We start from the raw sequence: 72089 nt of genomic DNA, 5'->3' as shown, positions 1-72089 counted from the left end.
GTCAAAGAAGGAGTTCTTGCCTGAGTTGTAAGGTATGAAGTTAAGACTTAAAGCTCGACCACGGTAGAATAGAGAGAAAGGACGAAGGTCGTCCCCTATGCTTAAGACATAGGCTCTATAGTATGCTATGCTGTGTACCGCACCTGAAGTGTGCCTTGCCATGAGTCAGTCAAGGGGTACAAGAGTGATCCAAGAATGGATCACAGGACAGCGGTCAAAGTTATCCTTAGTAACTAGTGGACTAAGGGATTTTCTCGATTATGGAGGTGGTAAAAGAGTTCGTCGTAAAGGGTTACGCCGATGCAAACTTTGACACTAATCCAGATTATTCTGAGTAGTAAACTGGATTCGTATAGTAGAACAGTTATTTGAAATGGCTCCAAATATAGCATAGTAGCTGCATCTACAAGATGACATAGAGATTTGCGAGGTACATACGAATCTGAAAGATTCAGACCCGTTGACTAAAACCTCTCTCACAAGCAACATGATCAAACCCAGAACTCATTGAGTGTTAATCACATAGTGATGTGAACTAGATTATTGACTCTAGTAAACTCTTTGGATGTTGGTTACATGGCGATGTGACCTGTGAGTGTTAATCACATGGCGATGTGAACTAGATTATTGACTCTAGTGCAAGTGGGAGACTGTTGGAAATATGCCCTAGAGGCAATAATAAATTAGTTATTATTATATTTCCTTGTTCATGATAAATCGTTTATTATCCATGCTAGAATTGTATTGATAGGAAACTCAGATACATGTGTGGATACATAGACAACACCATGTCCCTAGTAAGCCTCTAGTTGACTAGCTCGTTGATCAATAGATGGTTACGGTTTCCTGACCATGGACATTGGATGTCGTTGATAACGGGATCACATCATTAGGAGAATGATGTGATGGACAAGACCCAATCGTAAGCATAGCACTAGATCGTGTAGTTCGTATGCTAAAGCTTTTCTAATGTCAAGTATCATTTCCTTAGACCATGAGATTGTGCAACTCCCGGATACCATAGGAGTGCTTTGGGTGTGCCAAACGTCACAACGTAACTGGGTGGCTATAAAGGTACACTACAGGTATCTCCGAAAGTGTCTGTTGGGTTGGCACGAATCAAGACTGGGATTTGTCACTCCGTGTGACGGAGAGGTATCTCTGGGCCCACTCGGTAGGACATCATCATAATGTGCACAATGTGATCAAGGAGTTGATCACGGGATGATGTGTTATGGAACGAGTAAAGAGACTTGCCGGTAACGAGATTGAACAAGGTATCGGGATACCGACGATCGAATCTCGGGCAAGTATCGTACCGATAGACAAAGGGAATTGTATACGGGATTGATTAAGTCCTTGACATCGTGGTTCATCCGATGAGATCATCGTGGAACATGTGGGAGCCAACATGGGTATCCAGATCCCGCTGTTGGTTATTGACCGGAGAACGTCTCGGTCATGTCTGCATGTCTCCCGAACCCATAGGGTCTACACACTTAAGGTTCGGTGACGCTAGGGTTATAGAGATATTAGTATGCGGTAACCCGAAAGTTGTTCGGAGTCCCGGATGAGATCCCGGACGTCACGAGGAGTTCCGGAATGGTCCGGAGGTAAAGAATTATATATAGGAAGTGCTATTTCGGCCATCGGGACAAGTTTCGGGGTCACCGGTATTGTACCGGGACCACCGGAAGGGTCCCGGGGGTCCACCGGGTGGGGCCACCTGCCCCGGGGGGCCACATGGGCTGTAGGGGGTGCGCCTTGGCCTATATGGGCCAAGGGCACCAGCCCCAAGAGGCCCATGCGCCAAGAGAAGAGAAAAGGAAGAGTCCTAAAGGGGGAAGGCACCTCCGAGGTGCCTTGGGGAGGAGGGACTCCTCCCTGGCCGCACCCTTCCTTGGAGGAAGGGGCACAGGCTGCGCCCTCCCCCTCTCCCTTGGCCCTATATATAGTGGGGGGAAGGGAGGGCAACCATACCTAAGCCCTGGCGCCTCCCTCTCCCTCCCACGACACATCTTCCTCCTCCCGCAGCGCTTGGCGAAGCCCTGTTGGAATCCCGCTACTTCCACCACCACGCCGTCGTGCTGCTTGGATCTCCATCAACCTCTCCTTCCCCCTTGCTGGATCAAGAAGGAGGAGACGTCGCTGCTCCGTACGTGTGTTGAACGCGGAGGTGCCGTCCGTTCGGCGCTAGGATCATCGGTGATTTGGATCACGACGAGTACGACTCCATCAACCCCGTTCTCTTGAACGCTTCCGCGCGCGATCTACAAGGGTATGTAGATCCACTCCTCCCTCGTTGCTAGATGACTCCATAGATAGATCTTGGTGACACGTAGGAAAATTTTGAATTTATGCTACGTTCCCCAACAGTATAATGGGGTGGTATCCTCCTTTGAATGATTTAAGTGACTTGACTTGGCACATGTTCACACATGTAGTTGAAACAAATCAACATAGCCTTCACGATATTTATGTTCATGGTGGATTATATCCTACTCATGCTTGCATCCAATGTTTATTAATTTTAATTGCATGTACATGGCTGTTGTCGCTATCTAGTTGGTCGCTTCCCAGTCTTTTGCTAGCCTTCACTTGTACTAAGCGGGAATACTGCTTGTGCATCCAATCCCTTAAACCCCAAAGTTATTCCAGATGAGTCCACTATACCTTCCTATATGCGGTATCTACCTGCCGTTCCAAGTAAATTTGTATGTGCCAAACTCTAAACCTTCAAATAAACATTCTGTTTTGTATGCTCGAATAGCTCATGTGTCAACAAAGGCTGTCCTTATCTTCCGTGTTAGGCGGGTTATTCTCAAGAGGAGTGGACTCCGCTCCTCACTCACGAGAAAATGGATGGTCACCGGGATGCCAGTCCCATGATTTATGCAAACTAAATAAAAATTAATTGCAAACAAAACTCCCCCTGGGACTTGATGTATGTTGGAGGCACTCGTTGTTTCGAGCAAGCCATGGATTGATGCCTGTTGGTGGAGGGGGAGTATAAACTTTACCATTCTGTTTGGGAACCGCCTATAATGTGTGTAGCATGGAAGATATCACCATCTCTTAGTTGTTACGTTGACAATGAAAGTATACCGCTCAAAATACAATTTATCTCTATTTCAAAACCGAGCTCTGGCACCTCTACAAATCCCTGCTTCCCTCTGCGAAGGGCCTATCCATTTACTTTTATGTTGAGTCATCACCCTCTTATTAAAAAGCACTAGCTGGAGAGCACAGTCGTCATTTGCATTCATCACTTTTAATTTATATTGGGTATGACTATGATTGGATCTCTTTTACCATGAGTTACAATGTCTAGTCAGTCCTTGATCTTTAAAGGTGCTCTGCATTTATGTTTTGCGGTCTCAGAAAGGTCTAGCGAGATACCATCTTGTTATATCATATTATGATTGTTTTTGAGAAAGTGTTGACATCCGAGATTTATTATTATGACTTACTAGTTGATTATGCTATTGATATGAGTAATGATGAGACCTGAGAATTATTGCAAATGTGGTTAGTTATGATCTATGCTGAAAACTTGAATGCTGGCTTGACATAGTTACAACAACAAGAGCAAACAGAGTTTGTAAACGTTTTTCTTTCTTTCTTTCAGTTTGTCAACTAAATTGCTTGAGAACAAGCAAGGGTTTAAGCTTGGGGGAGTTGATACGTCTCCGTCGTATCTACTTTTCTAAACACTTTTGTCCTTGTTTTGGACTCTATCTTGTATGATTTGAATGTAACTAACCCGGACTGACGCTGTTTTCAGCAGAATTACCATGGTGTTGTTTTATGTGCAGAAAACAAATATTCTCGGAATGACCTGAAACTTCACGGGAGGTCTTAGAAAAAATAATAAAAAATCCTCGCCAAATATGAAGACCAGGGGGCCCACACCCTTTCCATGAGGGTGGGGGGCGCCCCCCCTAGGGCACGCCCCCTACCTCGTGGGCCCCCTGTTGACCCTCCGACGCCAACTCCAACTCTATATATTTTCTTTCGGAGAGAAAAAAAATCAAAGAGAAGAAATCATCACGTTTTACGATATGGAGCCACCGCCAAGCCCTAAAACCTCTCGGGAGGGCTGCTCTGGAGTCCGTTCGGGGCTCCGGAGAGGGGGATTCGTCGCAGTCGTCATCATCAACCATCCTGCATCACCAATTTCATGATGCTCACCGCCGTGCGTGAGTAATTCCATCGTAGGCTTGCTGGACGGTGATGGGTTGGATGAGATTTATCATGTAATCGAGTTAATTTTGTTAGGGTTTGATCCCTACTATCCACTATGTTCTGAGATTGATGTTGCTATGACTTTGCTATGCTTAATGCTTGTCACTAGGGCCCAAGTGACATGATTTCAGATCTGAACCTATTATGTTTTCATGAATATATGTGAGTTCTAGATCCTATCTTGCAAGTCTATAGTCACCTACTATGTGTTATGATTCGGCAACCCCGAAGTGACAATAATCGGGACCACTCCCGGTGATGACCATAGTTTGAGGAGTTCATGTATTCAATATGTGCTAATGCTTTGTTCCGGTTCTCTATTAAAAGGAGGCCTTAATATCCCTTAGTTTCCAATAGGACCCCGCTGCCACGGGAGGGTAGGACAAAAGATGTTATGCAAGTACTTTTCCATAAGCACGTATGACTATATACGGAATACATGCCTACATTACATTGATGAATTGGAGCTAGTTCTGTGTCACCCTATGTTATGACTGTTACATGATGAACCGCATCCGGCATAATTATCCATCACTGATCCGGTGCCTACGAGTTTTCCATATACTGGTTTACGCTTATTTACTTTCCCGCTGCTACTGTTACAATCACTACAAAATACCAAAAACATTACTTTTGCTGTCTTTACTTTTGTTGCTGCTACCACCACTATCATATTACTTTGCTACTAAACAGTTTGCTGCAGATACTAAGTTTCCAGGTGTGGCTGAATTGACAACTCAGCTGCTAATACTTGAGAATATTCTTTAGCTCCCCTTGTGTCGAATCAATAAATTTGGGTTGAATACTCTACCCTCGAAAGCTATTGCGATCCCCTATACTTGTGGGTTATCAAATAACATCAGGGAAGGTTGTGGAAAGTAACTCTCGAATTTGAAACTTAAGAAAATATCGAGAGCAAGGTAAAAAGGTACCATGAGAAGTTTCGAACGGGCAGGCAATCGTCTGATGCCTAATCTGAAAGTGAAAGGGGTTTAGAGCAACGAAAAGAAATATTGCGTCCGATACCAGAATAGATCACTAGGAAGGTGGACCGTGAATTACATATGGAGCCAAGCGCGAGGAATATCTTTGGCGACAGGGCTGTACAAGAGAGTCATGTTTCGATCCTGTGGCACTGTGGGTTATGGGCCCACCATGTGGGTTAAAATAAGGAAGGGCGTTGACATCTTCCACGGTCCTGATAGCACGGCATGTCAGAGAATAAATGGTCAGTTATGTTGGTTGCATCGTTGGTACCAAGGGCGAGGGACGAAGAGAACCATTTTCCTGCTCGTTGAAACGAGGCGGACAAATAGGAAAAGTTCTCGTCCATCGGTGGTTGCCGAAATGTTATCAACAATAGTAACACAATCTTACTGACAAGGTTATACACCAGGGTGTTTGCATAAGCAGCGAATCATTACTGCTTAGCTCATATAAACCACGAGAAAGGTTAAAACAAGACAATGGAAAGGAAAATGTGACGATCAGATTAAACAGAACAATGAAATGGAAAATGTGTTTAAACACATATTCCAGGGGTATATCCTTCCCAAGGACAAGCAGAACATGATATCCATGATAGGATAGAAAGTAGAGAACCATTTAGGTAAGGGGAGAGGAATTTCTTGACATTACCCAAACAACGGTGTTTGGATAATTGATAAGGAAAATTAAGTATTGTGCTTCAAATGTTCTTATTTAAATTCGGAGTACCACATACTTGCTTCGAGATAGCCTTGGCATTGGTCTTCAAGCACATGTCAGACTTCGGATATACGAAGGATCCATCAGGAACAACTTGTAGAATAAGTCTTAAAATTTCCTCATGGAAGAATGGATATCCTTGCTAAAAAGGAAACTATAACAATAGGTCCTCCGACCAGGTGTGCTAGGCATGACATCACCTTACCGGGTCATATATGGACCAATGTTAAAGCTCTTGGAAATATGTTTAAACCATCATGTTTGACCCGAGATTCGAATCTGATTGATGTCAGGATACCTTAGACTTAGGATGCCTGAGAAGAAAAGGTGCAACACAAATTGACGAGATGACAATGTAAGATTCTCGGGAAAGGAATTACGGGAGCGAGTTCCGACACAAGAGTTCATCATTAAACCAAGGAGAAGATGAGGATGTGGCTGATGGACTTAGCGACAATTCATCAAGAATTGAAAAAGATGGACTTTCACAATTAGTGAACAAGGAGATAACATTTGTTAGATCAGATGATATAATGATGTATGCTCGAGGAAAACATACACAATTAATCATTGGTTGAAAGGTGCACCCGAAATATGGGTCAGGTAGTATGATCAATGTTAGGATGGTGATTCATTAGATAGTCTAAGAATGAACTATTGACCATTAACTTCAAAGGAATAGGGTTGCTAGAAGTACAAAATCCAAGCAGCACTGTTCACTTGTTGGTATCCCGGTTAGAATCAACACAGGGACCAAGAAAGAACGGTGATGGTGAGAAGTATCACTATACCAATAACTCTGAAGATGTGGTGAAATTCTCATGACATTCTTGACATAAAAGATGGTAATACTCCAAGGTACAGAAGAACAAATGTTGGGATTAAGGAAGGCAATAAAGTGGTCGATGATAACAAAAATCATCAAGGGCAAGGATGTTATTTCTCATCATGAATGCAATTGATATCTTGGAAGAGCTCAATATGCTGATGATGATCACGACACACGTGTCGAGAGATTTCATGAAGATATAATCGATCAGCGATGACATCAAGTTAAAGGAATGATGAAGCGAAAGGTTATTAGAACCATGGGTGCGAAACAAACTCGAAATCAAGTTTGTTGTTCAAGGAGAAATGATAGGACAAGGAAGATTGACGTAAGATTAGCTCACCATCAAAATTTGTGCTTCGGGATTAAGGATCATGTTGCACAGTTAAAATCAGCACGATAATAATATAGCCGAGCAGGCTAGGAATGACGTGAACGAGTACAAACTCGTATGTAAAGAGGATTACTAAGAGTTGTTTAATCGTGGTGTGGACTCGATTCAGTTACCAGTGTCCTTGAGGGTCTAACCACTCAGAACCCGAGTAAAATTGGAATCGGTGAGAAATAATAGCTGATGAAGAACTCATAAGAAGTTATGTAGTTCTGTGGTATTCTCAAGATACTAGAGGGTAATACTCAAAGCTAGAGAAGAATGAAGGTTGAATTGGTGTAATTATCTGCAGAAGACGAGTGCAGAATCTTGTCTCAAAAATGGAACCGAAGGAGAGAAATATGGCCGGAACCATATTTGTAAATGGTCAAACCAAAGATACAAAATGAACTTATATCAAGGGGGGATATTTTTACGAGAGCTTCAATGATAGGGTCTACATCGTGTCCATGGGCATGAACACAAAGTTCTAGGTCGACTCCCACTTCTCCAATGCAAGACCATTCATTTCCTTCTCGCTTTCAATGATGTTGCAGTGTTGAAATTTTATTTGCCAAAACACTAGAAGAGTATGACTTGTGAAAAACTCTCGGGTTCACACGGATTAAGGAAGGCATAGGTTCAACCCATCGGGGCATCTTAGAAAAATACCACAAGCTTCGAGAGTAAATAACACAAGCTCGAAAGTAGAGCATGGTTGACAAAGCAGAGGATATAATTTACCAAAGGCATCATATACTCGTGGAAAGGCTCACAAGGTTATTGAATATGAAGGACGATGTCGAATGAAATCCAACAATGGATCTGGTGATCCATAACGGAGCTGATGTGAGTATCGGTACTCAATCAGAGGAAGTAAGAATGCAAGGGCATCAGATTATAGAATATCTGAATAATTCGATGCTTAGATAACAAAGGAATTATGATTTACAAAAGGAAGGATCAGAAGCAGACGCTCTCATCAAGGATGGATAAGTTGAATAGACCAGAGGCACAATCGATGACAAATAGTTTGGTTGAGAACCAGCTCATGTTCAAAATGACGTCTGAGCTGGAAGGCTGAATATAAGGATTCGGATGAGGATTCCAAGCATTCACAACATATTGAATCAAGGGACTCAAAATGTTAATGACAAAGGCTGTCAATAAGATTACTATACTTATGGGATTAACCATAATGCAAGCAAGCAAGAATTTCAAGAACAACAAGCTGCTGAGGATTTTCGGGAGATCGAATAGTATTTTCGAAGATCCTTGTGAAACACATGAACAACTAGTGATGAGCGGATACTCGTTATGTGCGAGGAATTATCCGTAGGGGTATTAATGTGGAAAAGAGTTGCAAAGTGGTGGGCACAAAGGATTCTCGGAATATCGAAGAATTTTTCAGGGTATCAAGTAATAACAGGGGCAACTAGGAACGATGGTTGATACGTCTCCAATGTATCTATAATTTTTGATTGTTCCATGCTATTATATTATCTGTTTTGGATGTTAACGGGCTTTATTTTACACTTTTATATTATTTTTGGGACTAACCTATTAACCGGAGGCCCAACCCAAATTACTGTTTTTTTTGCCTATTTTAGTGTTTCACAGAAAAAGAATATCAAACGGAGTCCAAACGGAATGAAACCTTCGGGAGCGTTATTTTTGGAACAAACATGATCCAGGAGACTTGGAGTGGACGTCAAGAAACAATCGAGGAGGCCACGAGGCAGGGGGGCGCCCACCCCCTGGGCACGCCCTCCACCCTCGTGGGCCCCTCGTTGCTCCACCGACCTACTTCTTCCTCCTATATATATATATCCACATACCCTGCAAACATCCAGGAGCACCACGAAACCCTATTTCCATCGCCGCAACCTTCTGTACCCAAGAGATCCCATCTTGGGGCCTTTTCCAGAGCTCCGCCGGAGGGGCATTGATCACGGAGGGCCTCTACATCAACTCCATGGCCCCTCCGATGATGTGTGAGTAGTTTACTTCAGACCTTCGGGTCCATAGCTAGTAGCTAGATGGCTTCTTCTCTCTCTTCGGATCTCAATACAAAGTTCTCCTCGATTCTTGTGGAGATCTATTCGATGTAATCTTCTTTTGCGGTGTGTTTGTCGAGATCCGATGAGTTGTGGGTTTATGATAAAGTTTATCTATGAACAATATTTGAATCTTCTCTGAATTCTTATATTATGATTGGTTTATCTTTGCAAGTCTCTTCGAATTATCAGTTTGGTTTGGCCTACTAGATTGATCTTTCTCACAATGGGAGAAGTGCTTAACTTTGGGTTCAATCTTGCGGTGCTCGATCCCAGTGACAGAAAGGGAAACAACACGTATTGTATTGTTGCCATCGAGGATAACAAGATGGGGTTTACATCATATTGCATGAGTTTATCCCTCTACATCATGTCATCTTCCTTAAAGCGTTACTCTATTCTTATGAACTTAATACTCTAGATGCATGCTGGATAGCGGTCAATGTGTGGAGTAATAGTAGTAGATGCAGGCATGAGTCGGTCTACTTGTCACGGACGTGATGCCTATATACATGATCATACCTAGATATTCTCATAATTATTCGCTTTTCTATCAATTGCTCGACAGTAATTTGTTCACCCACCGTAATACTTATGCTATCTTGAGAGAAGCCACTAGTGAAACCTATGGCCCCCGAGTCTGTTCTCCATCATACAAGTTTCCAATCTACTTTATTTTGCAATCTTTACTTTCAATCTATATCATAAAAATACCAAAAATATTTATCTTATTATCATTATCTCTATCAGATCTCACTCTTGCAAGTGGCCGTGAAGGGATTGACAACCCCTATATCGCGTTGGTTACGAGGTTCTTATTTGTTTGTGTAGGTACGAGGTGACTCGCGCGTGGTCTCCTACTGGATTGATACCTTGGTTCTCAAAAACTTAGGGAAATACTTACGCTGCTTTACTGCATCACCCTTTCCTCTTCAAGGGAAAACTAACGCAGTGCTCAAGAGGTAACAATGGTATGAACGGCAAGTGTAAGCAGTTATCCATAAGGATTTATCGGTGGTCGGGAATAGCAAAAGTGGTGGGCACAAAGTCTTGAGAGAATGCAAGAGCTCGATCATAGACGAGTCAGCGGAAGCAACAATATCTGAGTATAGACATAAGTTAAGAAAGTTGCCATAAGATGTCTAGCACAAACTGGGATACATATCGAAAGAGGCGCATGCCTCCTGCCTAGGATCCTCCTAAACTACTCCTGGTCGTCGGCGGTGGCCTGCACGTAGTAGTAGGAACCTCCAGTGTAGTAGGAGTCATCGTCGACGGTGGCGTGTCGCTCCTGGGCTCCAACATCTGGTTGCGACAACCAGGTATAGAAAGGGGGAAAAGGGGGAGCAAAGCAACCATGAGTACTCATCCAAAGTACTCGCAAGCAAGGAACTACACTACATATGCATTGGTATCAATGAAAGGGATAGTATATGTGGACCGAACTGCAGAATGCCGGAATAAGAGGGGATAGCTAGTCCTATCGAAGACTACGCTTCTGGCAGCCTCCATCTTGAAGCAGTAGAAGAGAGTAGATGGTAAGTTAACCAAGTATCATCGCATAACATAAATCCTACCCGGCGATCCTCTCCTCGTCACCCTGTTAGAGAGCGATCACCCGGTTGTATCTGGCACTTGAAAGGGTGTGTTTTATTTAGTATCCGGTTCTAGTTGTCATAAGGTCAAGGTACAACTCTGGGTCGTCATTTTACCGAGGGACACAGCTATTTGAATAGATAAACTTCCCTGCAGGGGTCACCACATAACCCAACACGCTCGATCCCCTTTGGCTGGACACACTTTCCTGGGTCATGCCCAGGCTCAGAAGATCAACACGTCGCAACCCCACCTAGGCAGAACAGAGAGGTCAGCACGCCGATCTAAATCCTAAGCTTGCAGGGGTCTGGGCCCATTGTCCATTGCACACCTGCATGTTGCGTACGCGGCCGATGAGTAGACCTAGCAACCTCCATTACAAAGAAAGTTGCGTTATGTGGTCCAACCCAGCGTGCGCCGCTCAGTCGCTGACGTCAAGAAGGCTTCGGCTGATACCATGACATTGAGTGCCCATAACTGTTCCCACGTAGTTGGTTAGTGCATATAGGCAAGTGGCCAGACTCAGATCAAATACCAAGATCTCGTTGTTAAGTGTGTTATTTTTAAGTAATCGCGGACGCCGACCAGGGCTAGGCCCACCTCTCTCCTAGGTGGTCTCAACCTGCCCTGTCGCCCAGCCACAAAGTAACAGTCGGGGGGCATCGGGAACCTAGGCCCACCACTACCAGGATGGAACCACCTGTCCTTTCAGCCCCCACACTGGAATCACTCGCGGGTACTCTATGAGACGACCTGACTTTAGTCACCAAGTATCACATATTATGTATATAAGTATATACTCGTGATCACCTCCCGGGTGATCATGACCCGATAGTATAGCATGGCAGACGGGCAAGAATGTAGGGCCACTGATGGTATACTAGCATCCTATACTAAGCATTTAGGATTGCAGGTAAAGGTAACAATAGTAGTAGCAAAGACAGGCTATGCATCAGGATAGGATTAACGGAAAGCAGTAACATGCTACACTACTCTAATGCAAGGTGTAGAGAGAAGAATATGCGATATCTGGTGATCAGGGGGGCTTGCCTGGTTGCTCTGCAGACAGAAACAGACCCTCGAAGGTGAAGTAGTCGATCACTAGTTCAACCACGGTCTCGGGGTCTACTGGAAACAAGTAACGGAGGGGGAACACAATAAATAACAGAGAAATCAATACATCACAAAAATATAACATGGCAATACGCGGTGCTAGGTGTGCCCTAACGTAGTAGGAGGTGATACCGGCGAAGGGGGAAAACATCTGGGAAAGTATTCCCGGTGTTTGACGTTTTTGGACAGACGGACCGGAGGGGGAAAGTTGCATGTTCACTATGCTAGCAACGTGTGGCTGACAAACAAACTGCGTATTCAGATTCAACTCGTCGTTTTGAGAAACTTTCATGTACAAAGTATTTTCATCCGAGTTACGGATTATTTTATATTAATTTTTAAAGATTTAAACAATTTCTGGAATTTCTGGAATTATAGTAATTAAAAATTAAAAATACCTAAACTGCTACGGGTACCTGGAGAAGTGCACCCAACAGTGTGCAAAGAGGCTGACAGGTGGGGTCTAGTTGACTGCCCAGCCAGCAGTCAACTAGGACCGTTGACTGGTCAAAGGGGTCAACGGGACCCAGATGTCAGTGGCTGGTAGCTTAAATTAACCTTATCTATCTAAATAGTGCACATGGTCCACATGTAATTGACTAACCACTTAACTAGAGTTAGTTTTAAATCCAGGGGTTAATTAGGTGCGGGGACCCGCTGTCACGAAGGGTTAGGGGCCAATTAGGTGGGGATAATTATATGGTTAGCGGCCGGGCCCCACATGTCATAGGGCGAGCCGGTTGGGGTTGTGGCAAGGTATGTGTGCACGCAGAGGAGAGCGCTGGCGGGCGCGGCAGCCAGCGACGGGCACGGCGACCACGTTGCAGCGGCTGCAGTAGGCGGAGCACCGGCGGGGCGGCCACTGCGAGAAGTGGTGTGGCGCGGACGTGGCCAGGCGCGCGAGCGATAGCAACAACGCAGCAGCGAGTCGCGGCACCGACGAGCTTCAGTGGCAGGCGGAGCCGACGAGCAACTGCAGCGGTGCAGCAGCGCAGAGCAAGCAGGCGGTGGCGGTGGCTAGTAACAACTACACCACAACAGTGGCGGCGGCGAAGGAGCAGTAGCTACTGCGGGCGCGGGGCCGCTCGGCTGTGGCGACTACAGGCGGGGCGAGGCACGCGGCGAGGGGATGCGTTGGCCGCGGTGGACAGGGGTCAGGGGGGTCATGCGCGGGGGCTGAGCAGGGGTGGCCGAGGCGTGCAGGAGCGCGCCCATGGGCGCGTACGGTCGCGGTGAGCGAGAGCTCCAGTGAGCTTGGGCACGGCGACGTACGACGGCAATCGGCGACAGGAGTAGAGGGAAACCGAGGGGGAAGCAGAGGGGATTGACGGGGAGCTCACAGGGGGCCTATAGAGGTGCACAACGGGCTCCGGGAGGGGTCGGCGACGACGTTTTCCGGCGATGATGATGGCGATGCAGAGGAGGAAGATAGCTCGATGCCGATGCAGTGATGGCTCCCGGGTCGAGTTCGCTGGCATAGAGGACGTAGTCGAGCACTGCAGAGCGACTGGACACGACGGCCAGGCGCGGGGACGACGGTGGCTACATGTATGACAGTTCCATGGTGACGGGGCATTCGGATGTGTGCGGGGAGGAGGATCTGGGGCAAGAGGGGGAGAATGGGGGCGTCTAGGGTTGTCGGGGGCGTCGAGGACTGTCTTAACCAGCGAGAGGAGTCGGCAGATGACCGACGCGTGGCTGATCCATGGCACGGACGTCGCACAGGCGTCCATCGAGTCTCCTGTGAACACGAGGTTGAAGGAGGGAGGTGAGTTGGGCTAGGCCTGGTCATTTTGCTAGATGGGCCAAGTGCCCAGTAGATTAGGTATTATGTTTTTCATTTTTTGTTTATTGTTTTCCTTATTTATCTACTATTTTGTATTTATTTTAGGTACTAAATGATTTTAGTTAAAGTTAAAACTCCTCACATAATCACCTCCTGATATTTTGGGTGTTGTCCAAAAAGTTTGGGGGTCATTTGGAAATGTTTGAAATTAAGTTCATATTTTAATGGGCATAATAAGTGCTGCTTGTCCACTATAATTATTTCTAGGGGGAATTTAAAAATCCACTTAATGTTGGTTCGTACATGTTAATTACTTAGTGAATATTTGCAACCCAACGAACATTTTTATTTGATAGTTTGAAGAAATAAGAATTTGACTTGTTATTTGAAATTTGAATTCGACTCCGATTTTCATCAAGTGGCAAATTGGCTTAATAAAACATGATGACATGGTACATTAGGGTGGGGTTACTGTAGCATAATTATCCGGGCATTACACCAAATTGGGAGGCGCCCAAGTAGGAATCCTCCTACTTGGGGCGCCCCTTGGCTGCCTCTCCTCCCCTCCAACCTATATATATGGGGGGGGCACTGCTAGAACACACAACAACATCTGTTAGCTGTGTGCAGCGCCCTGATGTCTACTACGCAACTTTATTCTTGTAGACACGTGTTGGGCCTCCAAGCGCAGAGTTTTGTAGGACAGTAGCAATTTTCCCTCAAGTGGATGACATAAGATTTATCAATCCGTTAGAAATGTAGGATGAATATAGTCTCTCTCAAACGACCCTGCAACAAAATACAAGAAATCTCTTGTGTCCCCAACACACCCAATACAATGGCAAATTGTATAGGTGCACTAGTTCGGCGAAGAGATGGTGATAAAAGTGTAATATGGATGGTAGAAATATATTTTTATAATCTGAATAAATAAAAGCAGCAAGGTAGCAAATAGTAAATGGTCACAAAAACGGTATTGCAATGCTTAAAAACAAGGCCTAGTGTCCGTACTTTCACTAGTGCAATCTCTCAACAGTGCTAATATAATTGGATCATATAACCATCCCTCAACGTGCAACGAAGAATCACTCAAAAGTTCTTATCTAGCGGAGAACATAAGACGAAATTATTTGTAGGGTACGAAACCACCTCAAAGCTATTCTTTCCGATCAATCTATCCTATAGTTCATACTAAAATAACACGAAGCTATTCTTTCCGATCGATCTAACCAAGATTTCGTACTAAAATAACACCAAAGCAAATTTAGATTCATAATATTCAATCCAACACAAAGAACTTTAAAGAGTGCCCCAAGATTTCTACTAGAGAAACAAAGACAAGAACATGCATCAACCCCTATGCATAGATTATCCCAATGTCACCTCGAGAATCCGCGAGTTGAGTGCCAAAACATATATCAGTGAATCAATATGATACCCCATTGTCACCACGAGTATTCAATTGCAAGACATATCTCAAGTGTTCTCAAATGCATAAAAGTATTCAATCCGATAACAACGAAATCTCAAAGGGAAAAACTAAATTCATCACAACAAGATAGAGAGGGGAAAACACCATATGATCCGACTATATTAACAAAGCCTGCGATACATCAAGATCGTGACATCTCAAGAACCTGAGAGAGAGAGAGAGATTAAACACATAGCTACTGGTACAAACCCTCAACCCCGAGGGTGTACTACTCCCTCCTCATCGTGGTGGCCGCCAGGATGACGAAGATGGCCACCGGAGATGATTCCCCCTCCGACAGGGTGTCAGAAAGGGTCTAGATTGATTTTCGGTGGCTACAGAGGCTTGTGGCAACGAAACTTCTGATCTAGGTTCACCCCGAGGGTTTTTAGAATATTTGTGAATTTATAGGATAAAGAGGGGTGCGGGAGGCCACCGAGGTGGGCACAACCCACCTGGGCATGCCTGGGACCCCAGGTGCGCCCTGGTGGGTTGTGCCCCCCTCGGGGCACCCCAGGTGCTGCTCTGGCCCATTGGATGTCTTCTGGTCCATAAAAAATCCACAAAAAGTTTCGTGGTGTTTGGACTCCGTTTGATATTGATTTTCTGCGATGTAAAAAACAAGCAAAAAACAGCAACTGGCACTGGACACTGGGTCAATAGGTTAGTCCCGAAAATGATATAAAGTTGCTATAAAATGATTGTAAAACATCCAAGAATGACAATATAACAGCATGAATACTTCATAAATTAAAGATACATTGGAGACGTATCAGCATCCCTAAGCTTAATTCCTACTCGTCCTTGAGTAGGTAAATGATAAAAGAAATAATTTATGAAGTGTGAATGCTAGCAAGGTGCACAAGTTTGATCAATGTTAATTTCAACCACTTTTCCTAGCATCATAACAACAATTCTTTCTTATAAAACCTCTCATGTTATAATAGCAACCAATTCACATGTTAAGGTTCGAACAATGAATTCTCTTGAAACTCAACAACCTATGTTCCCGGTCACCAAGCAATTGTAATTCAAGTTATTCAACAGAGTTTAAGTAAGAGCTCCACATACTCTACCATCATATAGTCTTCTATGATTGATAACACTCACCGCATACACATGAGAAAAACGTTTCAACCGGACACATAGAAAGATAGGGGCTTATAATTTCGCCTCCCAATATATTCACCTCAAGGGTGATGTCAACAATAATAACTCATGCCACCCATATCCAACTAAATATATGTGCCTAGATCTTTCCTCACCACATGATACTTGCCAAAAGAGAAAACTAAAAAGGAATAGAGAGAAGAACTTTGACTATTTTCATAAAAGTAAATACATAAAAGTAAAAGATAGGCCCTTCGCAGAGGGAAGAAGAGGTTGCCATGCACTTATTTATTTGTTTGCTCAACCCCTTAGTGCATAAGAACGTCACGTTATATTGCCCCTTATGATAGCAACCTTTATTATGCAGTCTTTCACTTTTATTCTTTGCCATCACAAGTTCGTACAACACTCAATTTTCTCTTACACTAAATGATCTCAAACTTTTAGAAGCAATTTTTATTGCCTTATTTCACCGATGACAACTTACTTGAAGGATCTTGCTTAATCCTTAGGTAGGTATGGTGGACTCTTGAAGATAAGATTTGGGTTTAAGGGTTTTTGGATGCACAAGTATTATCTCTACTTGGTGCGGAATTTTTGGCTAGCAAAGATGGGGGGCAAGCACCACATGTTGAAGGATCTATGACAATATAACTTCTATGTGAATATGGACAAACATAAACCATTACTTTGTCTTCCTTGTCCAACGTCAATAATTTTGGCATATAATATTTTGATGGGGGCTCACAATCACAAAAGATTTCCAAGATAGTGTATTTGTATGTGAAAGTTCTCTTCCTTATACTAATTATTCGTGAATTGCTTCTATGACCAATATTGTGATTGTCAAGCCTCAAAAGATTTAACTTTCTAAACCCAATGTGAAGCTACCACTAGGCATGATATGAACATAAAACTTCAGCTTCATTATATTCAATTCATTCAACAATTTACTCATAGGATATAAGTGAAGCACAAGAGTAAATGACAAGCTACTCCAAAAAGATACAAGTGAAGATCAAACGGGTAGTTAAGTAAATGGGTAGCTAATTGAGGACTCTCTTGAAAGGATCAATATAGTTGACTAGAGGGGGGGTGAATAGGAAACTAACAATTTTTAGCTTTTCTTTAACAATTTAAACTTTGCATCAAAGTAGGTCGTCTAGATATGCAACTAGGTGAGAAACCTATATGATGCAACAACAAGCACTCAAGCAAGAAAGGGATGCAACACAAAGTAAGCTTGCATAAGTAAAGGTATGAGATAACCAAGAGTGGAGCCGGTGGAGACGAGGATGTGTTACCGAAGTTTCTTCCCTTTGAAAGGAAGTACGTCTCCGTTGGAGCAGTGTAGAAGCACAATGCTCCCTAAGAAGCCACTAGGGCCACCGTATTCTCCTCACGCCCTCACACAATGCGAGATGCCGTGATTCCACTATTGGTGCCCTTGGAGGCGGCGACCGAACCCTTACAAACAAGGTTGGGGCAATCTCCACAACTTAATTGGAGGCTCCCAACAACACCATGATGCTTCACCACAATGGACTATGGCTCTACTGTGACCTTAACCGTCTAGGGTGCTCAAACACCCAAGAGTAACAAGATCCGCAAGGGATTAGTGGGGGAATCAAAATTCTCATGGTGGAAGTGTAGATCAGAGCCTTCTCAACCAATCCCTAGAAAATCAAAAAGTTTGATTGGATTGGGAGAGAGATCGGGCAAAAATGGAGCTTCGAGCAACAATGGAGCTTAGGGATGGAAGAGACAGTCAACTCGGAGAAGAAGACTCCCCTTTTATAGTGATAGGACAAATCCAACCATTATCCACTTACTCAGCCCACGACGCGCGGTACTACCGCACCAGGCAAGCGGTACTACCGCAATGGCCTGCGGTACTACCGCGGGGCACTGCGGTCCTACCGCATGCGCGGCAGGAGGTAGACTAGCCCTGATGCGTTGAAGCAGAGAGTGGTAGAACCGCCGGAGCGGTACTACCGCTCCCTCTTGCGGTACTACCGCAAGGTAGGGTTTGTCTAGGCTGGGAAGGCATGGACATATAAAAATATATCTGTGGCTACTTCCGCTGAGTTCCGGTCTATGCAAAAATCCGACACGGTACTACCGCGAACCTGGAGTGCTACTACCGCATAGGGAGCGGATGTAAAAAATTACATCTGCCCCTACTTCCGCTCGTGCTGTTGTGCCTGGCCAGAGGCCATGGCACTACTGCGCCATGGGAGCGATACTACTGCAGGGAACTGTGGTACTACCACTACTGTGGCCGGTACTACCGTGAGCCTCTGCGGTACTACCGCTCCCATGAGCAGTACTACCGCATGCCCCAGCACAACCAACACTAGGAGTCTTTCATTTTGCAGAGATACGGATAAACGGAGGGTGATCCAAAGAGCCAAAGGAATGGTGGTGCAAAAAGAACAGACGTGTACATGATGATTCCACCCAAACCTTTCCAGAGCGGACCCCCTCTTAATAGTACGGCTTTCCTATGACTCAAATCCACCGAAAAGAAACGTAGGGAAAACTCCATCTTCAACTCCGAGGGGCAACGAATCGTCTTGTGCCTAAACATGAGATATCTGAAATACTTGACGCACACGATTAGTCCGCAAAAGCATTGTCATCAATCACCAAAACCACTTAGGGATAAATATGCCCTTACAATCTCCCCCTTTTTGGTGGATTGATGACAATACGGGGTTTGCACATAGGAAAATAAAACGAAACATAGGCAAACCCAACATCTATAAAATATCGATGGGCTCCCCCTAGATGTGTGCTCTCTAGAGAAATGCTTTGGACTGCACGACACACATACTAGGATCAACACTCCCCCTATATTTTATAGACGAGGCATATCTTGCAACAAAATAACTAACACTAAGCATGGGGGCAAGATAATAAATATGAGCATAAAGTAATGATAGCACAAGACAAACTAAGCTCACAAACTACTAAGCAAACTAGATAATATGATAAGACAATAAGATATGCCGAGGACATATGTCTTACACCATATGATAGTCTCCTGGATCCAGACGAAACTAAAAACAAACCAACAAGCAAAAGCAAACGAGGTTCAACAGGATGAAAGCAAAGAGCAAGACACAATGACACACAACTCGCAAATCCTACACTCTCTCCCCCTTTGGCATCGAGACAAAAAATAGGTAGAGAGGACACCTATGACACATGTGGTAGCTCAAGCTGAAGCGATCACTCGTCATGCTCCTTGTTCGTCTCAGTGGGGGGGGGGGTGGTCTCTTCCTCAGATTCAGTCCACTAGTAGCCCTGCTTCGCCATCCATTCAGCCTCTGGGGTGATGTGCTTCTCAGATCCGCTTGATACCTGCTCAACAAACGTCCTCAAGATCCTCTTGTCGAGCCGGTGACTCTCCTTCTGAGAGACATGAGACCGGTACTGGCCCTTGGCCTGCATGCATAAAAGAGCCTTCATCTTGTTCTTCAGCCTCTTAGCCCAAGAGGGCTCAAACGATGGAGGTGAGTATCCATCAGAGCTGTCCTCATCCGCTTCCTCCTCCTCAATCTCATCCTCATCCACGTCCATCTTAGCAGCCTCTGCCTCAGCATGGGTAGTGGTGTTAGCCCACTTGTTCTTGATGTGCAGCTTGATAGGCTCATGGAAAATCCAGTTGGGGGCTTCAAACTGTTTATTGGGAAAGAGTTGCTCCCAAGTCTTGGAGATCAAGAGATGCAGGTAAGGTCCATAGATGGGCACCTTATGGTTGAGCACGGCAAATTGCAGCTCACACCACATGATATGTGAGACATCAAGTGGTTCCGTCTGATGGAGATGCGCCTTCTCATAGATGAGCATCATGTCCACAAGATAAGCATGCACCTTGTCCTTGTCACCAATGCATGGAAAGAGGGAGTTGCGGAAGATCCGGTGCATGATGTCAAGGAATGGATTCAGCACCCAGGTCTTCTTGTCAGTGCCAAGCTTCTTCTCAACAAGATACGGCTAAAGCTTGTCCTTGCTAGCCGACTCGGCGTTGGCATGAGGGCGAACACCAACGGGCGAATTGAGCCCCTCATCACGAACATGGAGCAGTGCCATGAAGTCCTTCCACTTAGCAGTCATCCGTTTCCCATTAGTCATCCATGTCATGGTCTGTTCCTCATCGGGATGAAGTGGACCGATGCAAAGAACTGAGCCAAAATCTCTGGGTCATAGTCCATGTGGAACATGAGCAAGTCCTCAATGCCAAATTGCTCCACCAGGTCCAAAGCCTCACCAAAATATTCCCGGTGATTGTCCTTCCTCATATGAACCATGCCAACACTACAAAAAAAGACACATCCGTGACATTTTGGGTCGAACGAATTTTTTTCCTGTCATACATATGACACTTCTATGACGATAATTGTGACAAAACCCGATATCATCATAGATGTGGTGGGCTCCTACTTCTATGACAAAAAATCATGATAGAAAATGGGTTTTTCGTCCTGGGCGGGCCGGAGACGCAGCTGCATGACATTATTTGGGCCGTCCATGACAGAAAAAACCATGGTAGAAGCGAGGGGGAGGAAAATTTCGGGGAGTTCCCGGTTACGGTGGGAGGTCGGGGGGCGAGCGATGCGTGTTTCTCTCGTACACGTATGCGTGTGTGTGCGAGGCGTTCACTCTAACTGAACCCGAGCGAGGCGTCGGGCTCTAACTGAACCCGAGTGATTGCACTGCAGGCTATGCATTACTGAACCCGAGCAATCGATCGATGGTTGTTAACTGAACCTGATCGAGCGATTCCTTCGCTACTGCTGCTAACTGAAGCCGATCGATGCTGCCTCTGGGATGAACAGTGAGCGTTGTGGGGGGGGGGGGGGGGGGGGGGGGGGGGGTTGGATGAACAATGAGCGATGGCGTTGCCTCTGGATGAACAAGACCCCGTGGTGTGGTGGAGGGATGGATGAACAGTAGACGGTGGAGGGGTGCCCGTGGAGGGGTGGTTGAACAGGACCCTGTGGTGTGGAGGGCTGGATGAACAGTAGATGGTGGTGGGGTGGTTGAACAGTAGCCGGTGGAGTAGCGCGCGGTGGAGGCTGGATGAACAGAAGCCCATGGAGGCTGGAGGAGGTCGACGGTAGCCCGTGGAGGCTGGAGGAGGTCGACGGTGGAGATGAACAGTATCCTGTGGAGTCCCGTTTTGCGGTACGCCACACCCCTCCCGATGAACAGGACCCCCGTTTCGACCGTAGGATGTCCGTTTCGTCCGTTTTGCGGTACGGCACACCCCTCCCGATCAACATGACCCCCCGTTTCGACCGTAGGAGGTCCGTTTCGTCCATTTTGCGGTACGCCACACCCCTCCCGATCAACAGGACCCCCATTTTGACCGTAGGAGGTCCGTTTCCTCCGTTTTGCGGTACGCCAGACCCCTCCCGATCAACAGGACCCCGTGCAGGCCTCGTTTCCATCGCCTGTTACGTCCAAGCCCTCCCGATGAACACGACCACGCATTCCGTTCCGACCCAGCCGGTTGGCTCCCACGCGTTCCGTTGCCTCTCGATGAACACGACGCATTCTGTTGCCTCCCCATGAACACGACGCATTCCGTTGCCTCCCCATGAACACGACGATGACGCTGCCTCCCCATGAACACGACGATGACGCTGTTTCTCCGTTCCGACCCAGCCATGTACACGAGCCCTGGCCGTACGTATGCGCGAGTAGGCGTTCGAGACCTTGCCTGTATGTACGTATGTGGCCGTATTTTCTTTCTTGCACCCTGGCCGATGTACGTACGTGTACATGCTATGTGCGCGCCTCTACTACGACACGTGCGCGCCTCTACATCGACCAGTATATATGTACGTACACGTTCGCGACCAGAATGACAACGCTACGTACGCTTCGACCAGGTGGGTCCTGACTGTCAGGCACTTCCTTGCGTGCGAAGATGTAGCTGGTGGGTCCCAACAGTCAAGGGGGCGAATCGTTTTGTTTTTTTTGCCCGGACGCACTTCCTTGCGTGCGAAGGTGTAGCTGGTGGGTCCGAGCAGTCAGGGGGGAACGTTTTTTTTTCGCGAAATACGGTGGCCCGTCCGTTGGGTCCCCGCTATCAGGTGGAGGAATAATTATTTTGCACGTATAAGGAGGCACTTCCTTGCTGCGGCCGTGGACCAAGCTGTCAGCCTCTCCACGTGCAGTCCATGTCCGATGGAAGCCGTTCCTTGACCACGCCGCGCCGAGAGCACCAGGGCGGTGGACGACGGTGAGGCCTAGGAAGGGGACGACGCGGAGCCGGGGAAGACACGGCAGTGGATGCCCACGCGTAGAGGAGTACGAGGGTTCACTGGTTCGCTGCGGTGTGAGGCTGCCGTTGCCGCAGAATAACAGTGGGTGTGGGTGAGTAGAGGGATGGCCTGGCCAGCGGTGGGAGTAGTAGGGGGCGGTGAGGCCTCCGCCGCATCGCAGCCGGCCACGGGAGGCAGGAGCACGAGGCACGACCGGCGCTGGTTTGGGCGGCTGGAGCAAGAAGACCAGAGGTTGAAGAAGCACTACAGCCATTGGATGGACATCGTACGGTTACTGGAGCTAGAATCGTGCATATATTGACTAAGTTGACAAAGCCCTCCGTCCCCGTCAACTTAGTAGGCCCACAAGTCAGCCTGCCACTATACTGGGTCCCAGCTAACAGGGGGGTATTCATTTTTTGTGCGTAATAAGGAGGCACCTCCTTGCATGCGAAGATATAGCTGGTGGGTCCGAGCTGTCAGCGGCGGTAATGTTTTTTTCGTTAAATACAGAGGCCCTTTCGGTGGGTCCCTGATGTCAGGTGGAGGAATTATTATTTTGCGCGTAATAAGGAGGCATTTCCTTGCGTGCGGCCGTGGACCCAGCTGTCGGCCTCTCCACGTACAGTCCACTTCAGATGCATGTCGGTCATTGACCACGTTGACCAGGCCGCGCCGAGAGCACAAGGGCAGTGGACGACGGCAAGGCCAAGGAAGGGAACGACATAGAGGGAGGGAAGACTCGGCAGTTGTTTCCCACGCGGAGGAGAGTATGACTGTACGAGGGTTTACTGGTTCGTCTGCCGTCGCCGGAGAATAACAACAGGTGTGAGTGAGTAGAGGGATGGCTAGGCCAGCGATGGGAGTACGGTGGGGCGGTGAGGCCTGCGCGGCAGCACAGCTGGCCGCGGGGAGGAGGGAGCAGGCAGTCCTCCCGTCGGCGCTTGTTTGAGCGGCTGGAGCAGGAAGAGCAGAGATTGAAGAAGCACGACGGCCGTTCGATGGACATCCAACAGTCACTGCTTGTGCGTCAACCTTTTTTTAGGAAAGCCTCAAATCTGTGGAAAACAGCATACAGCCCATTTGCTAATTCTTAAGGTTTTTTTTTGAGCCCATATTTTTTTTAGCATTACATCCCATATTGTGGCCACTGTTAAAAAATTATACAAAATTTTAAATATTTCGGTGCGGTCCGAACTGTTTTTAATCCCAAAATTTCGACTCACATTCAAACTGATTTTAAAAATAAATGTATATCAATATAAAATCCAACAAATTCTCCACGCATAAAAATTAATGTAATTTAAAATCTCGAAATGAAAAAAAGATATTTGAAACTAATTGTCGGTTTGATGTGTTTTAAAAATGTATAGCCCATTTCTCATTACTGATGGGCCATTTTCTTGGCCAGCCGAATGAAAGCTCTCCTCGTCTTGAAAGATTTGCAGCCCAACAGGCCTGACAAAGTGACTTACTTGGCAAATCACAAAAAAACTGGGTTGTGGCCGTGGACCCAGCTATCAGTCCATTTGTTTTTTAGTCCATTTGGTGGGCTGGGTGAAACAATGATGTAGCATATATGCAGCCCGTTTAAATCACATATGCATTTTTCTCGAAATCTGCGGACTTGCTGGGCTGGGTGAAAATATCATGTTGGGCTAGACGGAGAAATGTTATGAAAACATAAACACATGATTGCACATCAGTAAAATCTTTGCAAGCTTATGTACGCAATCACTAGGAGTTAACTTGCCAAGTTATATATAAACAATTATTATTATTATTATTTTGTAAGAACTTTCAACTTTCAAAATAAAATATCATTTTAATTTGATGAGTTAATAGTATGTGGGGTATTATTATTTTTTAGGCTAGACGTGGGACAGTTGAGTTGGTTCTAGGGGAAAGTACTGGGAGAAAACTCAGTTTACATCGAAAAAGAAAGTGGGAGAAAATTCAGAGACCTGCTGGGTCCACCTGAGGAGGGGAATATGTTGGGAGGAAGGAGATTCAAAGCACGGCAGCCGAGTGAACTAGTTTTTTTTACGGACAAGTGAACTAGTTTACATACATAAGAAAATAGCCACTAAAAAAAAGCAATCAGGTTAACGGGTTCTTAAAAGAAATATTTCAGACAAAACAGATAATTACGACACATAGGCTAATGCATGAAACACTCAGATGATAAAGGTTCTTATAAACAGATAAAGTACAACATCTAGACCTTCTTGGCATGCTTGATCATGACGTTGCGGCTGTCCGTGTACTCGTCGGTTACGGGAAGCAGACACACCCTCATGTCCAAGATCTGCATGTACATGTCGTAGCATGCGTATGCGTCCTTGGCCGCGTAGGTTATGTAGGCTAGATTCAGAGGTACCTCCCACGTGTCCAGGTCATCTTCTTTCATGTTGGCGTATCAGGGGTTGATGATGGTCTCAGCGAGGTCAACCACGGAGTCCTTCTCCTACCCGTTGCTGATGATCTTGTATTGCTTCTGGATGTCGACAAGCTTGTTGCACTAGATGGCCGAATCGTCGCGTTCTTCCTTCTCTCCACCATAGCGAAGGTGCAGTCGGCGCTGCCGATGAAACGGGCGAATGCTCCAGAACCTGGTTCAGCCATAGGACTGAGGCGAGGCAGAGCTTCACCGAGTCTGTATCGTTGGTGTACATCACATTCAACTTGGTGCAGCCATAGGACTGAACGGCGAACTTAAAGGGGAACTCCTTGCTGAAGTCCATATCCAGCAGGCTCACCCCTCGGATCGCCATTGGAGTCTCTTCGAGTGAACGAGTGTGTAGGCGGCGGCAGTAGTTCGTTTTTCAGCTCTTGGGGAACTGGATTCAACAGTAAGTTGAGTGTGTACAGGCGACAACTGTTACTACCCCTCCCTCATCCGCTGCACGCCCGGAAGAAGATGCACCCTCGGCCACACATCGGTTCACGAGCGGGGCTGTATTGGTACTGTAATAACAGGAGTTAGTGGTCACTTTACTTAAATTTAATTAGCTTTAATAGAAATTTGTACTTAAAACAAGCAATGCATTCGCTCGTTCTATCAGTGCCACAGGATCAACATGCACAACAATTAGAATTATTATTCTCAGGATGCACACGATCAGCACATTTGTCGCACTTTCACAAAGATAATACTACCAAGTTTGAACTGTTTGTTATGGTTGTTGTCCTCTGCATCATCATGCCGTGTTTCCTAGCTTGCAAGATTAAGAACCAACAAATAAGATCCAAATAATAAGTACAACAAAGATGCCTACACATCTCATTGGTTCCCAGCTTGCAAGATTCAGAACCAACAAATAAGATCCAAATAATAAGTACAACAAAGATGCCTACACATCTCACTGATTCCCAGCTTGCAAGATTCAGAACCGACCCATTAGAGCCTTTTGATAAAGTGAATATCGGGATTAAATCCATCTTGGCTAGCCATGTCATACAATCAAAGAACTTGGCAAATGCTCTTGACCATCACAACATCTGTAGTTGAGTATTCCTGTTTGCACAGCACAAATAAGGAGACAGGAGAGCATGATTTCGCTTTAATAGCGGCCTCCTTGAACTCAACCTCCAGCTCTACTTGGATGAGGTATGCCTGGAGTTCCATGATTCAATTCATGCGCCTTTTTCTGCAGTTCACCTGAAATGAAGCAAAGATTGCATCATTCAGCTAGCAAGAAGTACTTGCTCTTGTGAGCTGGCAGGTTCTTCTTTAGTAGTTGCACTAAAATTGAGGAACATTAAGGTTGGCTGTCCGGCTCATGTAAGGTGCAACTATAATTTTCTTATCCTTTTGTGCAGTTCCACTAAAATAAAGTGCCATTATGGTGACAGTGACGGCTCCATCTTGCAAAGGCTAATAAAATGTTGCACGAGATTACCAGCAGAACTTGACGGAGATTTTGGAAACTCCAATCACCATTTTGTGCAGTTCCACCAAAATTGAGAGATGTTGCCCACGTGACATTTTAGTTGAACTGCACAAGACACTCATTCCAAAAAAGTGTTTTTTGCAGTTCACCAAAAGGTCACAATAGCAACAAGGTGAAATGGATATCCCTATCTGCATAAAAAGATAGAAAGTAAACAGTTGCTGGTCAATAAGAATATATGAAACATATACAAAATGAAAAGAAGCGTGTCAATTATGTTCATGGCAATCACGCAAGGACAGTAGAAATTTTAAAACGTCAGCAATGCTTCATGTTACCAGAAGCATTACGATCAACAATGAGATTCCTCAAATATGGGATTACTTTAATGGTGGCATTGCTTGTTTACCAGACATAGTAAATCAACAGCAGCTAAAGAGTTGGTTTAAGGGCATGGGGACACCAGGACACTCAGCAGCGTAAAGGAGCAACTTACTTATCATACTGGGGAAAACAGCAGGAGTGCCATTGTACTATGTGAGGGCAGCAAATCTAATCCTGGAGACCTTTTACTATGTGAGGGCAGCAAATCTAATCCTGGAGACCTTTTACTATGTGAGGGCAGCAAATCTAATCCTGGAGACCTTTTACTATGTGAGGGCAGCAAATCTAATCCTGAGGCCTTTTACTATGTGAGGGCAGCAAATCTAATCCTGGAGACCTTTTACTATGTGATGGCAGCAAATCTAATCCTGGACATACTCTTGACTTGTCCACCAGCCGCCACTTTCTATCCTTTTTTCAACCAATAATAGATCTGTTCCTTATCCAGTTTGTACTGTGTTTTCCCATTATTTCCCTTTTCAACCAAGAGACCGGTTGGGTATCCGGTCTCTACTACTTTCACCATATTATTTCCTCTTTGAATCAAGTCCTAGATTCATGCTACAACTTTCCCCCCTTTCTTCGTTGTTTGAACAAATCCCTAGATTCGAATGCATGAAGTATCTTTACCTCTAATAATACTAAAAATTTAGGTGGCTTTGGAAGAGCTGATGGGAGTAGAAAAAGATGCACATGCAGACACGTGGGGAGCTGGGGCAGTAGAGCAAGGCCACTTTCGAAGAACTTATACCTGAGGGTCGCCAGGATGTCGGCGGCGGTAGGTCGGATCTGCGGACAATACGGCATGGAGGAAGAAGGGTCGGAGGACCTCCCGAGCCGGCCATGTGTCAGAGAGAACGACACAGGTAGAGGATCGGGCCCCTCCGGCAGCTGTGGGTTTCCTCCCTCGGCAGCGATGACCGCGTGAACGATGCACCTTTTAGTCCTCTACACACACCGGCCGAAGGGATCCGGATGGATCTGTGACCAGCGGTGAGCATAGAGAAAATGTCGCTATCACTGTCTTGTTTATATCTGGAGAGGATGAGAGAATGAAGAGAGCAACCCTAGTAAAGCAAGCGCTCAGGCCCCTGCGTCCATATATAGTGGAGTGATTATCTTTTTTCTCTCCACAACAAGCGTTTCAATTTGTGTACGTGGCATTAAAGAAAAGAAACTCTCTATTTAAGGTGACTACTGTACGACTCCTACTTACTACTAGTAGTACTACAGTATTGTTCACTTGTGCTCCCCGCCCCTCCATTCATTGAACAACCCCACGGGTGAATAAACATACAGTAAGTACTGTATTTATATAGAACGAACAAGCTCGAACTATTTTCGCGTAGTTAAAAGTTGAGGGCGGGGCTTTTCCCGGGTAGTACGCGCGGCAGTTTTCGGGTAGGGCCAGAAGACTATTTTAATTTTTTTAAATACTTCGAGACGCCACATAGCATGGAGCCAACCCCAACGATTTTAAGCTTATAGGAACGGTACACGCTATCCTAGACTACTATACACATGAAACTGCCACACGAGCGTCCGGGCTACGCTTGGCTCATCGCCCCTTCGGGAAGTCAAACAATGATGGAATACTACTGCACTGGAGGAGTACTACAATACGCTTTTGGCCATCTGACACCGATTGAACTGCTGCATGTCCATCGCGTGCGGGAGGGAGAGCGTGTAGCGAAAGCTTCTCCTAGTCTTGCCAGCCACCACGCTCATGGGCGAGGGAGGGACGCTCTTGCCTTTGCGTGTATGACAGGTGGGCCCTACAGGTGTGTGGCCAACCTGTCATATAGCCAAAGGCAGGTGCAGTTAAGTCCTCGAGGGAGAGGATAATCAAACTTCTCGTTGATGTACGAGTTGACGCGACACATCAAAGCACTTCACTCGATATATTTCAATAATTTGCGTGTGTGACTCCCAGATGCAGAGGCCGGGGGTCATCATCCTCCTTTTCGAGAAAAAATAGACGCGTGTGTGAGAGGATGAGTGCGTGCGTGCACCTCTTCTCTTCCTGTATAACGTACTACTAAACTCAGAGTACAAGTTTTTGTGGGTGGCACGATGGTGCGTGCGAGAAGTCCCGAGAGATAGGTTTAATGCATTAATTGCAATGCATGCATGCATAAAGTAGATGCATTGGTCAATTTTCTCTTAATACTTGCATGCAATGATTTAATGCACCTTGGAATCTGAACATGTGTTGGGGACAACCAAATTGAGCCTTATAAAATGGAAAAACTAAAATTTTGAGATAAGCCCTATAAAACCGGAAAGGAGGGAGTAGAAAAAGAAGTACTCCATCCGGGAATAGTGCCGCACTTCGAAACTAGAACCGTCAATAAATTTTGAGCTTGCGTCTCGTCACATTCCAAATTACTCCATGCTATATTGAATTGCAAACCTGTTCACACCGATCACAACCTAAACGGTTTCCCACTTAGGAGCGTATTAGTACTCGGTTATAAATACTAGTATGCCAAGATGACTTCACATTCCTCCTCAACTCCTCATCCACAAAAACAAACAAGTCATTCAGCATCCTTCCCTTGCGTCTGCCATGGCCAGCGTGAGTTCTGGGTCAAGAGATTGCCACCAGGGAGAGGCGAGCATGGAAACGGAAGCACGAGAGATGTCCCGCCTCGCTGCGAGAGCACTCGACATGTCCCGCCGCGCGGAAGTAGCAGCACAGAGGTCCCGCCGCGCCGCTAAAGCAGCACGGAGGTCCCGCCGCGCCGTCGATGCAGCAGACTGGTCCGACCGCGCCGCGGAAGCAGCAGAGATGTCCTGTCACGCCACGAATGCAGCATAGATGTCCCACCGCGCCGCGGCGGCCTGGGAAAATTTCTCACGGGCAGGCAACAACTGTTGCAGGCACATGCATGCGATCGTCCATAGCCAGATGGATCAGATCTCCGGCTCGGCGAGGTTGCAGGACAACATGATAGCCTCGTTTGAACAGGCTACCGGCGTCATCCGGCAACTAAGGGAGGGCAATGAGAGGCTCCGGGCCGAGCGCGACCTGCTGAGGGAGAAGATCGTCCGAAGTGCAGACCTGCAGGAGGAGACCAGTGCCTTGTTGAAGAAACTTATGGACGAGAATGACATGCTCCGCAACGAGTGCCAAAGGCTGGTGGAGGAATCTGTGGATGTTCTCAAGCAGCGTCTTGAGGACACGAAATAGCTCATCGCCGCTCGCCACGGAGACTAGTTTCCTGGTTTCTTTTGATGTAATAATCGGTTTAGGATGTGGATTGTGTCGTCGGTTGTGAAATGTTGGGTTCTAGCACGGATGTTTGGCCTTTGTTGGCCTCTTGGGATGTTGCGATTTCAATCTGGTAGCTTTTAGTCCTTCGTGTTAGGCTGGAGTTGTGCTGAACTTCTTGTGAATTGTGGTGGTTTTCAGTAATGAAAATCAGAAGGGGCAAGCCCTTCTTTGATCAAAAAAAATTTAATCGTCCTTATATATTCATCAGTCTTGCTATAAGTCGCAGTAGATGCTATATAGGTCAGTCAGATCTTACATCAAGATCCGTGCTTTCAGATTTTCTTTTTTCTCTCTTAAATCTCAGTCGAGTGAGACATAGCCACGCCATTAAACAGAGGCTCGGGCGCCATTAATGGAGACCTTGGGAGAGAGGTGGACGGCAGATGGAGGTCAAAGGGCTCTCCTCCCGATAAGCACGCGCAGGGGTCTGATCGCACGCCTCTCGTACTCAAATAGCTACCCTGCATGGCGCCTCCTAGATAATAAAAAATGGGGACGCGTGGCGGCACGTAAATGGTACTAGTAAGTAGAACGCCCACGGTTTCAATAATACTTGTGTTTCCGATTGTAACGTGACCGCACTTGTTCCAAAATGACTTTGTTGATTGTTAATGTGTGCGCCTTCGCAAATCGGACTGCAAATTTACCACAGCATGTTGGTGCCATGTCATGGCACCGAGCCAAGTTTCATTATTTTCATGCGTGTTTTGGATTTACAGGAATTAAAAAACTAAGTTTCTCAATGTTTCCAACCCAGCCATGACGCCCGGAATTTTGAATTTCATTCCCATTTCTTGCATGGAACCTAGAAATTTACCCGAGGACACACATGTGATTTTTCAACCAACTTTGGTGCACTGGAACATGTGCTTGTATTTCAAATTTGAATTATGCACACAAAGGTGACATGTTCCCTCCCAGAACCACGAGCCTTCTTGAGAGAAGCTCCGATTTGCAAGAAGCTTATACCAAAATTTGTTCCTATTCAGCCAATTTTTTTACCACGGCATGGTACTACCATGACATGACACCATGCCAAGTTTCATGATTTTAAAACCAAGTTTCTCAATGTTCTCGACCGAGCCACGATGCCCAGATGTTTGAATTTTATTCTCATTTTTTGCATGGGACCTACTCCCTCCTTCCATCTATATAGGGCCTAATGTGTTTTTCAAGACAGCCTTTGACAGATTAATAGCATATGAGATGTATACTATGAAAATTATATTATTGGAAGCTCCTTTGACATACAAAATTGAAGGTATGCTTTGTGTAAGTTGCATGTCATATATTATTGCTCTAACGTTTGGTCAAAGTTAGCCTCGAAAAACCCATTAGGACCTATATAGATGGAAGGAGGGAGTAGAAATTCACCCGAGGACACAAATGTGATTTTTTAACCAACTTTGGTGCACGGGAGCATGTGCTTGTAGTTCAAATTTGAATTATGCACATTAAATGACCAAAAACTCAATTAATGTGTAAATAAGGCCAAACGAAGCCAGAATAATTCCAAAATTTAACAGGGCACTCATGTAGTTCTATGTTGCCTTTGTAAATAAACTCAAGGGGGACAATGTATATCGTTTCGCACTCAAAGGTGGCACGTTCCCTCTCAGAACCACGAGCCTTCTTGAGAGAAGCTTCGGTTTGCAAAAGCTTATACCAAAATATGTTCCTATTCGGCCAATTTTTTACCACAACATGGTAGTACCATGACATGACATCCATGCCAAGTTTCATGATTTTCAGACGTGTTTTGGATTTACAAGAATTTTAAAACCAAGTTTCTCAATGTTCTCGGCTGAGACACGATGCCCAGATGTTTTAATTTTATTCTCATTTCTTGCATGGGACCTAGAAATTCACCCGAGGATACAGATGTGATTTTTCAACCAACTTTGGTGCACGAGAGCATGTGCTTGTAGTTCAAATTTGACTTATGCACATTAAATGACCATAAACCCAATTAATGTATAAAAAATGACAAACGAACCCAGAATAATTCCAAAATTTAATAGGGGACTAATGTAGTTCTATGTTGCCTTTGTTAAGAAACTCAAGGGGGGGCAGCGTATATCGTTTCACACTCAAAGGTGGCACGTTCCCTCTTAGAACCACGAGCTTCCAAATCGGCCCAATTTTTTACCACAACATGTTAGTGCCATGACATGACACCATGCCTGGTTTCATGATTTCCAGGTGAGTTTTGGATTTACATGAATTTAAAATCAAAGTTTCTCAATGTTCTCGGCTCAGTCATGACGCCCGGATGTTTGAATTTCATTCTCATTTCTTCCATGGTACCTATAAATTCAACCAAGGACACAGATGTGATTTTTCAACCCACTTTGGTGCACCGGAGCATGTGCATGCAATTCATATTTAGATTATGCACACTAAAAGTCCAGAAACTCAATTAATGTATAAAAGGCCAAATGAACCCAAAATAATTCCAAAATTTAACAGGGCACTCATATAGTTCTATGTTGCCTCTGTAAATAAAATCAGGGGGGAGGCAGCGTATATCGTTTTGCACACAAAGGTGACACATTCCCTCTCGGAACCACGAGGCTTGTTGAGAGAATCTCCGGTTTTGCAAGAGGATTATACCAAAACTTGTCCCAATTCAGCCAAAAATTATACATATGAAAACAGGGTTTAGATTATCCCAAACATCTCGCTACCTAGACCAATAATGTACTATGATTTGAATTCAACATAAAATGGATACAAATATTTGAATTGGAGAGCGTATGGTACATGTAGTTCATAGTGAAATATGATTACTGCTATATGTATGTTTTTTGTTATCAAGATAATATTTAAATTATTGTATAACTTGACAACAATCGTATTCAAATAAGGAAAATTGATTCAAATTTAGTCCATGGTAGACGACAATATATATGTTCACATGGTGGAGTAAAATGTTCATATATGATGGAAGATCAAAATGTACGACTACATCAATTATAAACTGCAAGGTCACCTAACGATATATTTGAAGTCAACATAACGTGGATTCAAAAATTGAAATTCGAGATCATGGCATCTGTAATCATATAAAAAGGGACATTACTCTTTCTTTGGTGGGAATTGATTTGTTTTTTGTTGTTGTTGAGGGAAGTGCGAATCGATTTGGTACTATCCAGGGTAATCTTGTTCTCCCGATTTTTTTTACATTTTTCTTGTAGTTTTTTCAATGGCATCTATAGCAATATAGTAAAAGGGGACATGACTCTCTTGTGTCTTGTATGAATGTTTTTTTTACACGTTAAGTTTGTTCTGCCGAACAAGGAATCCGCAGCTTGTTATCCCGAAATTTTGAAGCTCGAGTATCTTTTGTCTCACCTGCTTTGAAACTCCCACTTCTTCAACCCGCGCCGCGCCTTGTTATCCCGAAATTTGGATGGGCACGAGAACTCCCTCCTCATCTGAAATCGCTCCCGCAGCCCAGACATGCGAAATCCCCCTTCTACCCCTCAGCCGGAAATGGAGCTCCACATCGCGGTGTCAAAACCGGTGGGGGTACGCCGGTAACTTACCCTACATTTCGGACAAGTGCATCCCTAAGCTTGGCTGCCCCCTCCCCCTTCGCCCCCCCATTCGTACACCGAGGCCGCCAAAACCCGCGAAACCCCACGCTCCTCCGTCAGCCTCCCGACCGCCGCCCAGCCGGAGACTCTTCCCCGACTATGTCATCCACCGCAACAGCTCGCCGTCCCTCATCCACCGCACCAGATGAGGATCCGTTGTCGATCTCGTCGTCCCGCCGGATCAGCCGCCCTGTCCTCCACCTCCAAGGAGCTGCCCCGATGTTCACCTCATCTATCGCGCCACCTCAATCCCCACAGCGTTGTCTTGACCTGCCCCACCAGAACCGCAACACCCTCACCAATTCCTCTGATGAAGCCGAGGCCAACTCGGCGCCACCAAGGAGGTTCTGCACTCACCGCTGCATTTTATGTTTTATTCAATCTCACGGGGCTGCCGGTGCTTGATACCGAGTAGACAAGGCGTGTCTCCATCGATGGTGCCATCGCCGGCCACATCATCCATGGTGTCTCTCTCCCATGTCGTTGCTTCCTCGGCGGCGACTTCCACAACAGCACTAGCTGCAGCTGCTCTGGCTCTCGCTCGCGCCGCGACTCTATTCTTGCTGTCGGCCGCGCTGCTGCACTGCTCCTACTTTCGTTCATGCTGCTGCTCTGCTCTTGCTCTCGCTTGTGCTGCTGCTGCTGCACGACCTCCAGCAGCTACAGGAGTTGCTGCTTTAGCACTCGCTCGTAGTGCTACTGCACGACTTGCTCTCTGCTAGTGCGTTCCCTGCTCGAGCGTCTGCTGATTTAGATCACTGCTTCTCTGCTACTAGTGCTCGAACGCCCTAAACATCTATTGCAATGCTCTGTTACTAGTTCAATCAGTTTCGACTGTGAAGTTCATTTTCTTCAGTTAAGTTCAGAGTGAACAGTACTTACAGCATCTGTCGGAGTGGCCGTGGCGCGGCTGATGCGTTTTACATCTAGCACTTTTTGGTGATGTATTTTACACCATCTATTGTAGATGATATTAGGGTCCCACTTCAGATTAACGTTGTCTGTCTTGTCATGCTTTAGCCTCGTCACCGTACACCTTAGCGGAGCTGCTCCAACGATGGAACCGTCCATCACAGCGGAGCAGTACCCTCGGCGCCGTTTCCAGAGGCCTCGGATCTTCTTCCCCGCCTCCGACAGTCACACCAGCATCATCACCATCCTCCACGTCCAACCCAATGATGCTGAGGTCCACAAGGCTATGCCAAAGAGGTTGTACACTCGTCGCATCACTTTGTTTCTCCATTCCTCTGTTCTTCCAATTCATGTGAGCCAAACACCCAGGTTGACTGAAATCCTATGTTTCCAAATGCTCTGTTTTGCACGTGCATTCCTATCCTATTCATGTGTTTTTCCTATCCCTGCGTTTATAGAATCCTCCAATTCTAAGGAGCCCTTACAGATTTACTTCATTTTTAGATAGGCGTCAAAGAAAACTCTATGTGTTATGTCCTGCTCCTGCCGTGCCGTTATCCACCCACCTGAGGTGCACCATCGACAGAAGCGTTCACTACAGCAGAGATCCCCCCTATAGACTTCCTTTCGCCGCCTCAGATCATCTTCCCCGTTGTCGGCAGCCACGCCAACTGCATTACCATCATCGACTGAGCAGATGAACCTGAGGACTACACTGTTCCGGAAGAGAGGTTGTAGTCTTTCGTGTTTGCTTACGTTATACATCGGTTATTATTACCTGCTACTTTATCGTTCAATCTTGAGTTTTGAATTGCCCATGGGTCTCATATCGAGCCAGCAACGAATAGTATATGTCTACTATCTGGTTCATCTGGGGTCTTCTATGTGGTTCATGTTGGCTGGGCAACAAACAATAGATGATCCATTGTCTATCTTTTCAAACTGAAGCTATAATCTACCTGCTATCATTAGTTTTGGATCCATCCACTCGTTTGCTACCATCAGTCTTGATTTTTGCATGCACCCCTTAGGCCTTACAAAATCTAACTATTTTCTATTATGCATGTCAGATATTATACACAATCGTACTGAACATGTAGAGAAAAAGAGAAGACTATTGCGTGCGAATATAATGTCATGCAGACGCCGCTCCATGGTGGGCGAAGTGCCCCCCCTCCTGCATTTCTAGATTGTATTCCAGAGGAAGATAACTGTTCAGATGGAGATTCAGAAGGAGCCGACCATGCTGTTTTACCACCTGAGGTGTTTGCTCTAACTTGGCATGCTGATGTTGTTCATATCATGCATATGGCACCTTGCATTGCTTACATTATACATCTTATATGTCATCAGCTTAGTTTGGATTTGCTTTGTGTGAATGCCACCTATTTGTTTTCTATATCATACTCCCACCATTCCTAAATATTTGTCTTTTTAGAGATTTCAACAAGTGACTACATACGGAACAAAATGAGTGAATCTACACTCTAAAATGTGTCTATATACATCCGTATGTGGTAGTCCATCTGAAATCTCTAAAAAGACAAATATTTAGGAACAGAGGGAGTATATGGGAATTATGCAATGCCATCTTCTTTAGCCAGGCATCATATACGTGAATCATGCAATGCCATCCTGTTTAGCCAGTCATCGTATATGTGAATTGTATCGTGCCATATTTTTTCCATAATGTATTCCATTTGTTAACAATGTTTATACATTCATCTACTCTTCCTATGCATCAGCCATTTGAGTCGGTCATAGGAAAATCTGGAGTGAAAACAAGGTCTTCTGAGCAGTCAGTGCTACCTGTCGATGCAGATTTCTTGCTGGTTACAGATAGCTCCTCAGAGGAGGATTCAGAGAGAGATGACCAGCCGTATCCCCCCCCCGAGGTGCATGCTCTAACTTGGCTGGGTTATATTGCTCATATCATGCATATGGTGTCTTGCATTGTCATGCCATCTGCTTAGATTAGACATGCTTTGTGTGAATGCCTCCTGTTTGCTTTCTATATCAGATATGTGAATTATGCAATGCCATGTTTTTCAGCCAGTTATCATATATGTGAATTATGCACCGCCATGGAGCCAGGCATCATATATGTGAATTATCTCATGCCATCCTTTTCTCATTACGTATTCCATTTGTCGACAATCTGTGTATATTGAACTACTCTTCATGTGTATCAGCCATTTGAGCCGGTTATGGAAAAATCCGGAGTGAAAACAAGGTCTTCAGAGCAGGCAATGGTACCTGTTGAAGCATATATCTCAATGGTTACAGGGAGCTCCTCAGAGGAGGATTCAGAGACAGATGACCAGTCCTATATCCCACCTGAGGTGTATGCTCTAAGTTGCAATGTTTATATTTCTCATATGATGCATATGGTGTCTTGCATTGCTTAGTTTAGACATCATATGCACAATATTGAATTCTATCTGCTTAGTTTAGAGATCATACATGTGAGTGCCAGCTGCTTAGTATATGAATCAATTATGTCAATTATATCATGCCATCCTGTATACTTAGACAACATGTATGTGAATTATTTCATCCCAACCTATTTTAGAAAGACATCATATAGTTTTGTCATGTCATCCTGTTTAGGTACTCATCATATGTTGAATTATGTCATTATATCTTGTTAAGTTATCCATCATATATCTGAAACTGTGTCATGCTATCCTGTTTAGTTAGGCATCATATATGTGAAACTGTGTCATGTTGTCCTATTTGGTTAGACAACATATATGTGAATTACCACATCTGTCTATCATACAATGTCTGTACGTTCAATTTCTTTTCTTGTTTATCAGCCATTTGAATTGGAGGGGGTGATGGCAGTATCTAAGGGAGCAAAAACCCGTTCTTCACAAAAGACAGTGCTACCCGTCGATGCAGATAGAACCATGGTTGTACTGGCCCACAAACTAGCCCCACCATACATAATTGAGACTCTTCCAGATTGCACACTTACACAGTTGGGCAGAGAACCAGCTACAACCCATCTAACCGCAACCCCAGTGGATAGTAACCCACTTATAGTTGACAAAGCACCATGTCCACCATAGAGTACCCCCACACGAGCAGTTTGTAAAGCTACTGCAGTGCCCAAAGCACGAAGACCACCATAGCTAACCCAAAGTCCACGTTTAAAGCGGAAGAGCAACTGTTCTCAGGTCATATTCCGTAGCTATGGTCCATACTCCTTTGCTGTTGCATCACTGTATTTACTCATACCAACTACTTTCGAATTTGAAGGATCCAATTGAAACTCCAATGGCGCAACAGGTATGTTTTAAACCTATTTCTTTAACTGGATTGTTGTTCTAACTTCTTGCTCTTTGTTGATTTCAGTTTAAGTTGTATAAACAGTTATGTTCTCATGTGATGCACATTACAAGTGCTGCCAATGATGTGTAGTTTCTCAAACTTATATTCTGTCTATGCTACTGTGTCTTAAAAATATGAGTTGAACTGTGTCTCTATCTTGATTAGGGAACATAAACTAGAATGATATGGACAATACAGTTACCATAGTACATAGATATATGTTTGTTTCATGCTGTTATCCTGTCCACCTTACTACTGAACTGGTTTACCAAAATGAGTTTCGTATACTACAAGCTAAACCTATGATGTGTCTGCTTGTTTCTCTTGTAGTATGCAAACAGAATATTGGAGAAGAGCACCCCACTATGCAATGGTAGAGAAAGTAATGCAGATAAGGTTCAAGATAGTGAGACAACCCTGTTGGTCTGCAAGAAAGGTGATAAAAATGATCTTGTAGACGGTGAGAAAACCCCACAGTTCTGCGTTGATGTAGTGTTCGAGTTACTGGCCAGTACCACTGGCACAAACTCTTCGAACTCGCTACCTGAATCACTTCGGCTTCTTCAGTCTCAGCTACAAGCTGAAAGGCATCAGTCAGCTGTGCTGTGGCAAGAAGCCAAAGGACTGAGGAAGTCCCTACAAAATTCAAATGCGTAATTTCTTGTGCAACAACAAGCGCTGGAGGATTTAAGCGCCAAACAAGAGAAAGTTAATAAGCTTGCTAAGCATCTTGCCAGCATTATGGGTACCCAGGATATTGTTTCTTGAACTCTTCTGAAGTGGTTTCAGTTCTGAACTTGTTTTGCTGCGGTGTTTATATGCTGCTTTGTTCCCTATATTTGCACTGGTGGCGAACTTTGATGCCCAGTGGATGTAATATGTGTAATAGCCGTGATAGCCGTGATAGCCTAGCATAAGTTGCTTGCTTATTTATTTCCTTGTTGTCTTGTTTATTTGTTTGCTTGTAGTCAGTGCAGTTCTTTTTCCGCGGTTTGCTAGTGGCTGCAATAACCTATTTTTTAAAACGAGGCCGCAATAACCATGGGCTAATATTTACTGTAGTGATAGTGGGTCTCCTACGGGCCATAGAAACAGTGGGCCTTCTACGGGCCGTAGAAACAGTAGGCCTTCTACGGGCCGTAGAAACAATGGGCTTTCTACGGGCCATAGAAACAATGGGCCTTCTACGGGCCGTATCATCAATGGGCCTTATACGGGCCGTATGATTGTTTGGCCAAACATGGGCCAATAACAGGCCGCATTATGGCCGTAAACGGGCTAGAGTTGGAATCGTCCGTTCATGGGCCGACCATAATGGGCCATCGTTAATAGGCCGTATTTGATGACGCTATGAAAACGACCCAACGTATTAACGGACCACAAACAGGCTGACTGTAACCACGGGCTCAATTTGGCCCACAAGCAGAAAATGACAGTAACGGGCCGTAAGTAAACGAATGCTGGAAATGAGCCCAAGAATAAATGGGCTCTGAGAAGGCCGAAAGATAACATGGGTTGGAAATGGACCAATGGAATAACGGGCCGTTAATGGGTATAAAGTGATACACTGTTCATTACGGGCCAGTTTCACCACGGGCCGTTAATGGGTGTAAAGTGATACACTGTTCATTACGGGCCAGTTTCACCACGGGCCATTAATAGGCCAAGAGTTACATAGGGCCTCATATGGGCCGAAAGACGTCATGGGCCATACATGGGCCAGAAGTGAAAACGGGCTGGAATCATATTGGATGGCCCAGATGACGCTACTGGGCCTAATTTGGATAGGGCGTAACGGGCCTTGGGTTAGCGGGCTGTAAATTGGCTATATTCGAACAGGCCATTAACAGGCTTTCCATGGGCCGACCCGCCAGCTTTTGACCAAGTCAAATGGGCCGGCCAATGAGTGGATGACATCTGTCCCAACGATGAGCTGACACATGTTTCCTCCAGTCAATGATGATTTTACACGTGGAAAATCCCCATTGGTCGGGCCTGTTAACGGGTTATCTGATCCAAAACCCGACCCGATAGCTTAACGGCGTTCCGTTACGGTGGATGCCACGTGTTGGTCACCCTTGACGAAAGCACTTCTGTGATGCGCGATTTATCGTCATGGAAGTGCACACTTCCGTGATGATAATTTTGGTAATGTCATGGAACACTTCTACGACAGCACATGTATGACTATCTTGATTCTGTCATAAAATCATCATGGATGTACATGCATGACAAAAAACGCGACCTACTGTGACAAACACGTATCATCATGGAAGTGTATTTTTTGTAGTGCTATCGAGTGCACATCCACGTAGATGTTCTGCTTGGTCCAAAACAAATCATTCCCTCTAAAATTCTGACGGGGCTTCACATAGGGGTTGATCCTCCTGCGAGTGATAAACTCGCCAAGAGGAATCTCATCCATGCCCATTGTTAGCTCCTTGATCTTGGTGGCGGTTGACTTGGTCCTGCATTGGGGGGCACTGGAACCCTCTGGAACCTCATCTTGGTTGCGCAGGCGCTTCGAACCCGTGTCACGGCTGACATTCGAACGACGGACATTGGAGCCACCACCTATGCCACACAACACAAACACGAGAGAAACCGAGAAGGATTATTGCAAAGACGAGGGCCAAAACCAAATGAAACAAGCAAACATGAGATTTGGAAGGAGAAAACAGCAAAATTTGCAAATCTACGGTAGTAACAGATAGGTTAACGAAAGTAAAATATTACAGCCGCTCCAGCCATGGTAGTACTGTGCCGGAGTGGCACAGTAGTACCGTGCCTGGAGCGGAAGTAATTTTTTACTTCCACGCCCCGGGCGGTAGTACCGCGTCTGGAAGCGGTAGTACCACGCCGAGGTATGTTCATGGGAGAGAGTGCGGCAGTACCGCTCCAGGAGGAGCGGTAGTACCGCTCCAGGAGGAGCGGTAGTACCGCACGGACTCGACAGCGACATGAACAACGGATCAGGACATGGATCCGGATCTAGAAACAACCGCAACACTAGATCGGTACTACCGTTGATCAAACTATATTGTTGTATCATTCCAAATAGCATGTCTACTGCACTAGCAATCTCCTACACTCCTCTCTTGCAAAGATTTAACCAAATATCACATGAATAACACATGCATCTCCCCAAGACCTTGAAGCTCAAGAAAGGAACAAAAAGGGAAGGACTTGAGAAATACCGGGGTCCATGGCAAGAGGGCGAGGTGGGGAACGATCCCACCAGTCGGAATGCGAGGAGAGCGGCAAGAGACGGAGATCCAGCGAGGTCCTCCGGCGCCGTTCTTGGGCAGGAGAGAGAGATGTGGTGGGGGAAAGGATATGAATGGGTTTGGGGGAGTTGGAACTCCCCCTGCTGACGGTGTCCTGGACTAGGGGGTACTCACCACATCGTCTCCTGATCAGTTGGATTGGGCCGAGGACCCCCATGGCCGTTTAATCATGGGCCAGTTCGGATAGCCGATGCATACACGAGGAAGATTGCACAAGACTTGGTGATCAAGACAAGGACTCCTCTCCACCGACGTATTCGACTAGGACCCTTGTTATCCTATGCCTCTGGTACATTATATAAGCTGAGGTCGGGCTAGTCGATAGATATATGCTAGATCATTATGACATTATTCATCGTACCCTTAGGTTTTAGACCACAACATATGATCTCGAGGTAGATCGACTCTGTACTTGATACTCCATCAATATAAACAAGAGCAGGACATAGGGTTTTACCTCCATCAAGAGGGCCCGAACCTGGGTAAACATCATGTCCGCTGTCTCCTGTTACCCATCGATCCATGACACACAGCTTGGGACCCCCTACCCGAGATCTGTCGATTTTGACACCGATAATGGTGCTTTCATTAAGAGTTCCACTGTGAGATTGACAAAGGATCAATGGCTCACCTACAGATCAACTGCGATGTCGGCATCTTCATCGCCGGCTCGACTGGTCACCTGTGACGCCCCCGATTCAATCATACACTAATCATACACGCAAACGTGTACGATCAAGATCGGGGACTCACAGGAAGATATCGCAACACAACTCTACAAAATAAAAAAAGTCATACAAGCATCATATTACAAGCCAGGGGCCTCGAGGGCTCGAATACAAGAGCTCGATCATAGACGAGTCAGCGGAAGCAACAATATCTGAGTACAGACATAAGTTAAACAAGTTGCCATAAGATGGCTAGCACAAACTGGGATACATATTGAAAGAGGCGCATGCCTCCTGCCTGGGATCCTCCTAAACTACTCCTGGTCGTCGTCAGCGGCCTGCACGTAGTAGTAGGCACCTCTAGTGTAGTAGGAGTCGTCGTCACCGGTGGCGTCTTGCTCCTGGACTCCAACATCTGGTCGCAGCAATCGGGTATAGATAGGGGCAAAAAGGGGGAGCAAAGCAACCGTGAGTGCTCATCCAAAGTACTTGCAAGCAAGGAGCTACACTACATATGTATGTATTGGTATCAAATGGAAAAGGGGTAGCATATGTGGACTAAACTGTAGAATGTCGGAATAAGAGGGAGATAGCTAGTCCTATCGAAGACTACGCTTCTGGTAACCTCCATCTTGCAGCAGAAGAAGAGAGTGGATGCTAACTTCACCAAGTAAGGGATAGCTAGTCCTATCAAAGACTACACTTCTGGTAACCTCCATCTTGCGGGTACTCTACTAGGTGGTTTCAACCTACCCTGTCGCTCCACCACAAAGATTCACTCAGAGGGCCGTCGGGACAAACGTCCTTTCGGACCCAATTCATGAATCACTCGCGGGTACTCTACGAGCCGACCCTTCTTTAGTCACCACAAGTATCATATAATATGTATAAGTATATACCCGTGATCACCTCCCTAGTGATCACAACCTGATAGTATAGCATGGCAGACAGACAAGAATGTAGGGCCACTGATGATAAACTAGCATCCTATACTAGGCATTTAGGATTGCAGGTAAGGTATCAATAATTGTAGCAACAATGACAGGCTATGCATCAGGATAGGATTAACGGAAAGCAGTAACGTGCTACACTACTCTAATGCAAGCAGTATAGAGAAGAGTAGGCGATATCTGGTGATCAAGGGGGGGGGGGCTTGACTGGTTGCTCTGGCAAGTAGGGGTCGTCAACAACGTAGTCGGACGGGGCACCAACAGTGGCGTCAGTCTCGTAGTCTACCGGAGAGAAGAGGGGGAAGAAACAATGAATACAATGCAAACAGATGCATAATGATGCATGACATGACAAGTAGCATTGCTAGGTGTGCCCTAAGACGGTATGAGGTGATACCGGCGAAGGGGGGAAAACATCCGGGAAAATATTCTCGGTGTTTCGCGTTTTCGGACAGATGAATCGGAGGGGTAAAGTTGCGTGTTTGCTACGCTAGGGATGCGTGGCGGATGAATGGGCTACGTATCCGGATTCGTCTCGTCGCTCTGAGCAACTTTCATGTACAAAGTTTTTCCATCCGAGCTACGATTTATTTTATATTAATTTAAAAAGATTTAAATCATTGTTAGGATTTATTTAATTTTTTTAAATCAACATTATCCAGAACAGTGCACGCTGACGTCAGCATGACATCAGTAGTCAACAGGGGTGTTGACTGGTCAACTGACGTGTGGGTCCCGTTCATCATTGACTAGACTAACTAATCATGGTTAATTAGTTTAATTAGTTCTTTAGTTTAATTAATCGAAATTAATTAAGTTAATTAATTCTTTAATTAATTGATTGATTGTTTTTATTATTTTTTATTCTTTTTTTAATCGTTCTTAGGGGGCGCGGGGCCCCCATGTCATTGGCCCTAGGAGCCAAACGGGCGCGGGCGACGGGCGCTGGGCGCCAGCCCGATACGGCGCTCGCCCAGCCAGCCGAGGGGCGCGGTGCCGGCGGCCAAGTGCCCGGCCGGAGGCGACGAGCAGACCGGCGAGCAGGAGGCGCGTTGGCCAGGGGGCTGCGGCGGCGAACTGAACGGCTATGGGCAGCGGCGCTAGCGGGATCAGCATGCAGAGCGGGTGAGAGGGAGGAGTAGAGCAGGAGCAACCGGCGGCTGCAGCGCGGGGGCGAGAGCGTGCGCGCTTGAGCGGGGGCAGCTGGGCGCGGCGTGGTGGCGCGAATAGAGCCGCACCGGAGCTGCGGCGAGCAGGGGAAGGGGTTCGCGGGCGCAGAGCTGCGGCGCTAGGCGACGGCAGGACTGGCAGAGCAGCGGGGGCGAGCGGGAGCCGGAGTTGTGGGAGCGCGCGGCGAGAGCGGTGAGCACACAGCGCGGTGGCGCGGGGAGCGGGGACGAAGCCCTGACGCGGCGCGGGCGACGGCCTCGCGCGGGTGTGCACGCCTGCTGAAGGGGGAGCATGGGAGCAGAGCGGCGGCAAGCCGGGCGGAGCCGAGCGAGGGAAGCAGGGGCGGGCGAGTCGCGGGCGAAGCGCGACGGGAAGCAGGCGCGGGGAGGGGCTGCGGTGCGCAGGCAGCGTGCGCGTGCGGGCCGAGGCTGCGGCCATGAGTGCAAGCGCGAGGAGACAGGAGGAGAGGAGAGGAGGGGCGCGTGCTCACTGGGCCGGTAGGGAAAGGGCAGCGGGGGTCGGGGTGGTTGATGGGGACGACGACATCAGAGGAGGCAGACTGGCAGGGAGGAGTAGGCAGGCCGGCGAGATCCAGGCGGGACGAGGCGGCGACGGCGTTCAGGGGCGGCGTAGTTTCGCGGGGAAGACGGCGTTCCAGGCAGCGGCGGCGGCATGCGAGTGAGCCCTGATCCCGATTGGATCGGGGGAGTGGGAGAGTGGGGGAGTGGGTGTCGGTGGGGGGTTGATCGTGGAGTGGGGGGTTATGGAGAGGGAGTGGGGGTGGGCCGGCCCATTCGGGCGGCCGGGGTCCGTGTGGACGGCCAGCTGGGCCAAAAGGCCCAACGGGGGGGGGGGGGGGGGGGGGTTTTCTCCTTTTCTTATTTTTTGTTTTGTTTTTAATTTTTATTTATTTTTATTTTGTGTTTTAATTCAATTTAAAGTATTTATGCATTCTCTAAACATGTGTTTATTATACCATATTTACATATGCAAAATATGGCACCTCCCGAACATTTTTTCTTTAACTTCAGAAAAGTTTGATGTTTGACATTTATTTAAATTTTGAATCTGAAAAGTTTTGATCCAACGCGAGATTAGCAAGAGTAACCGGAGTAACGTGGCACTGTTAACGTGGGATTACTGTAGCATGATTATTCGGGCGTTACATCACCTTGGCTTGACCGAGGACTGTGCCCTGCCTCCGATCGTCATGTTCGGATGAGGCCTTCATCAAACATCAACTCCGATCTCTATCATGATCATGGAGGAATTATCCTTGGAGCTCGGGGGCTCAACGTCAACATTGCCCTCGGGCGACCGTGCTGTTCTTCCGGACAGCAAACTTGTATCCACTGCCACCACCTCCTCGAGCATCCCTTTGACGATTCTTTGGTGGAATTGTGCGGAATTGAGTCTACAACAACCTTGTAAAATTTCGTCGCGTTCCGATGGAGCAATCTCCGCCGATCTCCGATATACCGGAGCCCTGTCGAGTCTAGACGGGAATCAGGATGAGTTTAGGGCGTGGTCTCCAGAGCCCAGCTCGGAGGTTATTTGGAAGGTCCAATCATTCATCTACTGTGGAATTTCCATATCTATCACCTCTCAAAATTTTAGCTCGATCCGACCATTCAAACTCCGGGAACCTTCCGATTAGTGCATCACTTTTCGGATCTGTTTTCTGCCCGAATACGAATCCGACCTGAGTTCATTTCTTTTCATGAACGAGATATTGGACAACCTTTTGGGAAGAACCTCTTTCTAGGATATTGTGTTTTGTTTCCGAAACACATGCTCAGAAATTTTGCTCCTTTTCGGAGGTAATCTTCACCGTCACGCTGGTGTTAAACCAGTCCGGCAATATTGCTTCACGGCTGCCGACCTGCACTAGACACATCGTTGCTTTGTTGAGCCGAGCTCAACTTCTTCGAATCATCATCTCGGCGAGCCGAACCAAAGTTCGGAATCGCAAAGGATAAATCATCACCAACATCACCACCCCACGGATCACACGGAGCGGGCACACTGGCATCGCCGCATGGTCACTTCATCAAGTCGGCATTAATCGCGTCACAAGTTACGACCTGCGTTGGCATGGCCGCACTGTTGCTTCTTCAAGCCGGTGTCCGTCACACAAAACTGTTTCAACACCTCGGCTGACACGGCAGCTACAACGTCTCCTTACCGGCCTGCTCCATCACCTCGGCTGGACCAGGGGCTTCGCCATATCTTCATCAAACTTACTCTGGTGACTTCGGTGTCACCAGCCGACATGCTTCGACTGATCGGCTGACATGGAGTCTTCGACACCTCGGCTGGACCGGGGACTTTGCTATTTCTTCATCATCACACCTCGGTGACTTTGGCGTCACCAGCCGACCAGCTTTGTCACGTTAGCTGGACCGGGGGCTTTGCCTCGGCGAACCAACCTTTGCCAGCATCGCCATGCCATCGATTTATCGCCCATCAGGCAATGGGTGTGCGGATCGAGTCCCAATTTCAGGAGTCACATTTGTTCGGATTACTACAACAAATAAACCAGGTGCTATTAATCCTGTAATTTTTCTTGTTTGGGTTTATTTTTCCCGTGGAATTATTACTCTGGTTTGTTCCATCATCTGTACATAGGTCTATCAAATGGTGACCGCATTAACGACAGTCGCGTGGTGGTTCGGTCAGTTTCCGTACACAGTTCGGTGAACGCCGTATCCGGAACTTGGACTGACCTATGAATTCAGGCTTTGCCGCATCACGCCGACGCCCTGCTTCGACATTGACTTCGGCGCCAGGCCGCATATCTTTAAATAAATTATTTGGCATAAATTAATTACGCGAGGATTTTTATATTTTTATATTATTATTGTTGGACTGCACTATTTTACATGTGTAGGTAATCGACTTCGACTATGTCACGCGGTCACTTCGGCAAGCTGACGTCGTCGTCTCAATCGGCCTAAATCAGCTCGCGTGATCACCTTGTTGGTCGAATTGCCATACCGACATGTTCGGTTGCCTCAGGGACTTCAGCATCGCTGAGGGAGCTCTACCTCATCGAGTGTTCGGCACACATGCCATATTTCTTTTATTACTCACTTTGCATAAATTATTAATTATGCAACATTTTTTAAATAATTTTTATTACTATTATCTCCGGTTTGCACTATTTCCTATGAACAGGTAAATGATCCGGGTCGGGCAGTGTTTTGTCACGTCAGCGTACAGACATTACCACGTCACCTCGGCTGGACTGGGGCCTTCGTCCTCACCTCATTAAACCACGTCAGGGACTTCGGCATCACTTTGCCGGCCTGCATTAGCCGTGCTATTTCATCACTCCGGAGTGTCGAGCTCTTCGCTCCGCCATCTCGGGACCGGCTTGGGGGATGGAACCTTGTCCCACATCAAGCTCGGACCGCGTCATCAATGTCGAACACATTAACCAGATAAGTCACTTTCATGCTCAAAGTCTTAAATTTTTAACTTGTGTTTGGTTCGACCAAGCATTATACTTTTTTTGGCAAAGAGTTGTTTGTGAAAAACTTCCTTGTCAAAACTTTGTTTGTGACACACAAATTCAAATACCCCGTTTACTTGGGGGCTTCCTTTTTGAAGCCTTCCCTCTTGCATATGATTATACTTGTATGGCTTCGTTCCTTGTTCGTGTATTATGCCACAATATGCACCATGTTGACTTAAGTGTTCCGCAAGCTGGGTTGCCTTGCTCCTGTGTTTACCCCTACGTTCCCGATTGTTCGGCTAGTGAGTAAAGGGAGCAACTCTGCGATTGTCACAATCGGGTCATTCGAGCTCGGACCTCAGACTGGGTGAAGCCAAAAGCTAGCGCTCTTATTGTTTTCAATCATGATCGGCACACAACGGAACTCGTGAGTACAAAAAATCTATTGCACAAGTCTCATAGTAACAATGAGCAACCCAAGAAAGGTATCGGTGGGGGTACTATTTTCTTCGAAGATGCTTCTTACACTTCATCAGTAATATAGCATAAGTCCCCTGAGCATGCTTTGTCTATTACAGCCTTATGGTCTGATTTCCTGGTTATCGGAAACACCATCGATATTCTCGACAGATGGAGCACATAACACTTTTCGGCCCTTGACCAAAGAGGGAGAAGCCGATGGTCGGTTAAGACGCGCTTAAACTTTGGGTGAACACATATATGATATAAGTACTTCGGTACATACAATCATTATACATAAAATTCTTTTAACCAAATCACTTGGTGGCTCTTAAATTTATGTGAGCTGTTTTATAATAAGTGTTCTTCTTCTTAGTCATTGCAAAGTCTTTTTCTATCACTCCTTTTTTCGACGCGAGTGAGTGGTCAATAGCCGTGGAGCCTAATTTCTCTCTCAAAGCCGCTAGGGTTTAGTTTGCTAAACTGGCCTAACGAGAAGTACTCCGCCTTCGGGATAGGAGGTGGAAGCCGTAGGCTGACCTGCTTGAAGTCTTGAGATAGGAGTGTCATGTTAAAGCAAGACAGAAGCACATTTTTAAGACCAATTTTCGGATTGGCACCGAACACTCGATCTAGTTCAGACCGTCAAGTTTTTACTGATATTTTTGGTTTTCCAAGCCTATGGCACTTTTAAACTATTTGTGTGTTTCTAGCATAAGTCCTGCAGTGCAACGCCGGACACCTTTAGAGGTTCGGCAAAAACATTCTCGGATATTGCTATATATGCATCGGTTTCGAATTGTGTCTTCAGTCAATAGTTGGGTAGCCCGGCTCCTGTGCTTGCCTTCTACGTTCCGCTTTGTTTGGCTAGGTGCGCCAAGGGAGAACCACTGTGATTGTGCTTCCAGCTAGCATGGTTAAGCGCCTCAGTGAAGAAAGCTGAAAACTGACTGTCACAATAAGCATAAACTGGTCAGGGATCCGATGACTGTATTAAACTATAAGATCGATAGAGGTCACCCCGTGTTAAATGACGGCGTTCATAACATTGGCCAAAGTGTCTACGGCTTGACCTCGACTGTCGCCGAACACTAACCGGGGGCTAGTTATTGGCCTCCCAACTTAAAGCTCCTATGACTAAGTTAAAGTTATAAAGCGCGCATATCTGATTGCCTCATTTCTGCTAAAACAACCGCCTTCGAGCACCGAGACGTCGGCTAAGGGTTGTTTTGTTATTGCGGAAACACCCTGCGTAGCATCAACTGATAAACGGTCACAACAAAGTCAAAGTAAACATATCATCGGCGTTCGTATTTAATATACAAGGGCTGCCTTCCGTAATCATCATTATAAAGCCATAAGTATGCATCAATTTGACTTAAGATTTTGGCCAAGCTGGGTTGCCTGGCTCCTGTGCTTACCCCTACGTTCCCGATTGTTCGGCTAGGCAGTAAAGGGAGCACCTCCGTGATTGTTACTACCGGGTCATCTGAGTTAGTACCTCAGACTGGGTGAAGCCGAAAGCTAGCGATCTTAAGGGATATAATTGGTCGGCAACGACAGAAGTGAAAATTTTGGTTCATTAATACTATAGAGTTCGGGAACTTTCCCCGAACTAAATCCTCGATATTTTGCTCCCACATTGATCGGAGTTGAGGTTTCATGATCATGCTTAGCATGACAACCCAAAGAAAGGAACCGATAGCGGGACTATTTTCTTTGGAAGACATTTCTTATGTTAAACAGTAATATAACATATCTCTCTGCGTACCTTTGTTTATAAAGCCGTATGGCCAGATTGCCTTGTTTGTCGTAAATCTTTGCCCTCATAAAGGCTTTATAAAGTAGGACAAACACTCCTCGGCTACTGGCCGAGGAGGTGGAAGCCGATGGTTGGTCAACAAAGTTTTGTACAATGCGGATCCGAGCATTAATGATGTAAAGTACTTGGATACATAGAATCATTACACATAATTTGTGATTTTGCTTTGGATATCGATCCTTAATCCAGCCACTCGTGCCCACATTAAGGCTCGGGGGCTACTTGGCTTCGGGCTTATCATTCACTAATATTAAAGGGGCACATCGATCCCCTGATCTGGTGTTGCCACCCAACCAGTGGCTCAGGGGCTATTGCATTGCCTATTCAATGCAGAAAATTCAAAGTGCTCAGTGTTCGGCGTTACTGAACTATGGACAAGCGCGTCTTCGGACGACAATAAGTACCATATGGGACTTATCCGGCATCAAGCTGATATATCACGACGACTTCTCATGACCCTCTCTCAGGGGCACGTCCGCCGATCACTATTACCTCTAATATATTACACTGCGTTTCTACTCCTACGTATGCTGCCGAGCTAGGAGTTGATCCTCAGGACGATTTCGCAAATCGGCCTGAGTCTCAGGGGCTACTAGGATCAGCGGTTTCAAGTTTTCCTTCAGGTGCATCTCGGGTTTTAGACCGATACACACCTTGAGGGCTACTGGTTATACATATTGACATCAAATAAATTTAGACGCATTGGAAATAAAATCCGCAAACAATTAGCCCATGACCGAGGTGCTGAACCACCTTGAAAGCATTTCGGGATTTAGCTCGGATGCAAGTGTCTGGCTCCATGGAGGGCATTTCCGGCATTAAGCTCGGCTAAACTCCTTCAACTTTTTCGAACCAAGGTGATCTATGACACCTCGGATATGGTCCAGCGCTGGAGCTCGGATGCAGGCCGGCACTGGAACTCGGTCTAACAAGACCCTTCCGATACAATCCGGCGTTGAAGCTCGGAAGCGGTCTGGCGTTGGTGCTCAGCTGCAAAAAGATACCTCGAATGGAGTCCGGCGTTGGAGCTCGGATGCAAGAGGACACTGCCGCACGGCAAATACTTCAAACCCTAGGTGTGGCATAAAAATAACAAGCCATTGATAAAGGCCGAAGACTTAAAGGGCTCCTCGGATACCCGACGTGTGAGATCTTCAGATTTAGCTCGGCAATCCTAAAGATAGAAGATGGGAATATTTGTTGAACCAGTTTTCAAGACCGACGACCAAAGACGAAGAACAGTTCGGAAGAACTGAGGAGCGTCCCCAACTTGAAGAGCAGTTCAGGGGGCTACTGACGGTGTCTTGGACTAGGGGGTACTCACCACATCATCTCCCGATCAGTTGGATTGGGCCGAGGACCCCCATGGCCGTTTACTCATGGGCCAGTTCGGACAGCCGATGCATACACGAGGAAGATTGCACAAGACTTGGTGATCAAGACAAGGACTCCTCTCCACCGACATATTCGACTAGGACTCTTATTATCCTAGGCCTGTGGTACATTATATAAGCCGAGGCCGGGCTAGTCGATAGATATATGCTAGATCATTATGACATTATTCATCGTACCCTCAGGTTTTATACCACAACATATGATCTCGAGGTAGATCGACTTTGTACTTGATACTCCATCAATATAAACAAGAGCAGGACATAGGGTTTTACCTCCATCAAGAGGACCCGAACCTGAGTAAACATCGTGTCCCCTGTCTCCTATTACCCAACGATCCATGACACACCGCTTGGGGCCCCCTACCCGAGATCTGCCGGTTTTGACACCGACACCTGCCCCGCTCTTAACCCCCACCCGCTCGCGGTGGCGCGGTAGTACCACGGGTCCTCGTGGGGTAGTACCGGCCGGGCGGAAGTACCACTCGCTGGGTGGTAGTACCGCTCTTCCAGCGGCAGTAAAAAATTACTACCGCGATGGAAGCGGTAGTACCGTGCCAAGGATGCATCTTTGCACGCACAGAGCAGCCTTCCTCCGGCGGTAGTACCGTGGCTTGCCATGGTAGTACCGTACCCCCAAGAAAGTGCAAGTTTCGCAAACAAGAGAGGAAAACAGCCTTTGCAATGCAACCTTCAAGCAACCAAACACACAAAAGAAGTTAACACAAGAGGAAACTCAAACACAAACTCGGCTCGAAGAGAAGAAAGGCAAGAGACAACAAGGACCAAACATGAGACACAGCCTCTCCAAAGAGAGGGCGGTGGCCAGAGCTACCTATGCTTGAGTCAATTGGTATGGCACCACGAAGAATTATCCTTGGGCCCATGAACAAAACTCGTCTTTGAAGCACACGTACCATCAAAAATGGCTAATGTGAAATAGTTGACCAATTTATGCATAATGGGGGGAGGGAGAGTTCATTGAGAGAACAACACTCCACCCATGTCCATGCCTACACCTAAACAAGATATCAAGAGAAGTATGGTGGGGTGTGCAAGGGTTCAAGCCACATTGCTCAAATCAATGATATTTAGCTCATGCCTTAACTCGCGAAATCTTGCTTCATCCAAGAGCTTCATGAAGATATCTGCAAGGTTATCATGAGTGTTGACATAGTTGAGCTCAATCTCCCCTCGCCTAATATGATCCCGGATGAAGTGATACCGAATCTCAATATGCTTCGTCTTGAAGTGTTGCACCGGGTTGAGAGAAATCTTGATGGCACTTTCATTGTCACACGAAAGAGGAACTTTGTCACAAATGACACAGTAATCCTTTAAAGTTTGCCTCATCCATAGAAGTTGTGCACAACAACTACCGGCGGCCACATACTCCGCTTCGATGGACGAGAGAGACACACAACTTTGCTTCTTAGAAGACCAACTCACCAAAGAGCAACCAAGGAATTGGCACCCTCCGGAAGTTGACTTCCTATCCACTTTGTCTCCCGCCCAATCAGAGTCCGAGTAGCCTACAAGGTTGAAGTTTTCTCCTCTTGGGTACCATAGGCCAAAGTATGGGGTATGAGCCAAATATTGAAAGATTCGCTTGACCGCCACAAAGTGGCTTTCCTTAGGTGCGGCTTGCAACCGTGCACAAATTCCCACACTCAACATGATATCGGGTCTAGATGCACAAAGGTAAAGCAAGGAGCCAATCATGGAGCGATATACCTTTTGATCCACTGCTTTACCATTGGGATCTTTGACGGGCATTGGAGTGGAAGCCGACTTGACATCACTTAGCTTGAATCTCATGAGCATGTCTTGAGTGTATTTGGCTTGGTTGATGAAGGCTTCTTCTCTTCTTTGCTTGATTTCGAACTCGAGAAAGAACTTCAACTCTCCCATCATGGACATCTTGAACTTTGAGGTCATGAGAGCGGCAAACTCCTCATTGAAAGCTTTGTTAGGGGAACCAAAGATAATATCATCAACATATAGTTGGTATACAAACAACTCCCCTTTGACCTTCTTGGTAAAAAGAGAGGGTCGATTTTCCCAATTTCAAAACCACGATATTGCAACAACTCGGTAAGGTGCTCATACCACGCACGTGGGGCTTGTTTAAGGCCATAGAGTGCCTTATCGAGTTGGTACACGTGATCAGGGAAATAGGGATCCTCAAACCCGGGGGGTTGTTTGACATACACCAACTCATTAATAGGACCATTAAAAAAAGCACTCTTCACATCCATTTGTTGCAACTTAAAGTTATGATGAGAAGCATAAGCAATCAACAAACGAATGGATTCAAGGCAAGCAACAGGAGCAAAGGTTTCACCATAGTCGATACCCTCAACTTGGGAGTAGCCTTGTGCTACCAACCGAGCCTTGTTGCGAACGATAATCCCATGAGCATCTTGCTTGTTCTTGAATATCCATTTGGTTCCAATGACATTATGATTCCCCGTTGGCCTTGGCACCAATCTCCACACCTTGTTGTGCTCGAAGTTGTTGAGTTCTACATGCATGGCATTAAGCCAATCCGGATCCTCGAGCGCCTCATAGACCTTTTGGGGTTCAACACAAGAAACAAACGCGTGATGTTCACAATAGTTTTCCAATTGTCTACGAGTTCTTACCCCCTTTTTATGCTTCCAAGCACTTTCGTCATGAGTTGACCCTTGGTAGTGAGCTTGGAAGCATTCTTGGCGGCACGACGCTCCAATTCCTCCTCAGAAGTGAGTTGAGGAGCGGTAACTTGATCATCTTGAGCGTCGTCTTGAGCTTGTTCTTGATCGTGAGCTAGCTCTTGATCTTGAACTCGCTCGGAAGAGAGAACTTGACCTTGGGAATCACTTGGTTGTTCAACACCATCTTGAGGTTGATCTTGCCTTTGATCTTGTTCATTGGGTTGAGGGCCTTCACTTTGTTCTTCGGAAGCGTGTGAGTCTTGGGTTGATGATGGTCCACTTGAGTGGAACATTGTCCTTCTCCTTCGGCCACAAGGGGTTCCTCAATGGGTAGGATAAAACCAATACCCATTCTTCTTATGGCTTGGGTAGGAATTTCATCACCTACATCACAAGTACCACTTTGCTCCACATGGGACCTGTTATTCTCATCAAACTCCATGTTACACGTCTCCTCAATAAGTCCCGTGGATTTATTGAGGACACAGTAAGCATGAGAGTTTGTAGCATAACCAACAAATATGCCATCATAAGCTCTAGCCTCAAACTTAGAAAAACGAACACATTTCTTGAGAATGAAACACTTGCACCCGAATACCCGAAAGTACTTGAGGTTGGGCTTGTTACCGATGAGTATCTCATATTGAGTTTTGTTCAAGCCTTTACGGAAATAGAGACGATTGGATGCATGACATGCGGTGTTGATGGCTTCGGCCCAAAAGTTGTATGGAGACTTGAACTCTGCCATCATGGTCCTTGCCGCATCCATCAACGTCCGGTTCTTCCTGTCCGCTACACCATTTTGTTGAGGGGTGTAAGGTGCGGAATGTTGATGCTTGATCCCCTCATCACTAAGAAACTCATCCAAGGTGTAGTTCTTGAACTCGGTGCCGTTGTCACTTCTGATCGTCAAGATCTTTGCATTGTGTTGGCATTGAGCTTCATTTGCAAAGTCAATGATGGTTTGTTGGGTCTCACTCTTCCTCTTAAAGAAGTATACCCAAGTGTATCTTTAATAATCATCCACAATCACCAAGCAATACTTTCTACCCCCAAGACTAAAGGATGGAGGCCCAAAGAGATCCAAGTGAAGGAGCTCCAAAGGCCTCTTCGAGTAAATGATAGTCGTGGGAGGGTGATCCTTCTCATGTAGCTTTCCTTAGATACAAGCACTGCAAGCACGATCTTTGGCAAAACTAACATTTGTTAGTCCATGGACATGGTCCCCTTGAGAAGACTTTGCAAAGATCTCATATTGACATGGGCTAAGAGGCGATGCCAAAGCCATCCCACGTCAACTTTAGCCATTAGGCATGTCACGGTCTTAGTGGGTCGCTTTGAAAAGTTAATCACATAGAGACTGTTCTTGACATGCCCAACGAAGGCTACTTTAAGAGTCTTGCTCCACAAGAGGGTCGCGGTATCAATATCAAAGAAAGTGGCAAAGCCCATGAGTGCAAGTTGATGAACGGAAAGTAAATTGTATGCAAGGGACTCAACAAGCATGGCTTTCTCGATCGTGAGATCATGAGAAATGACAACCTTGCCAAGCCCCAATACCTTAGAAGACGAGGCATCACCCCACTTGACATTGGTGGGCATAGATGGAATCTTGTGCACGTCCACCACCAAGTCCTTGCTTCTGGTCATATGATTAGTGGCTCCACTATCAAGCAACCATGATCCCCCATCGGAAGCAAACACCTACAAGATATCAATGCTTGGTTTAGGTACCCATTTTTTAATGGGTCCTTTGATGTTAGTAACAAGGGTCTTAGGAACCCAAATAGACCATTCAATGTACTCATAAGGAGAACCAACAAATTTAGCATAAACATGCCCATCACTAGCACGGCACAACACATAAGAAGGGTTAAAGTCATCGGCTTTGTTGGAAGGGGTGGCATTGCCCTTCTTGATACCACCACCCTTCTCATTGTTCATCTTCTCCTTAGAACCTCCCTCTACCTCCTTCACAAAAATTTGCTTGAGAGGAGGAGGTCGTTTGGCCTTGTCATTCTTCTTCTTATTCTTGGGCTTGTAAGCAAACCCAATTCCCTCCACAAGATGCACATGCTCACAACACGGATTATTAGCATTTGCATTATCAACTAAGACCATATGAGGAAAAGTGGCATTTTCCTTAGTTAGCTTCACTTGGAGTTGATAATGAGACTTTTTGAGGATAGCATGAGTAGCCTTCAAGGCTTTGTGAGCCTTGTCGAGTAAACCAAACTCCTTCTTGAGTCTAGCAAGATAAAACCCAAGTTTGGCCTTCTCAGAATTGAGCACACGAGATATGACAAGTGCATGATCAAGATCTTTCTTTAATTTAGCACGATCATCATTGTGTGACTCCTCAAGAGCCAAACGATGACCACGCTCTTCCTCAAGAGCATTAGAGAGATCCGATATCTCATCGGCATAGTCACGACTATGTCCCTCCATCTTAGAGATGGTGTCTTCGTGAGCCTCGATCATGTCATTGGCTTCACCAAGTTGTTCCAAGAGAGCAACAAAGTCTTCTTGGATTTACCCTTGAGCTTACTCATAAAAGACTCAAATTCATTTTCTTCCTCATTATACCCCTCACTTTCATCAATGCAATCCGTCAAAGAGGGATTAGTAGTGATGGTAGTTTTGATGTTGGGGGTTACCTTGTTGGTGGCTTTGGCCATGAGGCACTTGGCGGTGATGTTCTAGTTGGGTGAGTCGAAGAGGGACACCCGTGGAGTTGTTGCAATGGCAACAGAGGCCATGGCCATCATCTCATTGTCATCATCCTCATTATACTCTTCTTGTGCCACCAACTACTTGGGAGGAGTCTTATTGGTGAAGTTGCTCTTGTTGGGGAAGGACTTGGCCTTGTATTTTTGGATGAGCTTACCACCATTGTCTTCCCTCTTCTCATATGGGCACTCCACAACAAAATGGCTCACATTGCCACAATCATAGCAAGTCCTCACATGTTGCTTGCCCTTCATGCCACTTGAGTTGTTCTTGTTGAAGTTGGGCTTTGTGTTCTTCTTGCTCCAAAATTGCCTTGAAGTGGGAGCCATGTGCTCATGATAAGCATATTTTGTATCTTTAGGGTTGCTCTCCACTTATTCCTCTTCATCCTCTTCTTCCACACTAGCCTTGGCCTTCAAGGCAAGATTGGTCTTCTTTGCTCTTTGAGAACGCAACACTGCATTGTCGGCGGTCTTGTCCAAGATACTCATTGCCACAAACTCATCCAACACTTCACTTGAGGACAAGGTGTGGAAGTCCGGCCTTTGACAAATGACATGGTCTTATGGTAAGGCATCATGGCTTTGAGAAACTTGTGCTTGATCCAATTGTCATTTTTGTCCTTGCTCCCATGATCTCGGAGTGAGACGGCGAGAGTGGTTAATCTTCGGTAAAGCTCATGAGGTTCTTCACCTTCATTCATTGCAAATTCATCGGCTTCATCTTGCACCACTTCATAGTCGGAGTGTTGAATGCTTGCGCTTCCCTTGTAAAGGGAGACAACATTGTGCCATGCTTCCTTTGCCACGGTGAAAGGTCGGAGATGCGCAATATCTTCGGATGGAATTGCATCTTGGATGATGAAGAGAGCATTCTCATTGAATTGATGATCCGCGACTTCTCGAGGGGTGAAGTTGCTTGGGTCATGCGGATAGAAACCTTGCTCAATGATTCTCCAAATATTAGTATTGGCATGATTTAAATGACATTTCAAGCGATAGACCCAAGAGTCAAACTCCTCGTTTTTCACAATCTTAGGAGGAGAACCCGCATGATTTAAATGAGTGGAGGGAACCGGTCCTCCATAAGTGAGAGGAGGTTCAACATGGGTAAAGATGTCGTTTCTACTTTTACCACTAGACAAAGGAACTTTATCACTAGTAGCTTCCCCCTTGTCGGAGTTAGCATCCGTCACCTTGTTAGTGGGATCGACCACTTCCAATGGTGCGGTGGATAATTTAAGACCATCAAGAAAGTTCTTAAGCATGCCTTTGACCTCGGCCGTCATGGAGGTTTTTAATGTGTCCAAGGCCACATTGAACTCCTCACGTGAGACCGAGGTTCCCCGATCGGCTGTAGACAAGGACGGAATCACACCGGGGTGCTCCTCCTCACCGTCTACGATGTCAACCATGCTCTTTGGACTGCCAAGTCCTTAGTAAAGAGAGGAGGCTTTGATACCAATTGAAAGGATCGATATAGTTAACTAGAGGGGGGTGAATAGGCAACTAACAATTTTTAGCTTTTCTTTAACAATTTAAACTTTGCATCAAAGTAGGTTGTCTAGATATGCAACTAGGTGAGCAACCTATATGATGCAACAACAACAAGCACTCAAGCAAGCAAGGGATGCAACACAAAGTAAGCTTGCATAATTAAAGGTACGAGACAACCAAGAGTGGAGTCGGTGGAGACGAGGATGTGTTACCGAATTTCCTTCCCTTTGAGAGGAACCACGTCTCTATTGGAGCGGTGTGGAGGCACAATGCTCCCCAAGAAGCCACTAGGGCCACCGTGTTATCCTCACACCCTCACACAATGCGAGATGCCATGATTCCACTATTGGTGCCCCTGGAGGCAGAGACCGAACCTTTACAAACAAGGTTGGGGCAATCTCCACAACTTAATTGGAGGCTCCCAAAGACACCACGAAGCTTCACCACAATGGACTATGGCTCCGTGGTGACCTCAACCATCTAGGGTGCTCAAACACCCAAGAGTAACAAGATCCGCAAGGGATTAGTGGGGGAATCAAATTTCTCTTGGTGGAAGTGTAGATCGGAGCCTTGTCAACCAATCCCTAGAAAATCAACAAGTTTGATTGGCTAGGGAGAGAGATCAGGCGAAAATGGAGCTTGGAGCAACAATGGAGCTTAGGGATGGAAGAAGCAGTCAACTCGGAGAAGAAGAATCCCCTTTTATAGTGATAGGACAAATCCAACCGTTATCCACTCAGCCCGCGACGTGCGGTACTATCGCACCAGGCAAGCGGTATTACCGCAATGGCCTGCGGTACTACCGTGGGGCACTGCAGTACTACCGCATGCGCGGCAGGAGCTAGACCAGCGCTGATGCGTTGAAGTAGAGAGTGGTAGAACCGCCGGAGCGGTACTACTGCAAGGCAGGGTTTGTCTAGGCTGGGAAGGCACGGACATATAAAATACATCCGTGGGTACTTCTGCTGAGTTTCGATCTATGCAAAAATCTGACGCGGTACTACCACGAACCTGGAGCGGTACTACCGCATAGGGCGCGGATGTAAAAAATTACATCTGCCCCTACTTCTGCTCGTGTTGTTGGGCCTGTCCAGAGGCCACGGTACTACTGCACCCTGGGAGCGGTACTACCGCAAGGGACTGCGGTACTACCGCTACCGCGGCTGGTACTACCGTGAGCCTCTACGGTACTACCGCTCCCATGAGCAGTACTACCACATGTCCCAGCACAACCAACACTAGGAGTCCTTCATTTTGTAGAGATACGGATAAACGGAGGATGCTCCAAAGAGCCAAAGGAAAGGTGGTGCAAAAAGAATAGACGTGTACGTGATGATTCCACCCAAACCTTTCCAGAGCGGACCCCCTCATAATAGTAGGTCTTTCCTACGACTCAAATCCACCGAAAAGAAATGTAGGGAAAACTCCGTCTTCACTAGACTCCGAGGGGCAATGAATCGTCTTGTGCCTAAACATGAGATATCTGAAATACTCAATGCACACGATTAGTCTACAAAAGCATTGTCATCAATCACCAAAACCACTTAGGGATAAATATGCCCTTACAACTTATTTAAAAACTTTCATATCTAAGTATTTTATTAAAACAACAAACAAAACAAAACAAAATAACATTCCAAGAATAGCACAACTCATGTGAAGAAGTAAAAACTTAGGCTCAACCGATACTAACCGATAATTGTTGAAGAAGAAAGGTGGGATGCCTACCGGGGCATCCCCAAGCTTAGATGCTTGAGACCTCTTTAAATATTATCTTGGGATGCCTCGGGCATCCCCAAGCTTGAGCTTTTGTGTCTCCTTAATTCTTCTCATATCATGGTTTTCCTAAATCTCAAAAGCTTCATCCACACAAAACTCAACAAGGACTCGTGAGATATGTTAGTATAAACCAATGCAAAAATCTTATCATTCTCTACTGCAGAAAATAATTAAAATTATTATTCAACATTGCACACTAAATGCATCTGCCTATTTAATACTCCTATCCTCAAATAAAATAATTGAACAAGCAAACATATGCAAACAATGCAAACATAACAGCAATCTGCCAAAACAGTATAGTCTATAAAGAATGAAAGAGTATAAATACTTCCCTAACTCCAAAAGTTATGAAAAATTGCCACACTGTAGAAAATTTATCAGGGCCCGTTATGCAAAAAGTTTCAACATTTTATCACATTCTGACTTTTCTAGGGAATTTTTGCAACAACAATAAACTTTCTATTTTCAAACAGCAACATGTATACTTGCAAAATAAGCATGGCAAAGGCTATCATTGCCACTTTTATTGAAATAAAAGATGCAAAACATTATTCGAAATAACAGAAAGAAAGTCCTAACAAAATAAATTGACACTCCAAGCAAAACACATATCATGTGATGAATGAAAACATAGCTCCAAGTGAGGTTACCGATAATGTTGAAGACGAAAGAGGGGATGCCTTCCGGGGCATCCCCAAGCTTAGTTGCTTGGATCCTTGAATATTACCTTGGGGGTGCCTTGTGAATCCCCAATCTTAGGGTCTTGTCACTCCTTATTCTCCTCATATCGGTATCTCACCCAAAACTTGAAAACTTCAATCACACAAAACTTAACAGAACTTTGTGAGATAGGTTAGTATGATAAAGAGCAAACCATTTCACTTCTGGTACTGTCAAAGACAAGATTCATAATTGTTCTCACACAATGCCTACTGTAGCATATCATTTCCATAATTTATATTGAGCAATATAAGCCATTTGAAACTAGAAAAGAAGCAAACTATGCATTGAAAACAGAATCTGTCAAAAACAGAATAGTCTGTAGTAATCTGTACTCCAACCATACTTCTGTTACTCCAAAAATTCTTAAAAATTTAGGAAAACATGGGAAAATTTTCTATTAGTCTTCTGCAAAAAGAATCAGTGTTTTATCATGCTTCTTTTAAAAATGAGAATTGTTTTCCTGAGCGCAAAAGTTTCTGTTTTTTAGCAAGATCAAATCAACTATCACCGTAAGCCATCCCAAAGGTCTTACTTGGCACTTTATTGAAACAAAAGCAATAAAAAATGATTATTACAGTAGCCTAATCATGTGAACACACAAAAACATTAGGTAAAAATTTTGGGTTGTCATGATGATTTCAATGATGCTCGCATAAAAGATAAGAATTGAAACACAAAGGGAGCATCATGAAGCACATGGAAAGCACATTTAAGTCCAACCCACTTCCTATGCATAGGGATTTTGTGATAAAACAATTTATGGGAACAAGAATCAACTAGCATAGGAAGGCAAAACAAGGACAACTTCAAGATTTTCAACACATAGAGAGGAAACTTGATGTTATTGTAATTCCTACAAGCATAAGTTCCCCGCTCATAATAATTTTCAGTAGCATCATGAATGATTTCAACAATATAAATATCACATAAAGCACTCTTTTCATGATGCATAATCATGGAAATTTTCTTACTCTCCACATAAGCAAATTTATTCTCATTCATAGTAGTGGGAGAAAACTCAACAAAATAACTATCATGAGAGTGAAAGTTAAAATCACGATGACAAGTTCCATGGTTATCATTATTCTTTATAGCATACATGTCATCGCCATAATCATCATAGATAGCAACTTTGTTATCATAGTCAATTGAAGCCTCATCCAAACTGGTGGATTCATCACTAAGTAAAGTCATGACCTCTCCAAATCCACTTTCATCATTATAATCATCATAAATAGGAGGTGTGCAATCATCATAACAAATTTCCTCATCAAAACTTGGGGGACTAAAAATATCATATTCATCAAATATAGCATCCCCAAGCTTATGGCTTTGTATATCATTAGCATCATGGATATTCGAAGAATTCATACTAGCAATATTGCAATCATGCTCATCATTCAAAATTTTTGTGCCAAACACTTTATTGACTTCTTCTTCTAACAATTGAGCACAATTTTCCAAACCATCATTTTCAAGAAAGATATTATAAATATGATCAATAATATGATGCAACCTCAATTCCATTTTTATGTAGTTTTCTTTTATAAACCAAACTAGTGATAAAACAAGAAACCAAAAGATTCAGTTGCAAGATCTAAAGATATACCTTCAAGCACTCACCTCCCTAGCAACGGCGCCAGAAAAGAGCTTCGTTGACAGGATGTGAGTGCCACTTTCCTAACCTCCCCGGCAATGGCGCCAGAAAAGAGCTTGATGTCTACTATGCAACTTTATTCTTGTAGACACGTGTTGGGCCTCGAAGCGTAGAGTTTTGTAGGACAGTAGTAATTTTCCCTCAAGTGGATGACCTAAGGTTTATCAGTCCATGAGAGGTGTAGGATGAAGATGGTCCCTCTCAAATGACCCTGCAACCAAATACAAGAAATTTCTTGTGTCCCCAACACACTCAATACAATGGAAAATTGTATAGGTGCACTAGTTCGGCGAAGAGATGGTGATAAAAGTGTAATATGGATGGTAGAAATATATTTTTATAATCTGAATAAATAAAAGCAGCAAGGTAGCAAATAGTAAATGGGCACAAAAACGGTATTGCAATGCTTAAAAACAAGGCCTAGGGTCCGTACTTTCACTAGTGCAATCTCTCAACAGTGCTAATATAATTGGATCATATAACCGTCCCTCAACGTGCAACGAAGAATCACTCTAAAGTTCCTATCTAGTGGAGAACATAAGACGGAATTGTTTGTAGGGTACGAAACCACCTCAAAGCTATTCTTTCCGATCAGTCTATCCTAGAGTTCGTATTAAAATAACATGAAGCTATTCTTTCCGATCGATCTAACCAAGAGTTCGTACTAAAATAACACCAAAAAATCCATATTCATAATATTCAATCCAACACAAAGAACTTCAAAGAGTGCCCCAAGATTTCTACCGGAGAAACAAAAACAAGAACGTGCATCAACCCCTATGCATAGATTACCCCAATGTCACCTCAGGAATCCGCAAGTTGAGTGCCAAAACATATATCAAGTGAATCAATATGATACCCCATTGTCACCACGAGTATTCAATTGCAAGACATATATCAAGTGTTCTCAAATCCATAAAAGTATTCAATCCGATAACAACGAAATCTCAAAGGGAAAAACTCAATTCACCACAACAAGATAGAGAGGGGAAAACACCATATGATCGGACTATATTAACAAAGCCCGCGATACATCAAGATCGTGACATCTCAAGAACACGAGACAGAGAGAGATTAAACACATAGCTACTGGTACAAACCCTCAGCCCCGAGGGTGGACTACTCCCTCCTCATCGTGGTGGCCGCTGGGATGATGAAGATGGCCACCGGAGATGATACCCCCCTCCGGCAGGGTCCCGGAAAGGGTCTAGATTGGTTTTCGGTGGCTACAGAGGCATGCGGCGGCTGAATTTCTGATCTAGGTTCAACCCGAGGGTTTTTGGAATATTTGTGAATTTATAGGGTAAAGAGGGGGTGCAGGAGGCCACCAAGGTGGGCACAACCCACCTGGGCGCGCCTGGGCCCCCAGGCACGCCCTGGTGGGTTGTGCCCCCCTCGGGGCACCCCCAGGTGGTGCTCTGGCCCATTGGATGTCTTCTGGTCCATAAAAAATCCACAAAAAGTTTCGTAGTGTTTGGAGTCCGTTTGATATTGATTTTATGCGATGTAAAAAACAAGCCAAAACAGCAACTGGCACTGGGCACTGGATCAATAGGTTAGTCCCAAAAAATGATATAAAGTTGCTATAAAATGATTGTAAAACATCCAAGAATGATAATATAACAACATGAATACTTTATAAATTATAGAGACGTTGGAGACGTATCAGGTCCCCTCCACAGTTTACGCCTCCAGTCATATTCATGTAGTGCTTAGGCGAAGCCCTGTGCAGATCACTTCACCATCACCGTCACCACACCGCCGTGCTGACTGAACTCTCCCTTGAAACTTTGCTAGAACAAGAGTTCGAGGGGCGTCATTGAGCTGAACGTGTGTAGAACTCGGAGGTGCCATACGTTCGGTACTTGATCGGTCAGAACAAGAAGAAGTTCGACTACATCAACTGCGTTGTCAAACGGTTCCGCTTTCAGTCTATGAGGGTACGTGGACACACTATCCCCCTCTTGTTTCTGTGCATCTCCTACATAGATCCTGTGTGAGTGTAGGAATTTTTTTTGAAATTGCATGCTACGTTTCCCAACAGTGGCATCCAAGCCAGGTCTATGCATAGATGATATGCACGAGTAGAACACAAAGTCTTCTGGGTGGTGATCATCATACTACTTACCACCAATGTCTTATTTTGATTCAGCGGTATTGTTGGATGAAGCGGCCCGGACCAACCTTACATGACCACATTCATGAGACCGGTTCCACCGACATACATGCAACTAGTTTTGCATAAAGGTGGCTGGCGGGTGTCTATTTCTCCAACTTTAGTTGAATCAAATTTGACTACGGCCGGTCCTTGTTGAAGGTTAAAACAACAAACTTGATAAATCATCGTTTTGGTTTTGATGCATATGTAAGAACGGTTCTTGCTAGAAGCCCGTAGCAGCCACATAAAACTTGCAACAACAAAGTAGAGGACGTCTAACTTGTTTTTGCAGGGAATGTTGTGATGTGATATGGTCAAAGACATGATGTGATATACATTATTGTATGAGATGATCATGTTTTGTAAAAGTTATCAGCAACTGGCAGGATCCTTATGGTTGTCGCTTTATTGTATGAAATGCAAACGCCATGTAATTGCTTTACTTTATCACTATGCATTAGCAATAGTTGTAGAAGCAATGGTTGGCAAGACGACCACGATGCTACGATGGAGATCAAGGTGTCAAGCCGGTGATGATGGAGATCATGACGGTGCTTTGGAGATGGAGATCAAAGGCACAAGATGATGATGGCCATATCATGTTACATATTTTGATTGCATGTGATGTTTATCTTTTATGGATCTTATTTTGCTTAGTACGGCGGTAGCATTATAAAATGATCCCTTACTAAAATTTCAAGGTATAAGTGTTCTCCCAAAGTGTGCACCGTTGCGACAGTTCATCATGCTGAGACACCACGTGATGATCGGGTGTGATAGGCTCTACGTTCACATACAACGGGTGCAACACGGTTTTGCACATGCAGAATACTCGAGTTAAACTTGACGAGCCTAGCATGTACAGACATGGCCTCGGAACACTGGAGACCGAAAGATCGAACGTGAATCATATAGTAGATATGATCAACATAGAGATATTCACCATTGAAGACTACTCCATCTCACATGATGATCGGACATGGTTTAGTTGATTTGGATCACGTAATCATTTAGATGACTCGAGGGATGTCTATCTAAGTGGGAGTTCTTAATTAATATGATTAATTAAACTTAATTTATCATGAACTTAGTCCTGATAGTTTTTGCATATCTATGTTGTAGATCAATGGCTGGTGCTACCGTTCCCTTGAATTTTAATGCTTTCCTAGAGAAAGCTAAGTTGAAAGATGATGGTAGAAACTACACGGACTGGGTCCGTAACTTGAGCATTATCCTCATTGCTGCACAGAAGAATTATGTCCTTGATGCACTGCTAGGTGAAAGCCCTGCTGCAGGAGCAGATGCTGATGATATGAACACATGGCAAGCTCGATCTGATGACTACTCGATAGTTCAGTGTGCCATGCTTTATGGCTTAGAATCGGGACTTCAAAGACGTTTTGAACATCATGGACCATATGAGATGTTCCAAGAGTTGAAGTTAATATTTCAAGAAAATGTCTGAGTTGAGAGATATGAAGTCTCCAACAAGTTCTATAGCTGCAAGATGGAGGAGAACAATTCTGTCAGTGAACACATAATCAGAATGTCTGGATATCATAACCACTTGACTCAGCTGGGAGTTAATCTTCTAGATAATAGTGTTATTGATAGAGTTCTCCAATCACTGCCACCAAGCTACAAAGGCTTTGTGATGAACTATAATATGCAAGGGATAGATAAGACAATTCTCGAGCTCTTTGCTATGCTCAAAGTTGCGGAGGTAGAAATCAAGAAGGAGCATCAAGTGTTGATGGTTAACAAGACCACTAGTTTCAATAAAAAGGGCAAAGGAAAGAAGGGGAACTTCAAGAAGAATGGGAAGCAAGTTGCCACTCCCGAGAAGAAGCCCAAGTCTGAAACTGAGTGCTTCTACTGCAAAAGGATTAGTCACTGGAAGCGGAATTGCCCCAAGTATTTGGCGGATAAGAAGGATGGCAAAGTGAACAAAGGTATATTAGATATACATGTTATTGGTGTGTGCCTTACTAACGCTTGTAGTAGTGCTTGGGTATTTCATACCAGTTCGGTTGCTCATATTTGTAACTCGAAATAGGGGCTACGGATTAAACGAACATTGGCTAAGGACGAGGTAATGATGCGCGTCGAGAATGGTTGCAAGGTCGATGTGATTGTCGTCGGCACCCTACCTCTACATCTACCTTCGGGATTAGTTTTAGACCTGAATAATTGTTATTTGGTGCCAGCATTGAGCATGAAAATTATATTTGGATCTTGTTTAATGCGAGATGGTTATTCATTTAAATCAGAGAATAATCGTTGTTTTATTTAAATGAGTAATATCTTTTATGGTCATGCACCCTTGAAGAGTGGTCTATTTTTGTTGAATCTCGATCGTGGTGATACACATATTCATAATATTGATGCCAAAAGATGCAAAGTTGATAATGATAGTGCAACATTTTTGTGGCACTGCCGTTTAGGTCATATTGGTGTAAAGCGCATGAAGAAACTCCATGCGGATGGACTTTTGGAATCACTTGATTATGAATCATTTGATGCTTGCGAACCATGCCTCATGGGCAAGATGACTAAAACTCCATTCTCCGGAACAACGGAGCGAGCCACAGACTTATTGGAAATAATACATACCGATGTATGCGGTCCGATGAGTATCGAGGCTCGCGGTGGGTATCGTTATTTTCTGACCTTCACAGATGATTTGAGCAGATATGGGTATATCTACTTGATGAAACACAAGTCTGAAACATTTGAAGAGTTCAAAGAATTTCAGAGTGAAGTGGAAATCATCGTAACAAGAAAATAAAGTTTCTACGATCTGATCACGGAGGCAAATATTTGAGTTACGAGTTTGGCCTTCATTTAAAACAATGTGGAATTGTTTCACAACTCGCGCCACCTAGAACACCATAGCGTAATGGTGTGTCTGAACATCATAACCGTACTTTATTGGATATGGTGCGTTCTATGATGTCTCTTACCGATTTACCATTATCATTGTGGGGCTATGCATTAGAGACATATGCATTCATGGTAAATAGGGCACCGTCTAAATCCGTTGAGACGGCAACATATGAACTGTGGTTTGGCAAGAAACCTAAGCTGTCATTTCTTAAAGTTTGGGGTTGCGACACTTATGTCAAAAGGCTTCAGCCTGATAAGCTCGAACCCAAATCGGAGAAGTGCGTCTTCATAGGATACCCAAAAGAAACTGTTGGGTACACCTTCTATCACAGGTCCGAAGACAAGATTTTTGTTGCTAAGAATGGATCCTTTCTAGAGAAGGAGTTTCTCTCGAAAGAAGTGAGTGGCAGGAAAGTAGAACTTGATGAGGTAATTGTACCTTCTCTCGAATTGGAAAGTAGCTCATCACAGAAAACTGTTCCTGTGATGCCTACACCAACTAGAGAGGAAGCTAATGATAATGATCATGAAACTTCGGAACAAGTTACTACCGAACCTCGTAGGTCAACCAGAGAACGTTCCACACCAGAGTGGTACGGTAATCCTGTTCTGGAATTCATGTTACTAGACCATGACGAACCTACGAACTATGAGGAAGCGATGATGAGCCCAGATCCCGCAAAATGGCTTGAGGCCATGAAATCTGAGATAGGATCCATGTATGAGAACAAAGTATGGACTTTGGTTGACTTGCCCGATGATTGAAAAGTGTAAGTGCATCTAGTGCCCCTTAGTGATTTTGGTGTATTGAAGACTTATAGGTTAAGGGACTAATGCGTTTGTGAGTGTACACAGGTCTATAAGTCTATGAGGAGTTTATATGTACAGAGAAAGTCGACCCCTAAAAATGAATGTCTTCAACTGAAGACTTTGGATTTCTGAAGACTTCTTGAAGACTTTGAAAGTGAAGAAATTGGTGTGACCATGAAGACTTGATATTCATGCGAGGAACATGAAGCATGAAGACTTTTGTTTTTGTAGTTTCATTTTCTCCTTCTTGAGTCATAGGAAACGCCGTATTGTTAAAGGGGGTCGAGGTAAAACTAAGGAAAAGTTTCCAGGTGATGCTCATCTCAAAATCCTACACCTACCAATCCCTTCGAGTGAAGCCATTGGAAATCTCATACAGTTCAGTCAATTTCTTTAGTGATAGAGACAAAGTTCTTCTGTTCTCTGAGGAATTTGTTCTGACTAAGGAGTTAGGAATTCGCCAGTGCGGATTGCCTACAAGTGAGGAACATGATAGCCCTGAGGAAGTTGAACCTCAAATTTCCGACTGTTGTTGTGCTATGCGCCAGCTGTCGCAAAATATCTTATCCACCTAACGGTCATATCATTGAAGGGCATTTATGTCTTATCATGCCGGGCTGCTCCCTAGGCTATAAATAGCCGCCCCCTACAACCACTAGCTAGTTGGCTGCTCCGCGAGAAACTGGGACGTGTCATTGAGAGCATCCCATCCTCCAAGGACTTTGAGCAAAAATCATCAAGTGAGGAAAAAACCCAAAAAACCCAAACACCTACAAACCCAAAGTGATTGAGCATCACTAAAGAGATTGTTCCTGTGTGGAACCGACGCTTGTTACCTTTGAGGCCTATGCATCCTTCAGACAGTTAGGCATCATGGTCTAGAGCATCCAAGAGGAAATTGTGGATCGCTGGGTGACCGAGTTTGTGAAGGTTTGGAAGTCACCTGAAGACTTACCACGAGTGATTGGACGAGGTCTGTGTGACCTTAGTTCAAGGAGAATACGGTGAGGACTGTGTGTCCTCAGGTTTAAATACCTAGCCGCTCCAACCAGACGTACAACTGTCACAGCAGTTGGAACTGGTCTACCAAATAATTGTCTTCACCGAGCTAACTGGTTCTATTTCCTCAACCCTTCCATTTTCCTCATTGTTGTGTTGTGTACCTGTTCATATCTGTTTGAAGACTTTGACTGAAGACTTTCTCAATTTCCTCAATTCAATTTCTTTAGTCTGTTTGTCTTCATCCTGTTTTATCCTGTGCTTACGCTTTCTATACTCTGTGTTTGTTTTCTATTCATCATGATGTCCATGCTTATGTTATGTCATGTCTGCATCCGAGTACTTATTCCACTGCAAGTAGTTCTTTTCTTAGGAATTTCCTCATCCTGAAATTCCTCAGTGAAGAATTCATAAAAATGGTCTATTCACCCCCCACTAGGTGACTTAACGCACTTTCAATTGGTATCAGAGCAAGGTACTCCCTTGTTCTGTGTGATTTTGTTTAACCGCCTGGAGTTTTAGTTATGTCGACCGCATGAATGAAGACAGTGACATGCCCCATCTTTGATGGTCATGATTATCCCAAGTGGAAGGCCATGATGAAGAAATGCCTCAAGGCGATAAACAGCGAACTCTGGACCGTCACTGAGATTGGTCTTCCTGACCTATGCAAGATGGTGGAGGCTGATGATATTCGCAAGTACACTCTACTTAACCTCACAGCGAAGGACATCATATGCTCCGGCTTGTTGCAAAATCTGTTCAGGAACTTTATGCATCTCTGCCATGCGAAGCTCACCTGGGACTGTCTATCTAAGGTCTATGAAGGTCATCGAACTCATCATGATCCCTGGTTTCAGGATTTCATGGAATCGCGCAAGGCTATAAATTATAATCCAGAATCATCATCCTCTTCACCATGCCTTATGGCAAAAGGTGCCAAGGTAACTGAATGCTACCTATCTGAGTCCAGTGATGATGAATCTGGTGATGAATTTAGACCCATCTATACCAAACTTGCTTCCCTTGCCACTAAACAACAAAGAGCTTTGGAAAAAGTTCAAAACATGCTTGATGAGAGCGATGATATGTTGGTTGAAGAAATGGAACATTCAAAAGCTTTGGATGAAGGTCTTCAGAGACTTCAGACTAAGTTTGATAATCTTCAGAGTCACCATAACACTCTCTTATCTGATCATGAGAAGCTTTCTTATGAATTTGTTCAAGGAAAGCAAGATCTTGAGAAGCTAAGGTGGAGTTCTGAAGATCTTCAGAAGGAGCGTGATTCATTACTTTCTCAACAAATTAGCGTTGCTCAAGAAGAATTTATTCCTCCATGTTTGAAGTGCATTGAACGTGAATCTGCTAATTCTTCACCTAAAAGTTCAAATGCTTCTATTGCTGCAAATTCTTCAACTGTCTCTGCTATCACTAATTCCTCATCTGAGGATGCTTCTAGTATCACTGACCATGCAAGGCTGAAGGAATTGTATGTGACAGGCATGTACAAAATCCTCTAAGGGCATCAGGCTCTTTATGATGTGCTTAAGAAGTAGATCCTGAACAGGAACCCTAGGAAAGAGGGTATTGCCTTTGAGAGGAAACTCAATGCTGATGGGACCTACTGGAAGCCTGAGCAGTATCCCAAAACCTCATGGGTTGCTGCAAATGGACCTTCAATGGATCCATCTACTTTATTTGGCTTTACATGTGAATCTTCATATTCTTCTGATGAGTCATTTGACTCCAATTATAAACTGTTCAAAAATTAGAATGGTGAAGTATTTGCTAGATATGTGGGCACTAACTATAGGAACGGTCCTCCTATGAAGAAAATCTGGGTTCCCAAAAGGTGCCTTGAAAGTCTTCAAGTGAATCTCATCATGACACCGCTGGTGAAGAATAGGAACCCCAGATCAGATTCTTCATATGGATCCAAGTCCTCATATGGACCATACTGCTCACATGGATCAAAGTCCTCATATGAACATCATCGTGCTAACACTTCTGTTCCGCAGGGAAAGACTAAGGATTATGGATATGTGCATTATTCTTCAAATCATCATGTTCATAAATCCTCGAAGAATTTCTCTGCTTACTCATATGCTTACCATAACCCCTATTATGTAAAACAAAGTCGATTGGCATCTATGCCACCTTTCTCTTATGGAGCTCGCAGAATGATGAACTCTTTAACACCCCTTCAATGTGGGTGGTGAAGAAAAAGAACTAATCTCTTATGCAGGGTCAGGTCTCCAGATGAACCTAATCGTTTGGAGAATTTGCTGGAGACCTGAATATGCTTGAAATGACGCAAGCTAATCATGAAGAAATGAATTTTCATTTCTCACGTCCTCATACTACTTTACCTGTTCTATCGCTTGATGAAATTGATCTGATGAATTTGATGTCATATTCTTCACTGATGAAGTATATGAGTTTGTAAGCTGCACTAATTCATCTGCAGGATGATCAACCCAAAGCCACTGAGTGGGTCCTTGACAGTGGATGTACAAATCACATGACTGGTGACAGAGCTTATTGATGGACACTGCTTTATCTCCATCGCATCTGAAGCATATAACCTATGCAGACAAAGGTAAAAGCAAGGTATTGGGTCTAGGTAAGGTTGCAATCTTAAAGGATTGACACATGGACAAAGTCATGCTTGTCGAGTCCTTAGGGTTCAACCTCATGTCTGTCTCAATGCATTGTGATCTTGATATGGTTGTTGTCTTTGGCAAGTATTGTTGTGTTGTGATCATGGAAGCTGACAATTCCAAAGTCTTCGAAGGCTTTAGGAGAGGAGATTTGTATATTGTTGATTTCTCTACAGGACCACAACCTGCCACATGTCTACTTGCAAAAGCTTCAGAAGGCTGGCTATGGCATCGACGACTTGGTCATGCTAGCATGAGGAACTTGCACACGCTCGCGAAGAAGAAGCATGTCATTGGCATCGAGGGTGTCAAACTCCTCAAGGAC

Source organism: Triticum urartu, chromosome 5 (genome assembly GCF_003073215.2).
Source record: "Triticum urartu cultivar G1812 chromosome 5, Tu2.1, whole genome shotgun sequence".
NCBI classification, from domain to species: domain Eukaryota; kingdom Viridiplantae; phylum Streptophyta; class Magnoliopsida; order Poales; family Poaceae; genus Triticum; species Triticum urartu.
This window is presented reverse-complemented; position numbering follows the sequence as displayed.